The sequence below is a fragment of the Maniola jurtina genome, chromosome 6 (assembly GCF_905333055.1).
Source record: "Maniola jurtina chromosome 6, ilManJurt1.1, whole genome shotgun sequence".
NCBI lineage: Eukaryota > Metazoa > Arthropoda > Insecta > Lepidoptera > Nymphalidae > Maniola > Maniola jurtina.
In genome coordinates, this window is record NC_060034.1 from 551,046 (window position 1) to 623,134 (window position 72,089).

The 72,089-nt window shown below is 37.1% G+C and overlaps 3 protein-coding genes across 5 annotated transcripts; 2 read left to right on the forward strand and 1 right to left on the reverse strand.

Moving 5' to 3' along the window:
• The first annotated feature begins 1,693 nt into the window (after positions 1 to 1,693).
• On the forward strand, positions 1,694 to 14,428 carry LOC123865964. Of its 3 annotated transcripts, none has more exons than XM_045907218.1 (6): positions 1,694 to 1,970; positions 4,059 to 4,171; positions 6,474 to 6,578; positions 9,345 to 9,530; positions 10,640 to 10,709; positions 13,137 to 14,428. In XM_045907218.1, the coding sequence occupies exons 1-5, from the start codon at positions 1,871 to 1,873 to the stop codon at positions 10,697 to 10,699; spliced, it is 564 nt and encodes a 187-aa protein (XP_045763174.1). In that variant the 5' UTR covers positions 1,694 to 1,870; the 3' UTR covers positions 10,700 to 10,709; positions 13,137 to 14,428. The 3 variants fall into 3 exon arrangements, with proteins under 3 accessions (XP_045763174.1, XP_045763176.1, XP_045763175.1); XM_045907220.1 differs by having other exon boundaries at positions 9,345 to 9,474; XM_045907219.1 differs by having other exon boundaries at positions 4,062 to 4,171.
• A 14,354-nt stretch (positions 14,429 to 28,782) lies between these two features.
• On the reverse strand, positions 28,783 to 41,189 carry LOC123865955. The gene is made up of 16 exons (XM_045907195.1): positions 41,059 to 41,189; positions 39,311 to 39,417; positions 38,199 to 38,334; positions 37,599 to 37,676; positions 37,223 to 37,342; positions 36,129 to 36,287; positions 35,544 to 35,666; positions 34,838 to 34,987; positions 34,096 to 34,428; positions 33,571 to 33,722; positions 32,800 to 33,140; positions 32,015 to 32,292; positions 31,567 to 31,680; positions 30,352 to 30,514; positions 29,166 to 29,847; positions 28,783 to 29,125 (listed from the first exon to the last, which is right to left on the reverse strand). The coding sequence occupies exons 1-16, from the start codon at positions 41,140 to 41,142 to the stop codon at positions 29,074 to 29,076; spliced, it is 3,072 nt and encodes a 1,023-aa protein (XP_045763151.1). The 5' UTR covers positions 41,143 to 41,189; the 3' UTR covers positions 28,783 to 29,073.
• Positions 41,190 to 42,395: 1,206 nt separating this feature from the next.
• On the forward strand, positions 42,396 to 48,386 carry LOC123865962 (lipoyl synthase, mitochondrial). The gene is made up of 8 exons (XM_045907217.1): positions 42,396 to 42,599; positions 43,392 to 43,584; positions 44,363 to 44,496; positions 45,291 to 45,447; positions 45,766 to 45,823; positions 46,397 to 46,549; positions 46,781 to 46,902; positions 47,417 to 48,386. The coding sequence occupies exons 1-8, from the start codon at positions 42,549 to 42,551 to the stop codon at positions 47,650 to 47,652; spliced, it is 1,104 nt and encodes a 367-aa protein (XP_045763173.1). The 5' UTR covers positions 42,396 to 42,548; the 3' UTR covers positions 47,653 to 48,386.
• The last annotated feature ends 23,703 nt before the right edge of the window (positions 48,387 to 72,089 follow it).

The window sequence follows — 72,089 nt, forward strand, 5'->3', positions numbered from 1 at the left end:
AATTACATGCTCTGTGAAAATTTCATCTCTAAGTACCTACCTATTACGGTTCATGAGATACAGCCTGCTGACAGACAGGCGGATTGACAGACTGACGGGTACCGGAGGCTTAGCAATAAGCCCCGCTGGCATCTTCGGGTCAGAATCCTAAAAAGACACCAGAAAAAATATAAGTACAGACCTTACAAATCTTAATACCAAAAAAATATTTAACAAAATAATATAACACGTCCGCACGCTCCGATTGAGCAAAAGTCCAGACTCCAGAACTCTCGAAGGCCTTTTGAAAGATCGTTTTCCGAGATGATGCTTCCGTTCAAAATATGGCGGCAATCACAAGTGCGACAACACGTCAGTCAGTTATTTTTTTATATGTATTGTACATGTAGTTCCCCGTCAGTAGTAAAAATACTCGAAGAGATAAAATTCGATAATCCCTTAAAATATTTCAATTGTCACAAATCTAATCGAAAGAATTCTTGCTAACTACTTATACTTGATTACTTATATCTTATTATTATTGCTTGGATATTGCGAATAATAGCTGCAGTATTATTGGTATAGGTACCTACTATGAGTAGGTAGGTACAACCCGTAATAATCAACTTACTGGACAAAAGGAAGAGAGAGAAACCATAGCTATCTGACTAAACATAATAATATGTCAAAATTGCTCCTGAAAAATGAAAATCTCCTAAAAAATGTTTTTTCTGACCTACGTAATAAATAAAAAAATTAATTTGCCACATTATTAGAACCATTTTAGAAGCTTTTTAGAAGCACCTGACTAGGGCTCGACTGCACGATCCTTTGAGGAGGATATCCGCTTCTTGCGGCAATCTACGAGTTCTATTCGTAATATTCAATGAACCAATAAAGGAAGTTTAAGAAAGGTAACGGTAAATCCCAGCGCTAAACCTTCTAAGTTTCAGAAATGCAGTACATCCGTTAAGTAAAGCCTTGGAGACAATAAGCAACACGTATAGCAGAAGGCTATATCATTCGATTAATAACAGTTCCCAGAAGGGAAAATCAATTTACAGACCGCGGGCTGTACCACCGCGAAGGCTTGTTCCAACCTTGATTTGCGGGGGCAGCTCAAAGTTTTGATTTGTTACATTTCTGCAATTCTAATACATAAAACACAAAAAAATGTTTCCAGCTATGGCCGTTGTGAAATCATCCAACCGTTGTACCCCAAAGCAGTTGCGATAGACCACTAAAACAATGCATTGGGCACATTTCTTATTTTAGCGAAGTAGAACACGCCGAATATCCGCTAATATAAAATAATTTTTGACAGTGTGATTTTATGATATTCATGCTAAAACAGAGTATGTGACAATAACGAGAGAAAGTACTCAGCCACTCATGATCTGCAGACGAATAAGTTATAGCTACTGGACCAACGGGGCAACAGAATAAATAAAATTATAGGGTAGGGTAAAAAGTTGAGTATAGCTTCTTCCCACCGAAGGCTACATCCTTGTTGAGTAAAGGTATGCACACATTCCACCGGGTTTCAGCGAATGCACGGTGACGTTGCGGATCAGCTGTGCAAACAGCGACGTCGCGTCGCGTCGACGCCGCGTCACGTGTGACGTCACCCGCGGGCTTGACCGGCAAGCCCACACGTTGACTCAAACCTTTATAATAGAAAAGCAGCGCGGCACCAACCACAAACCATTAGACCGTCAAACGAGTAACACGTATACCTTAACAGACAAGTGGTCCGTCACAGTGTACCTTCACCTTTAATTGATGACTCGTAATTTCTCAAAGACAGAAAAGTGACCCGATAATTTTTTCAAGGACAATTTTTAAGTGCAAAAAAAAGTTTTTTAAGTGAAGAAAGTGAAGTGAGAAAAAAATGGAGAGAATATTAGTGCTCCTGGTTTTTGTGGTGTCAGTGGCCGCGTTCCGACCCAACCCTAAGTTCCCTAAGGAGGAAACGGATTTAATCAAAAAAGGTGTGATTTTTGGATTTTTTGGACCCCTTACAATTTGTTTATTAAGTAAATCAGCCAAGGTAAAGTCGCCTTTATGCCCTTCAACTTAGTGTAAGACTTGTGTTAGGAGAGGTTGCGAAGAACGTTCAACAAGTGGGATTTGACCCTAAGGCCTTTTCATTTCACCCTTCCTGACCTCCCTGATGCCCCGCGGTGAGCGCTGTGATCTTACAAGTCGGTCCCGGGTTCGATTCCTGATAGGACCAATTTTGAAATCTAACTTCCACATTGGCTCATGTCTGGGGGATGCTTAAACCCCTCGTGTTCCTGGAATTTTTACTTCAAGGAAGTAAAATGGTTGTCATATCAATAGCCCATTGCGTAATCGATTCAGCATCAATATGGTATGGAAGACTGACCTTGGAGGAGGTATGGCCATACTAAGCCCATAGGGCCATACCCCTAATCAATTTCTACTTTCTAAGCGATATCGTACCTACTGGAAAGCTTTTTTTGCTGACACAAGTTTGCCTTTGTAAGGTAGGGTAGGTTTAGTTACCTTCCCAATTTGCCCTTGTAGATAAACTTTCCCTAGGTTTACCTTATCATTAGACCAAACGAGAGCCAATATTCTTAACTTTTTGAACCTGGAATCCTTTTATTTCCTTACAAGGCTACATACAGCTTAAATCGGTACAATTATCAATATAGAAATTGTTCATTCAATTGTTCATCGAAAGGTACACCAGAAAAGGTTTTCATTATGTTTAAAAAAGGGCGGAAAAAAAACTCATTGAGAAAAATGAACTCAGTCTGGACGACTTAGGGTTGTATTTTGTATGTTTCATCCCATTGCCACGTGGTAGAAGGGGTGGTTATTTTATGAGGGTGTCATCCTGATGCAAGTAATAAGGCAAAATTGCTACTAATTTGACTACTAAATGAGTAGGATGTCAAGTAGAGTAGCGTGGCTGATGCAACTTGCGTGCTACTTAACATAGCCGCGTCAAATTCTTTGATAAGCGACAAGTTATTGCGACATCGAGACCATTTCGTTTTACTAAATAGCTTATGAGCTGTGATAGCCCAGTGGTTAAGACGTTGCCCTCGTTTGGGAGGTTGTGGGTTCGATCCCTGGTACCTCTAAGTTTTCGGATTTAGTATGTGTTTTAAGCAATTAAATATCAATTGTTTTAACGGTGAAGGAAAACATCGTGTTGAAGCCCACAGGCCTTTGAGTTCTCCATACTTAATCCACACTTGGCCAGAGTGGCGGACTATAGCCTTAAACTGCTTTCACTCTGACAAGAGACCTGTGCTCAGTAGTGGGCCGGCGATGGGTTTATCATGATGTGATTTAACTAGTTTAATAGTCACATCTTTACTTTTCACGACTCTAACATCCTTTTGCACCCTATTAAGTTTGTCGACCTCCTTGGTAGAGCAGTGAGGGCTATTGTCTTATAAGTGGGAGGTCCCAGGTTCAATACCCCGGCAGGGGCAATTTAAGAATTCTTCACTTCTAAATTGTCTCTGGTTTGATCTGGTGGGAGGCTACGGCCGTGGCTAGTTACTACACAACCGGCAAAGCCGTGCCACCAAGCGATTTAGTGTTCCGGTACGATGCCATGTAGAAAGTATAGATACCGAAAAAGGGGTAGACTAGGTATGGATTTCATGAAACTGCCATACCCCTTCCAAGTTTGTCCGCTTTCATCTTAGACTGCATAATCACTTATCATCAGCAGACATCGCAGTCAAGGGCTTATCTACTTGTAATGGAATTTAAAAAAAACAACTTTTGTTTTTTAAAGATTTTTAAATTCGAAATGTTGCAATAAAACTTAAGGCTAGCTTTATCTAATTAATTACGTGCTAATTTGGAATGGTACCAAAATGTTAGCTGCGTTTCCGCGTTGGACAGCCAGGCTGATTCTTTAATCAAGAATTGAGCCAGCCCTTCTGTCACCAGATAAGGTGACTCCAGTTTATCTGTCCGCCGGTTTCGTCACACCGTTTTTATTAGATTTAGGTTTCTAGATAGAAAGACTAATGATCCTTGGCCTAATCGATATTATTTTCCTACTTTAACCCAAACATTTTTGCCAGCAGTGTCCTGCGGTGCACACGAAGACAGAAGAAATGAAATCATCAGTAGATCCAAGTGCGGGGAACCTAAAGAAGTCTTCGTAGAGCTTAAACCTCAAAGCTCTTACATGAAAGTAAGTTCGTTTACTACTTACCTAATCATAAAACTTTTTAACTTTACCCGTACTGGAATCGAACTTGAGACCTCGTTCTTAGAAGGTGGCTAGGTGTTTTAACCGTTATAACAAGTTAGATACCTTCTGTAAGTTTATATGGGAATCGAAGTTTGGACCTCTGTCCAACAAGCATTTGTATTGATTGCCAGTATTTCCCTATACTCTGACCCTTGGAGTTTCTCTCTATGATCAAATCAGAAATGAGGAAATCCATCGGAGTACCAGAGTAACCGGTATAGCTTAATGGGTTGCGAAACTGAAGTAGCAATGGACAGGGCACATAGTTTAGAAAATCAATAGACGTTGGGTCCCAAGGTGTTAGATTGGCGATCTCACACCGGAAAGCGTAGCGTTAGGTAGACCACCCAGTAGGTGCGCTTATTAAATTCGTATTAATTGTATTGTTTAAACAAAATAAATAAATTAACTTAATATTATTTAGATAATGCTAGATTTAGTAATTAGATAAGGTTAGCATTAAATTTTATTACAATAATTTCAATTAAATAGAAAACACTTACTAATTAGATGCATAATACATTATTGCCTACTTATGACTCGAACAAGAAACCCAGAAAGTGACTCTTTTATTAATTGAATGAAATGTACTGCAGATAAGTGATAACATTTGTCATTTACCAAGTTACTTAATAGCTTAATATTACAGTAATGAAGTCATATTCTCAATTTATAACTGATACCTAACTGATAACTCGGTGTTACGTAGAAAATTTCCCCCTAGTAGTAAATAAACTACATAGTTTAGTAATTAAGCTAACATTTACAATCGGTTCACTCTTACAGTATTTATTCTATGAATCAATTCATCAATTTAACACGTGAACTGCTTTTTAACCCCCGACCCAAAAAGAGGGGTGTTATAAGTTTGACGTGTGTATCTGTCTGTGGCATCGTAGCTCCTAAACGAATGAACCGTATAAATTATAATTACAAAAACATATGACTTAATTATAAAAATATAGCTCTAATTTTAAAAATAGGACTTTCATGTAACCTGCCAACTCCCATTTTACTGATGGCTTTTCTCAAAACTGTTTCTTAACTAATGCCTACGCTCTAGACTTAAAAGGAACTTGCCTTCTCAAGTTTGATTTCGTGACTGAAAGAGTGTTATTTCGCTTATAGGTTTAATATAGATTGGGATAATATTATACCTGTCTTTCTATATTTTCCTTCGAGAAATTAAATTCGTAGCAATAGATATCATTGAAATAGTGCAAGTAAGTAAAGATAACGGTTTTATCTCACCAGCTTTAAAATGATAGTCATACCTACGTAGAAGATTTTTACGTTGTAAGTAGGTTTAGTAATCGTGCAAATATTGTCGTTAGGATAACAGGCTTCATTAAGAAATCGACCCGAAATAGATTGGAGTAACTTGTGTAATAGTTAAGTTTACCTAATTAGCTGACGTGCCTCGGGTCAAATATTTGAATATTATTTGTACGTGGACAATCACAATGTCGCCTACATCCGTGAGGGCAGTCATTATTGCGTGAGAAAATCCGCTTCCGAAACGATGGTTCCATCCCAGGGCTGCCACGTGCCACCTCGCTGATGACCAAATAAAACCGATACGCTTTTAAATAACAATTCCTTTTATTCATAACTAGAGGATGCCCGCGACTTCGTCCTCGTGGATTTAGGTTTTTAAAGATCCCGTGGGAACTGTTTGATTTTCCGGGATAAAATGCCTATATAGATGGGCCTTAAATAAGGTTAGATTTAAGTTTCATTGTAACATTATCAACAATAAAAGAGACATAAGTACCTACACGACTTTGGTGAAACTACTGTATTTAAATTATTTTAAGTAACGTGCTGTACATATTAATAATGCATTTTCCATACTTAATATACTTAATGCGAAAGTGTGTCTGTCTGTCTGTCTGCCTGCTACCTTTTTACGGCCCAACAGTTTAACCGATTCTGACGAAATTTGGTACAGGGTCAGTGTATATCCCGGGGACGGACATAGGCTACTTTTTATCCCGGAAAATCTAAGAGTTTCTACGGGATTCTTATAAACCCATCCGCTTAACCGATTTGTATGAAATTTGGTACCTAGGTAGCTTACGTCCCTGTAATTAACATAGGCAATCCACCCGGACGAAGTCGCGGGCATCCTCTAGTAGATAATAAATCCGATGGGTTCGCGGGTCTTTTTGTATATTTACCTATGTATTGATTACCTAGGTGTACCAACCCTACCTGTGCTGACGTGTGCGTATTTCCCCAGGTGAAGCCGAGCGCGGTGTGGGTGCGGCGCTGCGTGGGGCTGTGCGACCACGGGCCCGACGGGTCCAAGTGCATCGGCATCAACAAGACCATCGAACACATACCGGTGAGCCTATCAATACCTATCTCTTCACCATCGAGAAACCACTAAACTGAAAATTGCTAAGTACCTACTGCTGCGATGTTCACACGCAAGTTTTAAATTGTTCCGGCTTTGCGAACCTGACAACAGAGGCTAAGCGATAAGCGATGGTGTTATGGTGTTAATGCTCAAAATCTTTTGAGTTAACGGAGTCCACGATTATAGCTGTATGGCACCCACAGCGTCAGGAGCCTACAACCGAACTAGACCGCGAGGCCCTTAGTCAGGACGTACAGGCTTAAACTGTAGCCGACATAATACAAGATTTAACCAGAACGCTAGCAAAAAAGACAGCCGATAGTACTGATGATTACTGATGAGGTGATAAGGTACCACAATTTTTTTTAAATCCTGAATTCTTTGAAAGTTTACAATATATTGCAAATAAAACATCTGACTGGCTCTAGAGGTCAACGAACGTTACGTAAATAGGCCACTCGGGGTCAATGCCACGTCGTAGGTGGGGCATTGACCCGAGTTTTGCACGCTATACATTGCAGGTTTGAAAAAACTAAATCACTAAAACTACAAAATAAGGTAAATAGTTATTATTGGCATTGGATTGAACCCTAAGTATTTGGCACTAGTGTTCTGGTTACACCTTGTATAAGGCTTAAAATATCTTACATGCCGGGGAAGTGTTCTTCCCCGCGCCAAATCTTTCGGTATAGTTTGAAAGAAACAGTAGGTATTTAAAACACCTCAGCCCTTATAACCATAAATAAATCCCTGAATAAAATTCACACCATAAAATTCGTCTCGTGCATGTTTGACAAAGTAATCAAGCCAAAGGACAAACGCTATCTGTTTGTCTCGACTCGGCAATTCAAGTGCATCCTTGACATACTTGTTCATCAGCTCCTAGTCCTAGAGACCACCGTAAGATCTATCAATTCTCGGAAACAGACCCTTTTCGCTCACACATCAAACTTTCCTTGTAGCCTTTTTTACGTGAAAACTGAACAGTAGTTTTGATCTAACTTCTTATTGAGTATGAAAAACTAGAAAAGTTAATGAAAAAGTTTCACTTTAAAAAAAAAATTAAGTTAGAATTATATCACTTATCTAGGCAATCTAGGTAGGTATACAGCTGGGCAAAATACTTATCTATTAAATATCGTGATATAAAGTCATTCATGCAATACGTGTGTTGATACACAACAATCTTATTAATCTAAGATACGTAGTCCAGCACATTAGCCATTCGGCGTACAAATGTAAGACTAATTGAGATTACTATAAAAATATATAAAATACAAGGGATTATAAAATTAAACTTAGTACGATTATTACCGTAAATACATTATAGATCTAGTTAAATTCAATTTAGCTCTTATTAAAATTTTTTCTAAAAGGTGTTAAGCGAGTGAAGTTACAATGTAAATGTTCCAAGAATTGGGCTAGTATTAGGTAGCAAATCACGCTTTTAGGTAGATTAATTTGTATGAAAATAGATTTTTATACCAATAACTAACACTGGTTTCTTATTTTTAAAAGGGATTTAAGTTGCTCGCATAAGAATCGACACTGTACGCCCTTTACGTTTGACCCTAATCACAGATTATGAAAACATAATATTCACATACTCGTAAATCTACAACCTTGCCCAAGTATTACACAAGATATATAATATTCTTTACGATTTAAACGTACTTTATTTGCATTTAATTACGTAACGAATAGCTTGCGATCGCAATTCGTCATTGAGGCGCAAAACGAGTGATAATATTAATGATAATATGTCACGTTCTATTTGATTATGATAATGTTCATTAACATATTTGAATCATAGTAAATCCGTCTCTTCCAGCCGCAGACTTTTGATTAGATAACATCCATTTTCTGTAGGTAAAACATTATTTAGTAATTCTAAAATTTAGACTTCATAGTTTTAGATCTTCTTTAGAGCTTCCCAATAGTTAATAGATGTGACTGACTAGACACACTACGTCCACTTATAAAGTCTGTAAAAGATGCGCAGACCCTGGATCATTTGGCCGATGAGATGCTTAAAGCTTGTCAAACTTTTCCATGGGATCATATCGTTGAATTGGCGCAAATCTTACTGATCTTTATGCTTAATCATCGGCTGATCGTAAATATGTGGTTTGCATGAGCTCTTGTTCTATCGGTAATTGGTTGCGTAATGCACGAATGATAATAATGACATAATTCCCACACACATCACTGACTCAAGTCATCAGGTGGTCAGTATAATGTTTTGTTTTCTATTGTAATTGCGATGTTTAGATAATATCATTATTCAATAGATTCATATGATTTTGTTCATGAATCAAGCCTAAATTCAATTAAATATAATAAAAAGAAAATTATTCGTTCAGATAATAATATTGTATTGAAATTGACACTAATTTTAAAGTAAAGATTTCAATAATTTCAATAATTTAAAATTTAAATCAAGTATTGTATCAACCTTTTGTATTGATTTAAACTTTGAAAGAAAGGATACATTTTTCTCATTACCGAAAATTATAAGCTTTCAAAATCAATCGTTAAAAAATCTACTACACCACATTCATTAATTACTAGGTATACAAAACCACAAAACCAAAAAAATAAATGTTCTCAATGGTAAAACCACTAATAAAACACTAAATGATACACCATTATTAATTATAGCCAAAGTTTGCAATTTGAATTTTATCAGAACGATAAATTATAGACGAATATAACAATTTGAATTTAATAAGAATGTATTCTTTGTCATAGGTTCGAATATCAAACCTGAAAACGCTCAAGGAAACCTGCGCAACATACCCCGTGGAGGTCCACTTGACCTGTGGGTGTGGCTGTGACGTCGCGACCAGAGAATGCCCTTCCCCGAGGATCTTTAATCCTCGTAAGTGCAACTGTCAATGTCCCAACATGAAGGAAAGACGGAATTGTCTTAAACAGGTGCGTAAGATGATGGATGTCTGTGAAACTAACGTAGGTGTATTCAGCACGCATGCTTTTAAATTTTTAACTTTAATGTCACCGTTTTTTGTTTTTTTAAAGTGGTTCTGATTCTGTCTTGTACTAAACTTTAATTGAACGATTGATAAGACTAAAAAGTATAGTTACCATCCTATTCTGCAAATAATTGCAGAAAGAATAGCTCTTCTTTTTAATCCTATCATATTTTTAGAGCAAAGACTTATTTATGTTAAGTAAAGTCATCACTGATGTTGGATATTTATTTGTCAATTTGTATGATGAATAATATTTCCAACCAGTGTTGAGTTAATTTTGCAAGCAATGCTGTCAAAGTATAATGAAGTTTGTACATAACGAATTAGCACCACTGGCTTTTTACATTTTCATTTTTTTCAATAATAATAATAATTATTATTTATCAATCAATTTTTCTTTCATTTTTTATAAAACACATTTTATGCATGGATGTTTTTGAAATAATAGTTATGATTGTACTTAGATATATTTTTGAAAAGTAATGCTTCCATGTTACCATCGGTTTTTGTATATTGTACATACATACTTATACTTCCGAGCGTTGTTATATCGTGTTTTTGTTTGAATGCCGTGCTGAGTGCAGACATCCCTTGTCTTACATCAAAGCCTTGAATGTAACTTACTCAGTCACTATAGTTAAATACCAATTTGTATATGAAAATATTCTTTGACGAACCTTTTCGAAGATTTGTATTATAAAATTGAGATAGTGTTACACTCAGGGCTTTAAGCTTTCATTGTTTTTGTTTTGTTCTGTATTTCTCTTAACATTTTTATTAATACTAATTTCCACGTTCTCATCCGATGGAAGGTTAATGATGGTGCAGTCTAAGGTGGGAATTAAGCAGTAGAAGCAGCAATTTGGTATATTTGTATTTCAAGTCCTATATCGGTTTCTGTAGAATGCAAAATCGCTTGGCGAGATAATTTCGCTGGTAAATTGGTAGTCCAACACAGTTGAAGCCTTCCATCAGACCAATACAAATTAATACCATACCGAACTTTAGATTTCTTGGGACATAGAGATCGAATGATATTTTGTATTGTTATAGCGGAACCCAGTTATGAGGTGGAATCCATCTAAATGCATCTGCGAAAGAAGAAGAAGGTGAGCTGCTCAAAGGAGATCATTCTAGCTCCATACATTTTTGGGCCTTTTCTGAAAGTGCCGGCCAACGAAAAAAAATGGTACGGATCGTTAAAACTAGCCATTTGGAGTAATAGTTAATATGGCAGAAAAGTTGTAGGGTTGCTCTGAACCAAGTTATACAAGGTCGAAGATTCGTAATTTTCATACATTTTATTGATTTCTAAAAGTGCTGGGAAACATAAAATAATGTTAGATATTGCTAGAACTAATGATTTGAAGCAATTTTCATTATGAACCGAAGGCTGTGGGGCCATTATATGCCGTGTTATACAAGTTATACAAAAAATGAATATACTTTGTATAATTAATTGTAACCGATTTTATGATTTTGTTACTGTTTTGATCGTTTTATACGAATTTGAATACACGTACAATTATTGTGACTCCCACGAAGTGCTGGATCAGCTGCAATGTGGACAAAATTCGTTTATACATACCTGGATTGTATGCGGCCTTGTAATACTAGGTGATCTCATCCAGCCATCTCCCAAACTTCTGCCACTGGGAATTGGGATATCTCCGGCGAGCTCTGTGATGTATGCACCATTTGGTTATACGTACTGTTCACCATAGTAACTACGGGCTTGCTTCAGTCGATAGCTGCCCAAAGCAACCTGCGTCAATTCTTCTGTGAATCTAGGAAAGTCATTGAACGGAGGAGGTTGGCTTCCATAGCCTGGAAATGAGCTCTCCTTCTATTATAATTAAATATTGTTTGTGATAACAAGTTCTGCTGAACTGTTTTGCTCATTGACCGTTCATGGATTACGTCAAGAAAATCACGTACATGCACGTTGTTGTCTATCAGAACATGATAGCCGTTCAGCAATGCTGACAAAATCCTGAAATAATCGATCATGTTACTTAATGTCCGGTTACAAATCCTGAATAACCCTGAGTAAACAAAAATCTCTTCCAAAGCGGTCGTTAATCATTTACATTATCCAGCAGCAAATGGTAAAAAGTCTAGATTTATTGGCTTGGTCAGTAGTTAGCTGGGTTTTTACTGATGTTTTATTACTGGCATTTGTGCCACATAACCGCACACCTCAAGAAAGAAGATTACCTCAAGATTGTTTATGGTTTCTCTAAAACCTTGGACTAAGATAAAAATCCAGTAAAAATCTTCTATATCATTTAAGGTATCATTTAAAATCTGGGCATTGGAAGTTGCTGCAGCGTGTAGATTATTGTTCCATCGCAACCAATATAAAGGCTTTTAGTGGTTTCGGAACTTGTGGTTAGGGTATGATTTTCACTGAAAAAAGTAATTAGTGCTTTTCTGAAGATATATGTACATGCCTGTATCTGTCTGCACATGCCTTTTATAGATAGCCTTTCTGTCTTGAGGCATGCGGTTATGTGACACAAATGCTAGAAACAAAACATTTAAATGAAACCCAGCTAATTACTGACCAAACCAATAAATCTAAGCTTGTTACCATTTGCCGTTGGATGGTGGAAGTGATGAACAATTGCTTTAAAAGAGATTTTCGTTTGCTCAGGATAGATCAGAGTGACCGGGAGTAACGTGATCGATTATTTCAGGATCGCGGTAACATCGCTAAACAGCTATCATGTTCTGATAGACAATAACGTGTACTACAGACATGATTTCCTTGACAAAATCCATGAACTGGTCAATGCGCAAAACAGTTCAGCAGAACTTGTTATCACACACAATAATTATAATAGAAGAAGAGCTCATTTCTAGGCTATGGAAGCCGACATCCTCCGTTCAATGACTTTCCTAGATTCACAGAAGAATCGACGCAGGTTGCTTTGGGCAGCTATCGACTGAAGCAAGCCCGTAGTTACTATGGTGAACAGTACTTATAACCAAATGGTGCATTCATCACAGAGCTTGCCGGAGATATCCCAGTGGCAGAAGTTGGGGAGATGGCTGGATGAGATCACCTAGTATTACAAGGCCACATACAATCCAGGTATGTATAAACGAATTTTGTCCACATTGCAGTTGATCCAGCACTTGGTGGGAGTCAAAATAATTGTATGTGTATTCAAATTCGTATAAAACAATCAGAACAGTAACAAAATCATAAAATCGGTTACAATTAATCATACAAAGTATATTCATTTTTTGTATAACTTGTATAACACGGCATATAATGGCCCCACAGCCTTCGCGTCATAATGACAATTGCTTCAAATCATTAGTTCTAGCAATATCTAACATTATTTTATGTTTCCCAGCACTTTTAGAAATCAATAAAATGTATGAAAATTACGAATCTTCGACCTTGTATAACTTGGTTCAGAGCAATCCTACAACTTTTCTGCCATATTAACTATTACTCCAAATGGCTAGTTCTAACGATCCGTACCATTTTTTTTCGTTGGCCGGCACTTTCAGAAAAGGCCCAAAAATAATGATCTCCTTTATAGAATTCTGTGAAGAATCTGACAAGACATCGATAGCCTTTTCCAAATGGAAACTGGGAAGGTAAAAAAGCTAATTTGTTCCTTCAAGATATGAACATCGAATATTTTTCTATGACAAAATACTCACTAAAGATAGTGAAATCAAATTTGTTAGAATCTATACAAATTGATCCAACTTCAAAGAAAATTCCTTGAAGGTATACTCAAATGAAGTTTTTGTATTGAAGACAAGTGTTTCACCATGTGAGAGACATAGTTGTGAATAGATACCTACGTAATAGTAGATACAAACTCCATATGACTGATCAATGTGTCTTATAGTTTAATTGTATTTGAAGAAAACTAAGCAGTATTACTATTATGCATAAGTTATTTATTTGTTTAATTGTATTTAATGTAAAAATGGGACCAAACGGTGTTGTGAATTGACTGGCCTTAATGTTCCATTATTTCTTACGTCCTATTAATTAATATATTGTACTTAATTCTCTTAACTTACTTTCATCTTATCCTATAGTTAGTTTACCTAAGTCGTTTTAGGTTAAGGTCATTGACATCACTTTTCAGTATTGTTTCTTAGTTTAAGGCGTTTGATGATAAACGCAATTCCTAAATTGTGATATTGTCGTCTAATTTCCAGTAGGTTAAGGATAAATAATTTTGTGCCTGCCTAAAGACTTTACCTCAAATTGAGCACAATAATTTCTTTATCAAATTTCTTACTTAACTATTCATGAAAATAATATATTATCATCAACTTTCTGTATTTTTCTTTATAATACTTAAGAATCATTCGAAACTTAAAATCAAGTATTACATACTCGCCTATCAATATTTTTACTGTATGCCATTTCAATAAAATTAAAGGCACGGTTATTTAAATAACTATGGTAGGTCTATGTATTAGTTATGTACTTAATTAGGTAATATTTTCAACTCCATTATGTATTTGCTTCTAGTCAAGCGATTCTTTTAATTTAAAATATTGAATTAAGTATTGTAATTTATTGTAAATATTGGACTCAACTTTTTGTAACTAGCTCTCTGAGTGTATTTGTATATTTTTGAAAATTGTAAATTTGTGCAACTTTTGTATAATATTAAAATGTAAATTAGGTAATTTTGTAAGGACTAGTCTAGATAGTGCCAAAGGCATTGAATCTCAAGTGTATAAAATATTAAATAATAATTTATTACTTTAATTGTAACAGCTTAAGAAGCTTTAAGTGATCGAATCACGTGATTAGTTTTAACTTTAAAACTAAGTATCTGCTGAGAAATAAACATTTGTACTTAATTTTTTTATACATATTTTGTTTTATTTTAACCTCATTACAACAATAATCTATTTTTTTAACTTTCTTCAGAATAGAATTAGAAATCATGCATTGCAAGACACTAAGTGTCGTGGTAAAGTACATATTCAATTTACAATAATATGCCATACTGTAATGTATACAAGCAATTGCAGCGCCGTGTATTGCTGGAGCGAGTCAAATCCAAGCTTTTTTGTCCAAGGTGACTCCAAAAAAAAAACTGTAGAGTTCTCCATGTTTAGTGTATTTCATTATAGAATTTAAATATCCATTTAGTTGTATTAAAGATGATGTGAAGTAATTGTTGCGTATTTAGGAGATACAATCTAGAGTTCACGACTCCGATAGCCGCTCGCCAGTTTCCCGGAACCGTCGATGTTGGCCGGCCTGAACCCGCGACCTTTCGGCAAACGTGTGTTTAATCTGTCATAATACAATCTTTAATTACCTAATGCCACTTGCAATCGTTTTCAACAGAGAACTCTCCGTCACAAAGATAATTTGAATACAAAGATAATTGATTCTCATTTGGATATTATACTACCAAAGTCATTGAAATTTTGCATACACATTTTAGAAACAAGTATAAATTAAAAATTTATAACACCCCCGACAAGTAAAGGTTACAGTAATAACTAGAAAAGAGCTGATAACTTTCAAACGGCTGAACCGATTTTCTTGAATTATGGCTAAAACACTCTAGATCAAGCCACTTTTCAAACAAAAAAACTAAATTAAAATCGGTTCATTAGTTTAGGAGCTACGATGCCACAGACAAATACACAGATACACACGTACACACGTCAAACTTATAACACCCCTCTTTTTTGGTCGGGGGTTAACTAACACAACTTTGAGAACATTATGGAGCACATTCACGCAGATTTCCTCACGCTGTTTTCCTTTACTGTTAAATCAAGAACTAATAAATAGGGTTTACTTATTGCCATTGGAACTGACCAAAGCAATTAGAATTTTCTTGAGCGTGCAATTTACCTATCGCTAGAATATAATATTACATAACATAAACAGACGGTTAATAAATATTATAAATATTTAATGTTGCGGTTTCAATTTATGTGTTACGCTTACGGATAATATTAATTCTGATTTAAAAGAATTGCATATTATTTATAGCTACTTTAAAATATAGTCTAGTAAATGTAATGTAGAGATATTTCACAGATAGCATGTGAAAAATCATTGAAAAGCCTTTTAATTTACGTAACACTTAAGAATATAAATCTAATGCTTTTTTATTTAAAGTAGCCTTGAAAAACCAGTAAGCGAAATCTCACAAAGTTAGCTTATTATTAAAAATTCTGCTTTTTAGTTTAAATTTTGCGTGCGCACGGTAATCGACCTGACCTAGACGCTAAAAAGCTGCAAGCGAGAACACTTACATCGCTACGAAAAATCAATTTCCATAAAAAATCGCCTGAAATCACTGTAAAATTATAATTTCACCAAATGAAAATGATGTGAAAGTAGCAATAATGCCCATTTCAAGTTTAGCGAATTCGAGGATTAACGGAAATAACGTAGCACCTCTACAGAGCTACGGTCGTAGCATTAGGCCACATGCACACTAACAGAAAGACAGTAACAATAAATCACGTAGCTAACATTCCGATCATGGATGTCTCCATCGAATTTCTTATCAGTTCTTATCACAACAAATGGTTACAAAACTAAATAGTCAAATAAGTATAATTTTATTAATCAAAGTAATTATAGAAAAGTCAATGACCTCTATCTGTCAACTATCAATGGAAAAGTACGGATTACAACCTAAGGTTTTTTCTGTATTACTAGTAGTAGGTATTACAAAATTTTGAAAAGACGTCGGAATATAATGAAAAATCATAATACTTTTACTTTAATTACTTTTTACTTATTGTTAGTTTCATCACAGTATCGAAAAGTATCGCAATAGGTATGATATTTATTGTAAACTGTTTTATTATTAATGTTAACAAATAATATGTACCTACTCTAACCGGGTTTAAATCTGAGTTACTTAAGAAGTTACCTAATAATAAACCTTCGATTCACGAATTATTTTTGTTGCCAACAGGATTTAGATCATTTTTAGCAACACGGGTTTACCCACATTAATTACTTAACACACGTTAAATGATATGATAAAAGAAACCCGTTTTAGCACATAAATCATAATAACAAAAGTCTCATTTAAATACTAATTTACCGTTAGCCCACTAACCACATCCTAGTTAGTTAATTAACCAAAGGTGAACGCACATTGCACAACAGACACAATACGCACGCAAACATGTCATCATCATCATAGTCAGCCTGTGGACGTCCACTGTTGGACATAGGCCTTCCCTAAAGAGCGCCACCTTAGCCTTCCTCATCTAGCTACTTTCCGCCAGCCTCTTTATATCGTTGGTCCATCGTGTTGGAGGGCATCCCACACTACGCTTGCTTATACGTGGTCTCCACTCAAGGACTTTCCGACTCCTACGGCCATAGCCTCTCCGACAGGCATGACCTGCCCACTGCCACTTCAGCTTGCTAATAGTTTGGGCTATGTCAGTAACCTTATGACGTAAACAAACACACAAATACTAAGCCGTAATAAGGCTCACAACTGCGCATGGGTCTCCTATCAGAATGAGAAGCCACACTAGCCAAGTGCGGATTATCAGACTTCACACACCTTTGAGATCTTTAGGGAGAACTCTCAGGCATCCAGGTTTCCTCATGATGTTTTCCCTCACTGTTAAAGCAAGTGATATTAATTAATTGCTTAAAAACGCACGTAGATCCGAAGAGTTAGATGTGCGTCCCCGGAATTGACCACTGACGACCTATACTAGGCTATCACCGCTTGCGTGCGCTAGGTGCGCCATATTCGGTGCGAACTAATGTGCATACAGCTTTAACCAACAAAGGCACACAGAACGAATTTAGTAGTTACGCTCGAACTTAGCCAAAATAAAAACAGTGATTCCCCGATTGCGTAAAATCCGGAATAATTTACAAACACACAACAATCGCGATTGTAAAGATAAATTGTTATAAAAAGGATATAAAAAATATAATAATAAGTAAGTATTATGATACGATATTTTTGGTATTTATGGTTGATTGCCGGGATTTCTAAATGTTAATCACCATGACCGCAGCGGTAATAGCCTAGTGGAAATGACGTCGGTCTTTTCGGGGTCTCGGGGTCCAATTTCGGGCACGTACCTACCTCTAACTTTTAGTCAGAGTTATGTGCATTTGCAATTAAATTATATCACACGTGAGCTTAGAATAATAACACCCGCATGCCTGAAAGTTCTCCATAATGTGTCAAAGGTGTGTGACGTCTGCCAATTCGCGCTTAGCCAGAGTGTCGACTAATAGCCAAGTCCTTTTCGTTCTTAGAAGAGACCCGTGCAGAGTAGTGATAAATAGAGAGTACAGCTTAGTAATGATTGAATCCCGATAGTTGTTGAAAACTTTGGCAGTCATTATTTCTTACACGGTAGCATTTTTTCACAAACTATATAAAATTGATCTAATTATGATTTTGAAAAACGTATTTACAAAGCAATGCTGCTTACTCGAGAACGAAAACCCATTTTAATTTGACTCAAGTATTTCATACGTTGGATTTTTCAAAGTTAAAATGTTATGCCTTTGTCAACGATAGGTTTCTATAAATATATTTAATTTCAGCTTTACATTACAGCTCTTACAGTTAATTTCCAAAATGACTGGATGAAACTATAAGAGTTCCTAATTTTACTGCAGAACTCTAAAACCCTACGGAACCCTCAAGGTCTATGATTTCGGTGTAGTTCCGGCTTGACCAGTATCATCATCCACACAACAAAGCCAAAGCTATCCCCAAAGAGTAGTTACTTACCTCATTACCGGATTCGTAAACAATGAGAAACCACAGTATATGTACATACCTACAGTAGGAGGTACCTGAGGGCTGAGGCATAATACTTACATATCTGAACGATTAATCCACTACTAAGAAAAAAATGGCAGTTATGGGATCTGCGGACAGAAGTAAAAACTTAATTAAACTACGAAATAAGTAATTGTTTTTTTTTTTTCAAAAATTAAATAAATAAATTTTATTTCAGGCAATAACCTATAGTAAAAATTATTATGACAAAGAATTTATTACAATATGAAACACATACTCATTAAATTATCATGAAAAGTACAGATTAAAATTTCATGATTTTTTAATTAAAACCACTATATTTATCGGCATTCCGGGCACTATTCACATAGCATGTCGGTGACGCGTAAGTTTTTCTATCCCAAAATCGCTCAATGCGCCTATAAGCTTTTACTTACTTCTATTTAATTTGTTTTGCCGACTCCGCTCGGTACAATCCCTCCTTTGTCTCACCCCTGTAACAGGATTGCTCCGACTAGTTAGGCGTCTCCGTCGACCGACTGTATGAAGTTTCTCTAGGCTGTGCAGAAACCTTGTAATTTCGTTAATGTGAGTTTTTGCGCGGAACTGTGTCAGTGGGTTATTCCTCCGAGAGTAATTGGCGTCAATTACGTAATGTTACACCTATTATTACGTGACCAGCGTTTGGCTGTGTCACACTATAAAAGCGTTGGTTTCCACTTCTTACGCTTCGTTCGCTTTCCTACATTTTGCTGCCCACTTTGCTCCGGTCTTGAACATCCGATTTACGCAGTTTATTGACTTTCAGGTCTGCGTTAAGGACGTTCAGCCAGCGCTTTCTTGGGCCTCGGGCTGGGTTCTTATTCTAAGGTCTCGGGATTAAAAAAATAAAAATAGCGAGCAAACGAGCAGGTGGGATATCTGATGTTAAACGAGTACCGCCGCACATGAACATTTGCAACACCAGATTAACCACCGATGCGTTGCCGACCTGAGAGTTTCTGTCAATATTCTCAAAGAAGCCAATCCGCTCTTTGCCAGCGCGACGTGATACACTTTTAAGCCAAGCTCTTTTTATGCTGAGAGGAGACCCATGCTCAGTAGTGAGCCGGCAATGGGTTAATAATGATGATATTAGAAAAGCTCATGTTGTCATGTATCAGTGTGATAGTGGTCTAAACCGCAGAAAAACTACCGCTGTTTATTTACAAAAGTTTTCCGCTCAATCATTTTCCTACCTATTTATTAAATAAACATTCTTAGAGGAAATTTATTAGATATTCGATAATCTCCTATCATCTCACTTCTCCTCGACCTCTATCAATGGTAACATGAAGTGTCTTGGCTCGCAGTCCGTCCGTCGGTCCGTCAGTCTGTCAGTACTTATCTCGTGAACCGTAATAGGTAGAGAGGTGACATTTTCACAAAACGTGTATTTGTATCGGCTTATAACAACAAATAATCAAAATTTAAAAATGACCACCATTAAAACTTAAAATAACTAAAAAGTGTTATTTCTTATACGTTGGTACGAAACCCTTCGTGTGCAACGCTTGACCGATTTTTATTTATTAATTCATTAAAGGCAAACGCTTGACCGCAATCATACCTGATGGAAAGTGACCATGTGGCCTGAGATGGGACGCGTTTACCTTGAACATGCCATACAGGTACCCAATTCTTAATGTTACGTAGATGGGATTACCTACAGATCTTGAAAAGATCTTTCGTCACCTTTGACGTGAGGTCCATAAGACTCGTGATGATGATAAGATCACGCCGCGAGTCGTGACGTCATCGCGCGTCACAGACATCCTAAACATAACAATGCGGTACAGCGACTAATCATCGAGGAATTCGGCCTACGTTGGACGAACCAAACTATAAAGATAGGGTACCCATCACGTGGTCTAATTTATTTAAAAACAGGACAAGACTCGAAGAAATTTTCATTAGGAGTAAATTTAATTTTCATATACCTATAATAATAATGACGATTCTATAAAATAAACTTTAATTTAAAAAAATTAAACATTTAAAAAAAAAACTAAAATATTAAACTATGAGTTAAATCTTACAAGGAGAAAACATTGATAGATTTTTGGGGTTCTCACTCATTGCCATTATCAACCTATCGCCGGCTCATTATAATGACCGCAGGGCTTCTCTTAAAATGAAAAGGATTTTAGGCCGTGTTCTACCACGTTGGCCAAGTTAGAACCCACTAGAGCTTGTCTATTTTGAAATGACGTGCCGCACTACATAATTTTGTTGACATAGATGTGGTGGTGGGGCGCGTCATTTCAAAATAGACAAGCTCTACCTCCCGGATAGGAGGCAAACGTGTCGCGGCTTTATATTAATTTAGAATAACAGACATAAATATACTGTTTAATGGAATGACATTTTATCAGGATTTTGCGGATTCGTCCCACAGTATTTAAACTCATGGTGACGCTACATAAAGTAAGTACAATAAACCTGCGTGTTATAAACATTGAATCACTACCACGTGAGACCGTTAACTTGATTCGGTAAATGTACAGAGGGATATTCATGGAGCTTCAGTGCGAATTCCACACGACTTTGTAACGGGGCTAATTCGGTACTCCACCCCTACCGTGTCCTGTAACAGGTATCAATGTTACACGTTCAGCGTACCTGGTCAGGGAAACGAGCTTTTTTTCAGATACATCATACAAGGTTAGCCCTTGACTGCAATCACACCTGGTGGTAAGTGGAAGCGGGCTAACCTGGAAGGGGAATGGCAGTTTCCATTAAACCCATACTCTTTTGGCATTATAACGGAACGCCAAATCGCTTGGCGGTAGGGTAGTTAACTAGATTATGATTGGGTACATGCAGTAAGATGAAAGTGGGCTAGCCATAATGTGGAATAATTAATTCTATTTTATTTAAATTTTGTTTAAGTGATTTTAATTTGTACCTACAACAATGCAATTTTATTTATTTCAAAAATGCAATCATTATCTACATTACATACAAATAAAAGTTCGTCAAACTCAGTAGACAGTTATTCCAGATCTTTCAAAACCTAGAACCATAGGCCGAGAGCCGGCGTGAAACTTATATCGATTTTTAAACCGAGCCTCAAAAAGGAAGAAGTTCTAAATCCGACGCGTATGTCTACCTTGTATCAGTGTTTGGTACCCAGAGGGTGCTAACGGGACCCATAACTAAGCCTCCCCTGTCCATCCGTATGTCTGTCAGCGGACTTTTTCTCGTGAACACTGTACTATGTAGAATGGCTATCTATTGGCGCTATAACAACAAATAGTAAAAAATTAAAATTAATCTCCTTAAAAAAGGTACTATTTCTTGTACGATGGTACGGAACGCTTCGTCTATGAGTCCTCTTGACCGGTTATTTAACAATAAGTTCTAATACATTCTTATTGTATTCTTTCTTTAAAAATATAAATCTTCTATGTCTGAACTCATGTAATTAGTTGGAGTATGGCTAATATTTATTTTAATAACATTTGGAATTAATTACTTACATTATTTCTATTATTAATTACCTATTTTGTATAGAACTATTTCTATTATGAAATTTTATAATTGTAACCTAAGATTCACGTATCTCGAGCTAACAGTGTGATACGTAAAATTTTACCTTGAATGTTTTATAATTTAAATAATTATGTAGAACAATGGTTTCATTGAGAAAATCTCGATAGCTAAATAAGGCAAAATCTCGGAAGGAGTTTCCACACGTCACGTTTAGTTCGGCGCACGCGGCGTACGTGAAATTATTTTAAGCTCGTAAAGTCCAGAATTAGTCCGCCGGTGTTCATATATTATCTTAAAAAGTAAACAAGCAGTTTAAATTAAGAACAGTTGAACAGTTACGCATGCGCGTGGGATAGCGTGGCAGATTGATGTTTAGTTAATTCTTGCTTGATGTTTACGCAGTGGCGGGAATTCGGACATGTTTGTTTTCTAACTTCGATTTAGTGAAAATTCACTATAGCCGCTGACAGACTTGTTATTTTCAACTGGTATGAGTGCATTTATTTGTGCTTGATTTAGTTTTATTCGAGTTTTTTCCGGTGATTGCACTCTTTCTTTAAATTAAAATAAATACTTAGGTAGTGAGCTTCAGGGTTTTCATACTGACGGTAAATTTTCTATTTTGAAAGACACGGAAAGCTTAACAAAAAGCTTAAGTCCTTGATATAGAAAACCAGCAGAAAACATGATAGAATACTTATCTATTTTTTCTGTCCACTAAAGACTCTCAGAGATCGATTATAGGATAAAATAAGTGCTTTTAAAATAAAATTTATCTGAAAACTATTTCAGCGTTTCCTATAAATAAAAATTCTTCAATTCTTTGTCTCCCCGATGCTACTTTTCTCCTCGTTACTTATAAGGCTTATAGGGCTCATACAGTACTATCTAGCTTAAGTAAAATCAGTTGTTTATACTTAAAACTGTTTTAGGATCAACTACAAGTATATCTAAATTATTTTACCGATAATATAGGTACTCGTATATCTTATAATTATTTTTGCCAAAAATAAAACAGAAACTCGTGTAAGCCAGCTAGTTCTGCTCTGTTCGATTAACGTCGATCGTATACTAGTTAACAAATGAACACTTAATCGGCAATGATCGGTTATATTTATTACATTCCACACTCATTGATGTTTAAAAGTTAATGTTATCCACGCACAACGTTGATGTAAACTTGTAAAGAATCGTATTTCTAGACCGCACTAGATTCATTCACGGAAAATTTCGCAATGGTGGATGTTTACCTGATCTCATGCGAACATAGCTTGCTATTAATTTATCTGATACTCGGTAACTGCTAGGTACTTGCTAGGTATCTGACAGAGGCGTAGTTGAAGAGAGCAAAGGTGGAGAAACTTCACAATATGACGAAAATAAGAGAGGACGGGCGCGGGTACATCTTATTGGAACATAATATATGTAATCTCATTACATCAAGAAAAACTTAAGAAACTATTTTTGTAGGATGTTTTTCTGTCATTCGATATTCGAGATTCGATGTTTCGTTCCACATGATTGTCGTAAAAAGTATGTCTTCTTGTAAACATTAAATTATAATTATTAATATAATAAAGATTGAGTTTGTGGGCGGAACAAGATTTTATTATTACCATTTCATCTCACATGCTGCACGTTGTATCATTTGTCTGTAGGTATAGGCGGACAACCTATAGCGAATTAAGGTTGTTGTTTCTTGCAGATCGCTTAATCAATAGGTATAATTACACTTGAAAAGTAAATATCATTTTCAAAAGTTAGTAGAGTCAATCGACTTACGTTTCACAAAAAATTAGTGTCTATCTGTCAATAAAATCAATAAAGCCAGCGATTTGTAAATTAAATTCCAGAATCTGATAATTATTTTAATAATAAGTAATTACTGTTAAGTAAATACTTAGCTAATACCTTCTTTTACGCAAAGAAAATTTAGTGTCTATGCTGATCCGGCCCTATCTAAACTCTATAAATCTCAGGATCGATCCAATAAATTGCTAGTTACGTCCATCTTCTCAGCGTTTTATGTTGTAGGAAAATCCCCCGGAAACTGTAGCAGTACTGCACGTAGGCACATTTTTTGTAACCCACGGGAAATACTTCTCTTATTACTCATTCAACCAGAAACAAATTCCTCCAGGTGAGTGCAAATAAGTAAATTACACTGTACTGGAAAATAATTTAATTTTAGTTAGCCCACGCCCACGTTGAGCGAGTCGCGTACAAAACGGGTTCATTTAGATTTTAGAGTAAGACTCGATATTTTGTGGTAAAAAATAATATTATATGATCAGTTCATTAAGTAAGATTTCGAAATAAGTTTAAGGCGTTTACAGTTTGCTTTATACCTTAAACAACTCGCAACAACCTAGGTCGCAGATAGTCATAAAAAGTTTCCAGAATAATTGTTTTGATAGCTGAAAATTAATTAGTTTATATTCAGTCAGCAAGTAGAACAGTTCATGATTAACTACGCTGTAATAATAGGTATCATGACATAAAACACAAGTAGGTACTTAGGTATCATGACAAACGTCAATAAAAAACCAAAAATAAAACAAAAATCTGCCGCTGAGTACCTGGTTATTAAAGGGAATTAACGAATGCACTTGTTGTTGTCAAAATACAGGTACCTATTTATTACCTATAGGTACGAAAACTTCAAACTTTTTCTATGGGCTCTTATACTGTTATACCTACGAGTATATTATGGAGATAACCAGGGACATAACCTAAATATAGGGCAAAAGAACCATAAACTCTCGCTGTTTTGTTCAGGCTGTGGGCATGGATGCTATTTTATGAAAGTAGACATTCCAAGCTAAATAATATATTTTTACCTACTTGAACATAATATTATTAGTTATGAAGATTATGTTAAAGACAAACAAAGCAAGATTTGACTCGCTCCACCAATGCGCGGGGCAGAAATTGCTTGTGCCTATAGTAGCTACGGCTTACTATTATAGGTATTGTTTGAACACTTGAAAAGAGCAACCACCGAGTTTCTTGCTGGTTCTTCTCGGTAGGAACGGCATTCCGATCCAATGGTAAATTTTATTTGGACAATTCAAAAGCACATGTAAAAGTTTACTTGAATAAAAATACTTATATTTTAGGCTTATATGGTGGTTCAACGACTTAAGCAACTCAATCATTAACCATTGCTTAACTGATTAACCAACTATCATCAAGCACTGTTTATTATACCTAAGCATAGCACAATATTAAGAATATTAGGAAGCACTCTGCTTTAGATTTCTTTGCCGGAGTTCAAACGGAAGTCACAAATATTTGGAAGTCTTATTCGATACCTCATCCGAATACGAACTTCCTATTCCAAATATTTTTATGACTCCGCCGGATTTACAATTAAAAGCGGCAAAAATCTTTGAACTTTTGTATTCTTTTGATGTTTTGAGCCAACTGTTATGGACATAATACATCTTGTAGATGTACGCTGGAAGAGGTACCATAGCTGTACCATACAAAATGATAGTTATTTTTGTGCCGATTCGAAGCGCCTCACCGAGCGTCCTTTCTTCTCAATCCGAAGAGATTTAGTCCCAAGTCTCAGCTTATATAGTGTGTTATCTATGGTCCCAAGTACGCTCACATACCCGCGCAACCGCCAGTCCGTTGAGGAACAAACACAGGTTTTAGTGGGTGCAAGCCCCACATAACCCCTCCGTTTCCCCTGACGGAAGGGTATGCGTTAGGCATTTCCTGTGTATAAAAAAAAAAAAGTACGCTCACATGACAATGCGACTATCAACGCCAAAATCAAGTTGCTTCAAAAACAGGTCGGCAATATCAGGTCCAGCGTACTTGTGTTAAATAGAGGCCAGTGCTTGAGCCAATGCCAATAGGCTAATACCCTACTAATCCTAGCTGACTCAATGCAGTTCATAACTTATCGCCACGTGGCCATTCAGAAAATGAAAATATTGTTTTGCCACCGTTTTTGAGTTAGGTCTCTTCCACTCATCATTTTATTTTATTTTATTCAAATACAAGTTAGCCCTTGACTGCAATCTCACCTGCAGGGCGATTCAGAAGACGCGATTCGGATAAGTTATCGTACGATAAGATGTACTTTTCAATTGAAAATACATCTTAGATCGTACGATAACTTACCGAATCGAGTGTTCTGAATTGCCTTTCTGGTGGTACGTGATGATGCAGTCTAAGATGGTAGCGGGATAAACTGGACAGGGTATCGTAGTTGTTATTAAACTCATACCCCTTTGGTTTCTATGAGGCATCGTACCGGAATGCTAAATCGCTTGGCGGCACGGCATTGCCATTAAGGTAATAACTAACCACGGCCGAAGCCTCTCACCAAACCGGACCAGATTTAGAAATTATAAAATTCTAAACCCCTGCCGGGAATCGAACCCGGGACCTCCCACTAATAAGACCACAGCGCTTACCACTGCGCCAGGGAGGTCGTCAAAATATCCTACTACCAGCTGATGCCCGCGACTTCATCCGCGTAGATTTAAGTTTTTCGAAATCCCGTGGGAACTCTTCGACTTTTCGGGATAAGAAGTAGCCTATGCACTAATCCAGGATATTATCTATCTCCATTCCAAATTACAGCCAAATCAGGAGGAGGTGAAGGAGTAACAAACATACACACATACAAACTTTCGCCTTTATAATATTAGCGTGATTCAACTAGAGTTATATATAAATAAAATTAGAACACAAGATTTGATTATGCTCATTTATTAAAGTAATATCGTATAGTACTGTATAAAACATGTCAATATTCAGTACCAATTCATTTGTAAACGAAACTTAAATAAATTGACAGGGCAGAGTTCATTTTGTACAAATCAAGTTTAGTGTACAACTGAATTAGCAATATTAGGTCGGCTTTACATTATAAGTTTTTAGAAAAACCGGCAAGTGCGAGTCAGATTCGTGCTCCGAAGGTTCCGTACTCGGCTATTTTTCCGCCATTTTGTACGATAAATCAAAAACAATTTCAACATTACAAAATAAAAAGATTATGTTTTAGAATGTACTTTCATATGATACCCCACTTGGTATCTTTGAAAACTGAAACTCATTTTTTTGCGATGTAATCACAAATTCATGGGTTTCGGATTTTTTTCCTTTACTTGTGCTATATGACCTACCTACCTGCCAAATTTCATGATTCTAGGTCAACGGGAAGTACCCTATAGGTTTTTTTTGACAGATAGACGAACATACAATAAAGTGATCCTGTAAGGGTTCCGTTTTTCCTTTCGAGGTACGGAACCCTAAAATCACCGTTCTGCGGAATAAAATACGTTAAGGCCAAGACAGATTTAAACGTTACATGATTTCGACACTCAAAAATTTTGATTGTTTTCAAAAAGTAACAAATTTTTGGGGTAGGTAGGTACCTATTTCTCTAGACGACTTTTTTCCAAAGACGATTGTGATCTAATAAAAATCTGATAATGTAAAGCCGCCTTTATATTTTAAAACATTCCATAAGATTCCCTTTTTATATACAAATAAAAGTTTATGCGGTGGTTATTTGCTGTGCTATTTTTACAGTAAGGGTACTCAATTATTTAAAAAATAAACTAGGTAAATTTTAAAGTTCATTATTGGAATAAGCCACATTTAATTGATAAAACGTTGAAAAACAATAATAACAATTAAATAAAAAATACATCTTATTACGATTTTGATCTTAATAATTCATACATTAAATATTTACAATTCCAAATAATTATTTTCATATACAGACCATCGAGTGTAAGTTTTTACTTATATTAGTCTTATAATAAAAACCACTCGCAATATTATGTAACTACAGTTTGGGTAATAAAACGTGCGAGTGTGACGGAGTATATTGCGCTCTCACTCGCACTTACAGGCCTTATGGTGACGCGTGATGTGACCGAACTCTTAATCGCAAAGTTCTGGACAAGACAAATTATATAAATAGAAAAATATTATTTCATTTTATTCCCGTGATAAATAAACAAACTTAAAATAAACTTAAATATAAAATAAAATAAAATTGTGATGTATATAAACTAACTAATGACTTTTGACGAAAAACGTACTAACCCATAGTCACATTTACATTCGTAGCTATTAAGTAACTAATTAAATAATAATAATATTACTTACAAATAATTATTATTTATTAAAAATAGATACAACTTTTGCCCTCCGCGGGCAATAGTGCCTCGTCGGCACAGGCCCTAAAATGAAATATGAAATAGTACATTTTCAAAAGAGTATCTTGCCAATTTTTTAACAAACATCTTCACTATTTTCTCAAAACTTACACTGGACGCTCCGCTAAGTATTTGGCCTCAAAACGTATAATATTATGTACATAATAACATTATTATAATATAAGTAAACGCTATCACAGATGCATTAGGTAGCATATTATTAAGAACCGCTCGAAAAAATTCGAATACCCGAAATACATTGAAATTTCGAGCCCAAGTAAAAGGTGTCGATTATTGGGTGTCAAGTCTTAACAAAAACACCTAGTATTTGATTTTTCTATTTCATGAAAGTATCATACTTAAAAAGTTATGAGAGTCAAATTATACAACTGGACCTCGGTGACATGGCTTTGCAGGCAGACCCATTCTAATATTAAAAAGGCCAAAGTGTGTGTCTCTCTGTTACCTTTAACGGCTCAACCGCTCAACCGATTATGACGAAATTTGCCACAGAGATCGATTACATCCTGAGGATGAGTATAGGATACTTTTTATCTCCGAAAATCAAAGAGTTTCTACGATATTTAAAAAAAACCCTAATTAAACGCGGACGAAGTCACAGGCATCAATTGGTCAAAAATTAATATTAGTTGTGGCACACCCGAATCGACAACCATACATGAACACAATAAAAAAAACAAATAATAATTAAAAAAACAATAAAAATTCACTAATAGTCCAAAGTCTAACTAACTGACTGGAGGGTACCCAGTCGTCTTCAAATACTTTTTTATACGGCTGATATGTTATTACAATAAGCTGATACCCTTTCAAAATCCATCTCCTTGTAACTCCCTTACATCTCGACCCACTTCCCTTTCTAAACTCCGAATATCAATAAGAGACATGGAATTAGCTACTATAGGCCCATTGTAATAAATATTCTTTTCAATTTGGGTATTAAAAAAAAATAAAAAATTCACTAATAGTCCAAAGTCTAACTAACTGACTGGCGGATACCCAGTCCTCTTCCAATACTTCTTTCATACGGCCGGTATGTTATTACAGTAAGCTGACAACCTTTCGAAAAACACAGTCTCTATTCCATCTCCTTGTAGCTCCCTCACATCTCTACCCACTTCTCTTTCTAAACCCCTAATATCATTCAAAGACATAGAATTAGCAACTATAGGTCCATTGTAGTCCTTATTTTTTTCAATTTGGGTAAAAATTTGTAATTTTCCATCCGTATTTTCTCGATTAAACACTAGTTTATCATTTTCAGCTACATCGCACATTTGCTGGGTCTTTAACGACCTAAGATTAGTTATGTCTCGCTCTTCGTTTCGCTCCTGTAACCTAATGATATCTTCCGTCTCTTTTTGTCTGAAATCGCTCAAAATATACTGTTCTGGCCTAGTGTACCCTTCTTGAATGTTAACTTTGAAATGTCCCTCTTTGTTTTGGACGGTGACGTTGGGTGGTTTTTTCGGGCTCTTCTTGGATTTTGGCTGTTTTTTGTCGAGCAAACTTTTAAGTATGGGTAGTTTTTCGTCTTTCTTGTCGTCGCTTTCGGGTGATTTTGGTTCTGCTTTGGGGTTGTGCTCTAGCTTGATGGCCACGGCGGGTTTCTTGTCTTTGATATCTTTAGTCTTGCCCTTATGCTCGTCGAGTCTAACACGCACTTTGTCATGTATGAGCATGTGTCGTCTCAAGTCGTACGCAACTCGGAAACATTTTTCGCACTGTGTACATTTGTAGGGTTTGCTCCCTGTAACAAACAAAAAACCGGTTAAGTGAGAGTCAGACTCGCGCACCGAGGGAACCGTACTCGGGTATTATGCATAAAAATAAATAAAAATCTATTTAAGAATATACATAATATGATACCCCACTTGGTATAGTTATCTGCTGCTTTATTCAAGTATCAACATAAAATAATAATTATTTGTTCATGAATATTTAATTTTTTTGTGATGTAATCACAAATTCACGGTTTTCCTGCCAAATAAGACTCTAGGTCAACGGGAAGTACCCTATAGGTTTTCTTCACAGCCACAACAGATGGACAGACAGACAACAAAATGATCCTATAGTTTAGTTTTTCCTTTTGAGGTGCGAAACCCTAAAAATTGACGTTATTTTCATAATCAGGAACCCGAGATGCTTCTAAAATGACACCCATCTCGATTTCTTTCAAATAAAATCGGCCATCTTGAATTTCAAAATGGACGTCATTTTCGTAATCAGCAGTCCGATGACGTAGAATACTGACCTGTGTGAGTCCTCATGTGACTGAGGCGGTAGGAGGAGGCGCGGAAGGTCTTATTGCAGTAGTCACACTTGTAGTTGCGTTCTCCGGTGTGAATGCGTCGGTGCACGTTGAGCGAGTAACGCCGCGCGAATTCCTTGTCGCAAAATTCGCATTTGAAGTTTTTCTGCAGCAAGAAATCGAAACTTTTGAATCCATTGATTTAGAACTCTTGTATCTAAATGTATACAAGTGTAAATTAAAAATTTTCAACACCCCCGACAAATCATTTTCAAATAAATAATTATGTATATCTAGGCAACGTCCATCTTGACAGCTTGACATTTGTCAATTGACACTTGAATATTATGAACCTAAGGGTTATCTAACCTTCTTTTCTACAAGAAAACTAGAAAATAGCTGATAACTTTTAAACGGCTGAACCAATTTTTTCGGATTATAGCTAAGAACACTCTCGATCAAGCCACCTTTCAAACAAAAAAAAGTAAATTAAAATCGGTTCATTCGTTTAGGCGCTACGATGCCACAGACAGATACACAGATACACAGACACACAGATACACAGATACACACGTCAAACTTATAACACCCCTCTTTTTGGGTCGGGGGTTAAAAAGGAAAAGGTGACTGACTGGCTGATCTATCAACGCACGTTTGAAACTACCTGGACGGATAAAAGCATGTAGATAGCTATTATAGTAGACATCCGCTAAGGAATTTCGAAAATTCAACCCCTAAAGGAGTAAAATAGGGGGTTGAAATTTGATTAGTCCACGCGGACAAAGTCGCAGGCATAAGCTAGTGTATTTATATAGCGAATTAAAGGTACAGATTTAAAGTCACCCTAATTGTGTTATGTGTGATGGTCTCTACATACAGACATTAGATGACGTTACACAAACTTATAGAAAGGAGAAGGAACGAAAAGTTAAATTTTAGTAACGCCTGCTTTTATACATGATACGAAGGATTCTGAAGACATCAGACGCTGCGATTAAGTAACTTACAACGCACAAACTAGATGTCACCAAAGGATCTTCAATCTCTCTTCTTACATCCTCAATCGCGCTAATGAACTTTTCTCTACAGAGTCTACTTTGAATAATTTGAGTCATACAAATTCCAAGACACACACAAATTACAAGGTCACCAGACACACACACACATCACATGCTCTAGTACATAAATATGTTTATGAATGTGAGACAGAGCACACACCTTATTGGAATGTATAGAGGCTTTGTGGTACTTGAGGTCGCTCCACTGGCGGAACTCCCGGCCGCATTCCTCGCACTTGCACGGCCGGTCGTCACTGTGAACGCGTACGTGGATCTAGAGAAAAAAATGCCCACTCAAATACTTTCAGAATTAAAAACGATGGGAATGGGCTATATTTAGTACGATACGACGGCCTGAAGACCTCGTTCACTTGTATAGCGCAAACGGTATGCCAAGCCATCACATTGCATTCAAGGGCAGTGGCCATTACCACTTCAACTTCAAGATTCGTTGAACATAATGAAATTATACTACATAAAAATATTGGTCCTTCGAACCGGATAAAAGTTTTCTAGATACATGCTAAAGCTCAAATGTTACGATTTTTTTTTGCATCTAAAAACAACCTATTTGGGATGCTGATAAGACAAATGATAAGATAACCAACCTTTAAGGCACTGGCGGTGTAAAAACTTTTCCCACACTCTCGACAGACTTGCTGCTTCTCACTGTGCATCAGGATGTGGTACAGTAAGCTGTTCCGATGCTGGAACACCCGGCAGCAGTGAGGACATTCGAAGGACTTGGGTTTCTTCTTGTCCTTCCCTTTGGCTGAATTTTCCTCTCTGATATGTAACTCTGGTTGGATTCCAAGGATCTCGTTGTCTTGGAATGCACCCTCTGACGGTTCTTCATTGGCGTCGAATATCCTTTGGAGGACTTCTTCTATATGAGGCAAGAAAATATTTAAAATATTATGCATATTATTTTTGTATCCATGCTTAATTTTTAATGCAAAAGTGTGTTTGCTAGCCTATCTATCTGCTAGCTAACGTCCCATCTGTATAACCGGTTTTGACGAAATTTGGTTCAGATAACATACATCTCGGGCAAGGACGAAATTCGCGCGGACGAAATTGCGGACATCATCTAGTATCACACTAATATTATAAAGGCGAAAGTTTTCGTGTATGTATGTGTGTATGTGTGCATGTTTATTACTCTTTCACGCAAAAACTACTGAACGGATTTGGCTGAAATTCGAAATGGAGATAGATTATACTTGTATTAACACATAGGCTACTTTTTATCCCGCAAAATCAAAGAGTACCTACCTATGGGATTTTGAAAAACCTTAATCTACGCGTCAGCTAGTTGCCTATAAAGGGCTGGTCGCACGTATGGTCGACTAGGTCTGACTCGAAACCTGTGTAGTTTGTGTGGGTTACATACCTTTAGCTTCAATAGTCCGTTGACTGTTAGCAGCGTGTGTCGCCTGCGGATGCGACACCTGACTAGTGGAGTGACTGCTCACTAGACTAGTCGTCGGACTGGTCGCGTGCATGATGGGCTGGGTCTGACTCGTCTGCGATACATGGGTGGTTTGCGTCGGTTGGGAGGTTTGTGCGGGTTGGGTGGGTTGGTTGTTGGAGTGGGTTTGCGGGATGTTTTGTGGGTGTATGGGAGGGTGTAGCGGCGGTGGGGAGGGGTGGGTGCAGGCGGGGCAGTAGCCAGCCCCCCCGCAAGCGCAAAGCGGCGAAACGGCGCCGGGGCTTGCACCGTTGCGTAGATACCTGGGGACAATTTTTGCACTGTTATTAAACTGTAATTTAAAACAAAATACAATATGAGACCCTCACAACAAGTCCTTTTATTTGATATGTCACAACTCACGGTAGTTTTCAACGTACTTGATCCAGTAGATTCGGAGCTAATTGGTGTGACAGACAAACAATCAAGTGATCTATTCCATGTATTCTATTTAGTTCCGTATTTTCATTCAGACATACGGAGGCCAAAAAACTAACCGATTTATCCGCCTTGAAAAACTCTAAACTTAGCTTCTATTTTCTTTATTCTCTCTGGGCTGGTTTCCGCATTTAAACGTTTCCGTCTGTTGCGCGTGCGTTGCCCCTCTCCGCCGAAGTCTTCACTCCAGCCATCCAAGCTCGCTCCAGAAGCCGAGTAGACCGCCCAGGTTGCCGAAACTGCACTTATGCTCACCAGTTCCTGACGTGTTCCTGGTGCACGTGTCCATTCTCCACCGTGAGGTGCGGCAACAGCGTCTGCTCGTACGGCTCGCCGCTCTCGTCCACCGCCACGTGTATACCCTCCATCAAATCCTCCGGCTCACTGAACTCACCCATGTCGTCTAACTGGAAAAATATTCTCGATTACGGAATGAAAACACGAAACATGATTGCGAAATGTGCTTAGCCGTACCGCCAACGCTGTATATTTTTTGTGTATGTGCAAGGCATACAGTATTTATCCCGCGTTGGGATCTTTTTTTTTGGGTTGTGCCACACATGACACAGTTTATTCTTTTTCTTGTCCTTTCTTTTGCTTGGGGTCTTTTAGCTTTAATGTTCCAGTATTAGAGGCGCCGGGATAAACAAACCCGTAGCTCACCTGTAGTATAACACAGTGGGTGATGGGCCCAAGTTTTAGAAATAAACGTTTTTCTTTCTTTCTTTCTATTTTGTGCAATGTATGTATTGATGGAGACAAAAGCTTTGTTCAACATACCTTTGGATTGGAATGCGCTTCCTTTATATGCGCCTCACATTGTTTCTGCTTTCTAAATGATTTGTTGCACTTCGTACAGTAATACACACTCTCCAACTTTTCCAGTGGCTCATACAAATCCACCTTTTCACTTTCAGGTACTTCCTTGTCCATACTCGCCACGGAATATTGGACTTTATTGCTAGTGTAGTTGAGCGTCTTATCGCTTGACGTATAGAGGATGTGCTTGTCTATGGGTTGGTACATTGTCTTTGGTACGGTGCTTTCAAGCGAAAGTTCGACGATAGAGTCTGGGAGGTTGGCTACGTTGTCTACGATACATGTGTTGGTCATCTGGAACCAAAATCAATAAATACTTATTCTTTAAAAAAACTGCAGAGAAGTTTTTCATTTTGTGAATTTCAATATTGTTTTCATGAATTTCCAGTAATCGGGGTTCGAACATAAAATTTTGAGCCAATGTCAATCGCGATGATGTAACGATTTTAACGATACCTCATGCATCCAAAATTTTACTACGATTTCGAGCAAATCTGTTCAGATCAGATATAATGGAATAAAGACGCTCATACATACATGGACCCTGAAATCTATTGCCCCTATAAGAAAAATTATAAAAAGCTACGATGGCGAATTTAAAAATGGCCCCAAATAAAAAAATAAAAAGGTCATAAGTACATTACATACTACGAAACTTCGTGTGCGAATCCGGCTCGCACTTGGCCGGTTTTTATCTTTTTACCTTGTCTATGCCCAAATCTGGGACGGGGACGGGGTTTTCGATGATAATCGTGGCATGTGGCTCGTAGTGTTGTTTAAGATGCTGGTAGAACTTCAGTTGTTCCTCTCCGTAGAACTCTCCACACAACTGACAGATGAATAGCGCGCGCATCTGAGGAACATATCAACTGTAAAATTATAGGGAAGACAGTCAAAGTCAAAGTAATTAAAAATATGTACTACCATTGTTATAAGTTAGTTATGTCAGAGTATCTGCGCAGAAATCTTATTTTCGAATGGCGCGATTATATCTCAGCCAATTATAGAGCATGTGCATTGTGCATAGTTAAATAATGCATACATTACGAAAGAGTACGAGGGGGAGGGAGGAAGAAAGCGAACGAAGGAGAGAGAGGGAGAAAGATAACGAGGGAGAGGGAGGGAGAAACAAAACAATGGTTCGACCAGACGAGGTATATCCCCTCGTTCTGGTGCGGAACTTAATAAGCCTCCTGGAGCACATCGCTCGACTGTAGTTTATGATGGTCTCGGTGAGAATTCAGTATAATATTGTAAATATCTTGTGAATACCAATGTAACACAAATGTGAGCAGCGCTTTACTGGAGTCCTAACCACGCTGCCACAGAAGGAGAGAGAGGGTGAGAGGGAGGCGAGAGAGGGGGGAAAGGGAGAAAGACATCCTTGGAGTTAATAGTGGTTCAGTTACCTCTTGAGCGATATGATGCGCGTCTTCGGGCAGATGTTCCGGGTGAGGCACTCCGGTCACGAAGCTGTCGGGAAGGATTTCTTCCTGGGGGACCTCTTCATTGCAGTTTATAACTACAATGTCCTGTAACAATAGCTTGAATCAATAATAAGTTCTTGGGATTCCGTACTCAAAAGGTGCCAACAAAACTCCAAGGATAATGTAATGCGTAAATTTTGAAAAAGGACTCGTAATATTTGCTCTTTATGTCAATTGAAAACTGTTAAAAAGAACTTGAAAAAGTTTATTTCAATAAAAATCTGCCTATTTTCGCTGCAAACTTGACGGTAAACTTCATTGAGTATGGCCAGCGTAAGGTGCTGGATGATCATTTATCAATGGTGCGCGCAATGATCATAGATAGATACTTTGGTAGGCAAAAAGACGATTTCAAGCAAGGAGCTGCTGGCAGCTGGATTCAATTCTTTGGAGTGTAGAAATCCGTCCTTATTTACCTGATATAGCCAGAACAAGCCGCCCACCAGTTGAGTCTGCAGTCAGTCAATTCAGACGTCCTGTCGTGCTGCAGGCGCGTGCTGCACATACCTGTTGCGGCGTGGTGTTGCCGGCGGTGCGTCGCAGCTTGCGCGAGATCCTCTTCTTGTGCGGCAAACTCTTTCTGTTCTGCTTGTTCTGCGCGGGAGATGCGCCAGCGCCGATGTCTAGCACTTGACTGTCTTGCTCACTGAGGATTTGGGAATCATCCTGAGAAATATCGAAAAGTGAAATTGATAACTTTTCAAATTCCATTATATGCTAAAACTTTAGTATCAAACAAATTAATATAATAGTTTAGATATTACAATATAATCAATAAAAATATATTTAACTAGCTGACGCCCGCGACTTCGTCCGCGTGGATTTAGGTTTTTCGAAATCCCGTGGGAACTCTTTGGTTTTCCGAGATAAAAAGTAGCCTATGTGCTAATCCAGGATATTATCTATCTCCATTCCGAATTTCAGCCAAATCCGTCCAGTGGTTTTTGCGTGAAGGAGTAACAAACATACATACACACACACACACACACATACAAACTTTCGCCTTTATAATATTAGTGTGATAGTGTGATATTAGTGTAATAGTGTGATAACTAGAACAAGGTGCTAGAATAGTGAGTTTATACCGTAAATGGCAGTATCATTAGACCACTGATTAGATGGACCGACATCAAACCAGACGCAGGGAGCCGCTAGATTCAGGTGCCGCAAGACCGTAGCGTGTAGAAATTTCTACGAGATACCTATGTCCAGCAGTGGACCACGGTCAATCTCGACCAGCAGTGGATCGGTTGACGATGAAGACCTAATAAATTGCCATTTGGCATTGGTGATAGCCAAGTGGTTAATTGTTGGCCTTCTATTCAGGGGGTCATGGGTTCGATTTTGAACAGAGCAAGTAAATGTCACTTGTTTTAACGGTAATGGAAAATATCGTGAAGAAACCTGCATACCTGAGAGTTCTCCATAATGTTCTCAAAGGTGTGTGAAGTCTGGTCACACTAAGCCAGTGTGGTAGACTATACCCTAAAGTTTAGGGTATAGTTTACCACCCTGGCTTAGATTGAGAAGGATTTAGGGCCTAAACCCTTCTCAATCTGACAGGAGACCTATGCTGAAGTTAACCTGTAATGAATTCTTACCTTGAGACTAGTTTTGTCCTTACTAAACCAGTCAGTGTCGGGGCATCTCTTCATATCTTGTAGCGGCGGCAGGGAGGGCAGCGGTGGTACTTGGACTACGATCGACTCAGACTGCTGGTCCTGTCATAACAAAATAATCATTACTAGCTTTTCCCCGTGACTTTGTCTGCATTACATAATAATTTATAGTCTATAGTGATTGAGTATAATGTAGGTATCTATGAGTGAAATAATTTACAGAAGCTGATCATTAGTTTCTGAGAATTACGCCAACATCCAAACTTACACTCTCTATAATATTAGTATTGATGTGTAGTTTTTTTACGGAGAGGTTGATAGTTTATAGAATATATGATATTTTCTAGTTCATACGTACCAATTGTTGTCCATTGAACATTCGCATTGGCGTATCCAAGATGACTGAAGCGTCCACATCGCCCCTCACTGAAGATACCTGAAAATCGCAAAATAATAGGAAATCCATTAAAATTGGACAGTTGAAATTAAGAGTTGAGAAACTTGATACATAGGGTGTATAATGTATATTATAATACAACATGAAAATTTCAATATACAAATAGGCATTTTCTTGGCAAGTACACAAGCACAAATCTGCAATAAAAAATTACAACATAAAAAGTGGGGGTTAGAAAATTATAATTTATCCTTTTGAGTGATACTTCATTAAATAGGATTTTAAAATCATTATTCAGTGTCTTAGACCGTTTTTGAAAAAGAACCACATTTAAGAAATAATGACTGTCAAAGCGCTTAGCAACTAGCATGGCTCCGAAATTCTATATTAGGCATATTCTGACAGCATTGCACCAGTTTGCCTTCAGTATAGTTTTCAAATTGCAAGCCACTTAAAGGGATTTATAGTTTGCTTATAATATTTTCTAACATCCCTTATATTCGCCAACTTGCAGTACATCTTATCCATTTTTTCATGTTGAGGTCAAAATAAAAATCAAACCTTATGGTGTTGCGAATGCGAGTGATGGTGCGAGGCGCGAGACAGGTGCGCCACCAGAGCTGCCAAGCGGCCCTCCTGGTCCAGGAACTCCTCCACCCACGCGCCCTCCCCCACCGCCTCCCCCACGGAGACCTGCCTGCACGCGACAATTGTCTCTATGTTTATGTGTATAAGTACCGAAATAAGATCCTCCACTGATACAGGTCTGTACGCGACAATGGACTCTATTTTTATGTGTGTAAGTATTGAAATAAGTTGAAAACAGTGTATTAGGAAATCGTGTGCTGCGCATGCGAGTGATGATGCGAGGTGTGAGACTGATGCGCCACCCAGAGCTGCCAAGCGGCCCTCCTAGTCCACAAACTCCAGGAACTGATACTTGCCTGCACCGACAATGGACTCTATGTTCATGTGTATAAGTACCAAAATAAGATAAAACCCTCCCCCATTGATACGGTCTGTATGTGACAATGGACTCTATGTTTACGTGAAGTGTCGAAATATGATAAAACATAACATGATCAAACCTTACGAAAATTTAAGCAAAAATTGATTTTTTTAATAAAATTTTTAAAATGTACACAAATACATGCATTTAAAGTGGCTTCACCTACACTGGCAGATGTTGTCACACTAATATTATAAAGGCGAAAGTTTGTATGTGTGTGTGTGTGTGTGTGTGTGTGTGTGTGTGTGTGTGTGTGTGTGTGTGTGTGTGTATGTTTGTTACTCCTTCACGTAAAAACTACTGGACGGATTTGGCTGAAATTCGGAATGGAGATAGATAATATCCTGGATTAGCACATAGGCTACTTTTTATCACGGAAAACCAAAGAGTTCCCACGGGATTTCGAAAAACCTAAATCCACACGGACGAAGCCGCGGGCGTCAGCTAGTATATTATATATCACTCTTTAGCTAAGGAAACAAGTTTCAACTTCCAAAAAGCATGCGTTTTTAGGGTTCCCCATTCCATACCTAAAACCTCAAAAGGAAAAAGGAACCCTTACAAGATCACTTCATTGTCTGTCTCTCCTGTCTGTCAATTTGGGGGAATCAACCCTTCTTATATAAATCTGACCAGTTTTTTTACTTCAACAAGAGTATATTACCTGCACATTTGGGAGGAGAAGTTCTGTGGATGCATGAGTGTGACCACTCTGCCACCCGCATCCTCCTGCACATTGAGAGCCAGGGTGCTCGCATCCACGTGGACCGACTGCAACAACAACAGGGATGATGACTACTAGTCAAACCAGCAACTTTTTATCAAACGTCAAAGTCTTGGTAAGGGAGCTAGTATCAAATATATAGAAGTGATGTCATAAACATTTGACATAATTTGACATACTTTTTTAAGTTAAATCGATAATTTAAAATAGTCAGCAAACTTAAAACTAACAGAGGACAAGGATTTTACCGATGTTGGAAGACCCTCTCTTGAATTTTTTTATTCTCATTTAGAGAGCTGGGACACTAATGCGACCATGTGGCTCTCGTAGGTATAGCTAGACTATATTGTAATACTTAAAACTATATCTAAATATACCACAGATTATTTCTACGACTTCCTAAGAAATAATTTATTTTTGACATCATCAGTTAAGACATCATCAAACAGCAGGTTAAGGTCTCTCTTCAGTATCATCATCATCATTATCTCAGCAAATATAAAACTTGAAAATTTCCAATTTCAGTAAGTACTTTCATTAAATATAGTGAATATTTTTAATGTGAAATGTCTGTGATAGAGAGATAATCAAAACATGATAACATCAATACTTATCTACCAAACAAACCACAGTGATAATAATGATAAACATATTTTCCATCATTATCTTATACTTTTTAAAAATTACTGTTTATGTATTTGTCTGTCCATTCATTATGAATGTGTGCAGATAATATCAACTTTATACACTTGTTTTTGACATTTGAGATTTGATAGACATAGTTTGAATCCTGGAGATGGGCATAGGCTTCTTTTTGACCCAGAAAATCAAAGCATTGTCTCAGGATTTTTAAAATACTTACCCCACATGGAAAACGTAGTATCATCTAGTGATTTAGATAAACAAGCCCTGGTTAAAATAAGGAAATTATGAAGATACAGTGTGAAGTTTCGATAACAAATCCCCTTGGATTACTGAAATCAATTACTCTTGTTGGGTTCATGAGAGAGTATAAATACTTTAGGTTTTTTGATTGCTTAGAAGAATCCATGTCCTTACTTACGTAAATAAATGGGAAAGTGTGTCTGTCTGTCTGTTGTATTTTCATGGCTGAACTATTGAACCAATCTTGACAAGATTTGGCACAAATATAGCTTGCATCCTGGAAGACATAAGATACTTTTTTTCTGGAACATCAATGAGTTCCCACAGGATAAAAAAAACTAAACCCACATAGGCAAAGTTGCAGGCGTCAGTTAGTATCAAATAATTTAACATGTGCATACATAGGCATAGCTTATAAGCAACAAAAGCATAAAAAAGTTGTAAGAATGATTATTGGCACTCTATTTTATATGTAACAAAATTATGGCATGATTTTAAGTTTTATAAAGTAGTTCATATCTTATATATTTTATGTAAAGTACATTTTAGCACCAGTATTGCATATAACCAACCTATATTTTGAACTGTATGCATTATTTTGTTTTGAGTAACCTATTTTCTAGTATTATTCATCACAAGGAACCTTTCCCTGTGAATTTTCCCAACGACCTGAAAGCGATAAATGGGTCTCCATTCTCGTAACAAAACCATTAATATTCATATCCTGTTTTATATCAAACGTAGGTGTTCAATGTACCTAGTTTCGTAGAAAACTGTTTTTGTCGAATAAGTTACGTTCTTACCTCCGGGGCTTGGTGGGAATTTATATAATGCGTGACGGCTTCGTCCATCTTCTCTTCCAGAAGATGAGCTTCTACGGTTCTCATGATGGAATATTTTTTTAGGAATTGTTTTCAAACCATTTCTATAATTTCTAAAATTGGTTATGTTCTGTTCAACTGACAGCTGTTGCTTACTCAAGGTCACAAGATATTTCACCCAATTTCAATGATTTCACTCTCAACCTTCACAGACCATGTACAATGCGAATTGTTTTATCCAAAGCATTACTGGAGGAAGATTTTAAAATAATTAAACGAATTGATTACATTTTAGGAAAGCCTAGAAGCCTAGAAGAGCACCCACACAAACAAAGCAATCATAATTTTTTTTTAAATAAATATTTTTACTAGTGGCAACATCAACTTTTGATTTGTAAATTCTTGCTAGATTGAAAAACAAATAAATCAAAACATTTTGAAAATCTTTGTAACTACCTAGTTACCTACTACATTTCTCGTTTTATGATATTGCATTAAAAATAGCTTATAGGACATTAATAAATTAAAAAATAAAAACAGCACTTAATTTATTTAGCATATTTTGCGTGAAATGGTTTTGCACGATTTGATGACAGCTCAGAAAAAATAAAATAAAATAGAGTTGTAATCCGGTCAATATCGACTTTTACAAAATTTATTTCTGTACTTAACATATTTTGACGTTTATGTACTTTACATTTCGTTTAAGTCATAACTATTATAGGTTTCTAGCTGTTATTAAATCGAAAAGTTAATACGTATAAAAAGATTAGGTAACATATTTTTTAACATAAAACTTTATAATAGGTCGTTATGTATTATTATAAATACACCATGAAGCAACTTAAATAACACCAATAGATTCGCATGACCCAAGTGTGTTAATTGATTGAATGGCTGTCATATTATGCAACACACCTGTTATGCAAAATAAAAAACAATCTAAAATGGAAATTATATAATTAATACCTATCGATATATCGATGTATTCCAAATTCCAATGATCGCATCCCTAACAAAATATTTGTCAAATCAAATGTCAAATGACAAATCTTATATCACGGACTTCGTCTGTGTTGGTGTTGGCTGGCGGGCGTGCTCTGCCTTTTTGGAGTGTTTTTTTTTTTTAAACTGACTGGAAAGCGCTTTATGGGGGTGCCGTGGCCCGTGCGTTTGCGTATGTCGGCGAGCGCCGGCACAGACGGGGTCCATACTTGTTTATTTTAACTAACTAACTTGTTACAAATAACTACAAACTTGACATTAGCTAATCTTTGTACAGCCAGACGAGAGAGAAAAAAAAAGTTCTTATCACATAATTTTGACATTTACTGATAAATTGCTTGCTGCTTGTTAACAAAATTAATGATAATAGTTTTAATAAATTGTACCTAATTCATGAGATGTGCTCCCATTGCAAAACTATTGTTCATAAGTTCCTACAAGTACAATAATCATAGATCAATATCGAAATGTTACGAAACTCTATCAAACCACACGTTTTGATACCAAAGTGTCACGAGGTAAAAATATTCATTACAATCCATTTACAATCTAATAAAATGAGCTCTAATACGCAAATTGTTAAAATAGGATATTGTAACCGTGTTCCTTTTATATAATGCAGCATGTTCCTGCAATGTTTCTTAGCAAAGAGACCATGTAGAACCAGCAAATAGATAGGTACAGAACTGCATTACAGTATTGACCAATATCGCCTAGCTCCTTACATTGTCTTATAAATACAGAGGCGTACGTATATGATGATGGTAAATTATTTGACGATTCAAAAGCACTTGTAAAAGTCTATTTGAATAGAAATCTATTCTATTCTATTCTAATGTAAGTTTCTAGTAGTCTACCTGTGTCGTAAAGGATTCCGTATCTTCATAATAAAAAGGACCATTTAAAGAAATACTCTGTCACAACCTGTCATGGGAATCAAAACGTATAGGGTATAGGGTACTTCCCGTTGACTTAAAATTATGAAATTTGTCAGGTAGCTATGTCTTATAGCACAAGTACAAGGAAACCTTGAATTTGTGATTAAGTCACAAAAAATTAATAAAAATAAATAAAATAAAAATAAAATAGCCATTTATTCTACTACCATTAAATTCATTACATTTTTTTTAAAATTAACTACATGCAACATTCTTATTCATTTAAAACATTTTAATATTTTAGATAGTTATAATAATTATTAAATTAAGTCGTCACAAAAAATTAAAGAGTGTTATTTCTTTTACAATGGTACAGAACCCTTCATGCGCAAGTCTGACTCGTACTTGACCGGTTTTTCTTTTAAATTTCAGCTCCAAAGATGTGCATATTCCAGTAAGCTGGATGCCATAAGAGAGAAGCTGCGGGAAGGTCCAGGCTTGTCAGACTTTGTATCTGAGGACAGGCCTAAGACCTGGGACGACTATGAGGGCAAGTTGAAGAGGGAAAGAGGGGAGTCAGAGAGGCTGAGGCTGCCACCGTGGCTCAAGACCTCTATACCTACAGGTATCTGTTGTTATCCATATCCATACTCCCATACTAATATTATAAATGTGAAAGTGTGTGTGCGTCTGTCTGCTACCTTTTCACAGCCCAACAGTTTAACCGATTTTGATGAAATTTGATACAGAGTTAACTTACATCCCGGGGAAGGACATAGGGTACCTTTTATCTGGGGAAATTAAAGAGATCCCAGGGATTCTTAAAGGCAGAGGTATAACCGATTTGTATGAAATTTGATACCAAGGCCCCCGTCTTGCGTCCATGTAATTGACATAGGCAACTTTTTCTACCAGAAAATTAAACAGTTCCCACAGGAACTTTAAAAACCTAAATCCACGCGGACGAAGTCACAGGTATCCTCTAGTTATCAATATTCACTCTTCACTTATTGAGTCATTAGCTTATTTCCAGAATTTCGGCTGTGTGGACTACACAAATTACAAACCCCCATTTTAGTCCCTTATTGGTTGAATGTGTGTATTATCTTTCATTATTAACACAAGTGATATTTAATTGCTTAAAAGCGAAGGAAAAAATAGTGAGAAAACCTGCATGCCAGAGAGTTCTTCATAATATTCTGAAAGGTGTGTGAAGTATGCCAGTCCCCACTTGGGTCGCTAACCAAGGATGGATGATGGACTATGGCCTCACGCTTCTCATTGTGAGAGCAGACTGGTAGAGAGAAATAGTGAGCCAGTAATGAGTTGATCATGATGATGATGTGTATACCTAACTCGAGATACATTATTATGTATTTCAATTTCTTTGGCTTATATTTCAGGTTCAAAATTCAGTGCACTAAAGAAACAATTGCGCAGTCTCAAGCTCAGTACAGTGTGTGAGGAAGCTAGGTGCCCCAACATTGGTGAATGCTGGAGCGGGGGCAAGAATGGCACCTCCACTGCTACTATTATGGTAATTTGCTCATAAAAGCTCCTTGAATTCCCTGTATCATTTTAACCACCTCAGGTCCATTGTGATCACCATCAATTTTAGAGTTCCATACCAATCCTAGGTACAGCTTCACTATCGTGGGTGTATGCTTAACTGATACACATCCTTTGTTGAGCAAGACCGTTTATTACTAATCTTATAAGTTATAATATAGTGATGTGGTGGCATGCACCAACCACATCACTTTCCTGACTGGAATTAGAGAAGAATTAGTGAATAGACAGAAAAACAGAGAATTTGTGGTTATATCACAAAAAAAATAAAATTAAAATGTGTTCACAAAAAAATTAATTTACTAAATCACACATAGATGGCGCTGTTGTCATTAACTTGCTGTGATGCACATGAAAATATTAAAATATCTTATACTAGCTGACGCCCGCGACTTCGTCCGCGTGGATTTAGGTTTTTCGAAATCCCGTGGGAACTCTTTGGTTTTCCGGGATAAAAAGTAGCCTATGTGCTAATCCAGGATATTATCTATCTCCATTCCAAATTTCAGCCAAATCCGTCCAGTGGTTTTTGCGTGAAGGAGTAACAAACATACACACACACACACACACACACACACACACATACAAACTTTCGCCTTTATAATATTAGTGTGATCATGGTACGGAACCCTTCGAATGCGAATCCAACTCGCACTTGACCAGTTTCTTTACTCCAATTGAGATGTGTCAAGAATCTGTGTTCTTAATGAATCTGTTCACAGGCATTTGTCTCTGAGTCTTATGATTTACTCTCCCTTGCAGTTGATGGGCGACACGTGCACGCGAGGGTGTATGTTCTGTTCCGTGAAGACTTCCAGAGCACCTCCTCCGTTAGACCCTGACGAGCCTCGGAACACTGGCAAAGCTATACATGAGTGGGGATTAGGGTATATTGTGCTCACATCTGTTGATAGAGATGGTAAATATTATACTAGTATTCCTAATAAGTGGTACTACTAGGTGCAGGAAGTTTTCGATTATTATTAAGTAATTATTAGAAACCATTAACCTACAATCAAGATGAATAAATGAATTTTCTTTCTTTCTTTCTTTCTTTCTAATAGTTATTTATACAACTGTTGTACAATGAGGGGTATTGAAACACGAATGTGGGATAAATCCACACAAATCATTATGAAAGGGCTTTATCTGAACATTCTAAAACAGGTTTTTATTTATTTTAGTAGTAGTAGTAGATCTGTCTGAATCTGTAGTAGTTCTGTTCTGCTGTTTTTAGATTTGCCTGACGGCGGTTCATCACATTTCGCTGAAACTGTTCGGGAAATTAAGAGACAGTAAGTACATTTTTCATAGAAAGTTACGGATTATTCTCTTGTACATGATCTCTAAATGGCAAGTTCAAATGTATTACTGTCCTGTTCCAAAGGATCCTTGCGGAAAAGGATAGTACTAGCTGTTATATGGCAGATAATACTTAATAATAAATAATCAATCCTATCTGTAATCTAATTAGCCACATTGTCAAAATAGAAAAAGCCTTAATTTGGGGTTATGAAATTTGTATTTTGTAATATAGTTTGGTGAGAAATAAGTAATAAGATGTATCACACTATAATATTATAAAGGCGAAAGTTTGTGTGTATGTGTGTGTGTAAAACTACTCGAGGGAATGGCCTGAAATTTAGAATGGAGATAGATTATAATCTGGATTAGCACATAGGCTACTTTTTATCCCGGAAAATCAAAGAGTTCCCACTGGATTTTTACAATACCTTCATCCACGCGAATGAAGTCGCGGGTATCAGCTAGTAAATAATATTTCTATAGAAAATTGTGAATTGTCTATTTTATTTTATTTCATGTTTATTCCAGTTTTTTGTGACCACCTATTGTTAAATATATTTCAGGAGTAAAGAAATACTGGTGGAATGTTTAGTACCGGACTTCCGTGGCAACCGCGATTCTATAGAAACCATAGCCACGTGTGGCTTGGACGTGTTCGCGCACAACATCGAGACCGTGGAACGACTTACGCCCTTCGTAAGGGACAAAAGGGCTGGGTATGTACTATACTTACACTACTTACCTATGATGATAGAGCATGATCAACCCATCGCCGGCTCACTACGGAGCACGGGTCTCCTCTCAGAATGAGGAGGGGGTTGGCCATAGTCTACCACGCTGGCCAATTGCGGATTGGCAGACAGACGGACAGACAACAAAGTGATCCTATAAAGGTTTCTTTCCTTTTGAGGTACGGAACCATAAAAATATGGATTAATCGTTTACAGATACAGACAAACACTCAAAGTGTTGGCGACTGCGAAGGAGATCAACCCAGACCTGATCACCAAGTCCTCAATCATGCTGGGCTTAGGAGAAACCGACCAGCAGGTCCAACAGACTATGAAAGGTTGGTAGAAAACATCTTGTTTTTTTGATTTTTGTTATGTCTTGAGCTACCAATCGGGAAACACCTGAGTAGATACCAGGATCGTCAGTTTCAAAATGGATGTCGAAGAGTTAATAACTGCCTCGATATACGAAACTTTCATAGTCTAATAAAAAAAAGTCCAATAAAAAGAAAAAGACAGTGGTGGACTTTTTAAGGGTTCCGTATATGAAGGGTGCCAACGGGACCCTATTACTAAACCGCCGCTCTCCGTCCGTCTGTCTGTCAAGGGCTGTATGTATGTCAAAAACCGTAATAGGTAGAGAGTTTAAATTTTCACAGTGTTTATTTCAATTGCCGCTAAAACAACAAACAATAAAAACCAGGATGGCAAATTTCGCTATTTAAAAAAAAAATATACCTAATAGTGTTATAATGGTACGAAACCCTTCGCGTGCGAGTCTGACTCGCACTTGATTATTCTTTTATGGTTTGCTGCAAAACTTAGAAACTTAGCTAAACTAACATTTTTCAGATCTAAGATCTGTAGGCGTGGACTGCGTAACCCTGGGCCAGTACATGCAACCTACCAAACGACATTTGAAAGTGCACGAGTACGTAACTCCAGCCAAGTTCAAGCAATGGGAGGACTACGGAAACCAGCTCGGCTTTCTGTACACCGCCAGCGGACCGCTAGTCAGGTCCTCATACAGAGCGGGGGAGTTCTTCATCGCCAGTCTGCTGAGGGACAGGAAGGCCAAGAGCTTATGATACGAGACGAAAGAAAATGTTACTAATACTCATTAGAAAATATGTGATCATCGTCATCAACCTATAGTAGGCGTCTACGACTGGACATAGGTCTCTTGCAGGAACTTCCACACGCCGCGGTCCGGGTTAATCTCGTCAGCGGAATCTTACGTCTAAGTAAAGTCAAAGTGCCCTCTATAGATCTCAACCTTAGAGCTGCGTGCCCGAAGTCGAACCACGGACCCCGGAGATAGTAAACATTATAAAAATTCGCGCTCGTGAACTGAAAATTGATTGAAATTGATTGGAAATAAATTTAAAGTATCCCTGAAATAAATTTTTGTATGTCAAAGTGCGATTAGTTTAACAATAATAAAATTATTATACACTTTAGTAATGTACAGCTTTTATAGATTAGGCTATTTGCTAGTAAATGTAAATAGTTTTAAAAATCTTATTTCTTAATACACAATATTGTAAGTAAAAAGTAAGAAAATATTCTTTATTGTACACCAAAGCATAAAGAAATATGTATAACAAAATAGATGTTTGTTCAGTAGGCAATACAATTAGTTTGTACAGTAAAATTGTATATTTGTGTACATAACAAAATAATATATAGATTTCATTATATATTATATAGTTATTTTAAATTATTTGTTATAGTGTTTTAGCTACACTCAAGGAAAATTATTTACTATGGTAATATTTAAAAAAGTAAACCAATAGGTACTTGAATATTATAAATAGAGCATTACACGTTTTTATTAAAAGTTTTGTTTTATAAAAGTAGTTTTTTTTCCACAAACTTGTTCTACATTCTCACTATATCCATCCAAAAACAAAGCAATACAAAAATAATAATTTCGCAAACGGACCCATGTATCGAGAAATGGTTTTCACCGCAATATTTTTGAAAGACCTACCGAAATACGCCCCTCACCAATTTTAGATAGATAAGAAAAAAATTCGTCCACATTTTATGTACCTTCACGTATAACATACCCTAAAAAAACTTTTCTAAAGATTTTATTACCTATACCACTTTGATATTACAGCTTTTTAATCTCTGAGCTAAGCCGCGGACGCACAGACAGACAGACGGACATGGCGCAACTATTAGGGTCCGTTATTTAGTACGGAACCCTAAAAAGTAAGTAGCTGCAGCGACAGCAATAGCAACGCCGAAATTCGCACGATTGCTCTTTGGCGGGAGAAAAAATCAACACGCCACCTTTGCGCGCTGAATACTGAATTACTGACGACGCACTCATTTCCACGCCGAGGGCAGAACAACTTCGATGTGGCATTTTTTACCCGACTACGGCAAAGCCAAAAGGAAGGGTAATGATTTTAGCAGTCTATGTATGTATGTAAGTTTATATTTAAGTGTGTTCCACCGAGGCGAACACTACTGAGCCGATTTTGATGAATGAAGTGTTTTTTGCTATTGTATCGAGTGGGATGTCAAATGAAAGAGGAGAAAATTTTGAGCTTATGTATATAAATGTACTAAAATAACATAATATATCATGCGACAGAAAAACAATTTAATACCTATTTCAGCGTTTATTAAGAGGTGTCTCTCCGTCACTCGCTCCATACAAACGTAGTTCGTCTCTCATTGGAATACTAACCAATCATACTCAATGGAATTTTGTAGAAACTTTCCGGGAACAAATATCCATGCCTGTGGTTTTCCAGATTTCCGTTAAAATATTCGGTTTCAAAGTTACGCGGTTTTAAAAATTCACATACAAATCTTGGAGCCCCTGTAATTTTAAAACTACATATTTTTAGAAAAATCTAAAACACCACAGACACAGATATTAGTTTCTAGAATATTTCTGCAAAATTTCATAGACTTTGGTTGCTTAATATTCAAATGAAATTGGGACTACGATTGTATGGAGTAAGTGACGGAGAGAGCCCTGTTAAGATGATCGCAGTCGGGTTTTAGTTTTCAACTTTATATTGTTTGAAGTCTGTTAAAAATAAAATGGCTGCCACCTCCACGGAGGAAGGTTTAGTGTCGGCACGTACGTATCTGCTGCACGTTTGGTCAGCAAACGGCGTGTGTTAGTACTGGGGTCTGGGGTCTAGGGGCGGCTTTTAGCGCGCCCGTGCGTATGTGACGCGGCGGGGGTAAGACAATGCATGAATAGATATTTTCTTTTGTTTCTAAAACTGTTTTACTCTCACCGGCAAAGGCGGCGTCGGCAGAGGCAATGGATGATGCGATCGTTGGTAAAGAATTGCGCCGCATATCGTCCCTAGGGTGTTATGATTTTAGAGGAGTTAATAAAACTATGATCGGTAGGTACCTACCTTATTACTTGGCGTTGGAAACTAGGTACTCTATAACTAGAGGCCGGCCCAAAGACATGACAACTTTATTATTTTTAATTTAGTCTGGAACTTTAGTAAACTAAAGTAAGTAACTAGATATACCTACTAAGAAAATTATGTGATTAAGACTATGGCTATTTGACAAATCGCAAAAATGCTGTACTTTGAAGTGAATTGTTTATTTTTCTAAAGCATTAACAGCTATTAAATACATGCAATTAAAAACTTCAGTTTGTGAAGATTATAAGTACTTCTTTTAATTTTGTATACATTATCCCAATAAATAAAAAAAAACAAGTTGAAAACATTGCTGTTCGCAACTTGTTCTGTAAAAATTTTCTTTAACATCTTGACACTTTGAAGCCAACCTCCAGAAAATGATATGTTTAGGTTTAGCAATCAATTTTAATTGTTAGTTTTATACTAAATGTTTTTCATTTCTTAAATAATTTAAAACTAACCAAAAAACTTCCTGTGCTATTTATTTTCTTGCAGGCGCTCTATGGAATTCAGTGTCCACTGGACTCTCATGACGGGCGGACTGCGCGCGTCATTTCGTCGCAAAATATTATTTAAAATGAATTTAAGCTTATTATTTTTGAATGAAAGTTGTGTTTATAATCGTTGAAAAATAAAATAGGGATTTTTTCATTTCTAAATGAAGCCTGCTTATATACTAAATTTGATTCTAAAGTTACGGTTTTACCAGGTAAATACTCGGAGGTTGTCATAGATTATGATGACAGATAGTAAGTGTTCTAAATAGGTATTATACCTATGTTTTCTAGGAGATAGCGCGCCTCGTCCCGGGTGCCGTGTTCCGAAATGGATTTCGTAGTAGTGCAAGTTTGGTGCAAGCCCCACATGACGGAGGGGTATGCGTCAGGCATTTCCTGTGTACAAAAAAAAGACCTATATTTCGGATCCATATTTCATCACTGACAATATGCACTATTCAAAGACTGGTCTTCAAGCATTGAGGAATTTTGGACGAGAGACATCTCGAAGATTCCCGAAGGCTGCCTGAGTTAGATTTGTCGGCTAGCTAGCTTTTTTCGAAATTGGACTTACTTAGCTGGATTGTGTGTTAGAGCTTTCTTATGAGATATTATATGTACATAATATAACCATGGGTCTCATAAGAAAGCTCAGATTCATGCTGCGGGCAATGGGGAGAGCCTAAAGGTTGGAACGCCATTTCGGGGGCCGTGTTTCCTGCCATATATACCTTAGATACCTGCAAGCCAAGAGTGAATAGGCATCTTCTAGGTAAGCGTGCTCCAACTTGGACCTCATCACTGCTTTCTTTAAAGCATGATTGTCGTCAAGCGCAAGCGCAAAGATTCAGGCGGCGCAAACCCGTAGCATGTGGAAGACCCTATTAAAGACCTATATTCACTGTGGACGTCTGTCGGTTGATGTTGATGATTATGTCTTTAGTGCAAGTAGTTCAGTAGTTTCAGAGTTTATCGATAACAAATAAACAAACCTTTCCTCTTCATAATATATGTACTTAGTAGCGCAACCTTGGAAAAAATCTCGTGGAAACTCTTTGATTTTCTGAGATAAATGTCATTTTACCTGGCAGCGCTAATAAATTATATCACTGATAATAATTCATAACCGTTAAACCTAAGAGTCAAAATCTCGTTTTTCTAGTCGTGTTCCGTAGGCTCTTTGAATCCACCACATTATTATCCCAAGAAAACCTACCATTAGATGTAGGAATAATGGTAAGAGGTCACAACCCTCAGCAATAAAGAATACGATGCGGAGAGAGATGTCAGTCTCTAGGTCTTTAAATGTATCGATGCAAAAAACCACGTCGACTGGTTGCTCCGTTGCAGTGTGATTAAATATTAAACCAACAAACACACTTTCGCATTTGAAATATGGCCAGTGATTATAAGAAACAGTTTAAATCTCTCTCTGCTCTCTGAGAGACGTTAGGCAAAGTGAACACGAATTATGACACTTCTGTGTTCTTATACAAGCTTAGGTCTCTCAATTTTGTCAATTAATGTCAAATCTGGCATTCCAGCTTTCTCAAATCAAAACCTAGTAAGCGGCTTAAATTCAAAAGAATAGAATAGTCTACAACGCTGGTCCAATGCGGAATGGCATACTTCACACACCTTTGAGAACATGGAAAACTTGCAGGTATGCAGGTTTCCTCACGATGTTTTCCTTCGCCGTTAAAGCAAGTGATATTAAATTGCTTAAAACGCACATAACTGAAAAGTTAGTAGAACGTGATTCCAGGATCGAACCCCCGACCTTCGATTAGGAGGCGGACGTTCTAACCACTAGGCTATGACAGTTTTTAAATTAAAGGGGTTTAAATATTTTAGTGTGAAGACTTGCCTACACATTTATTCATTACATTGCATCATTTTCTTTTTTAGGGTTCCGTACCTCAAAATGAAAAACGGAGCTCTTAAAGGATCACTTTGTTGTCTGTCCGTTTGTCCGTCCGTCCGTAAAGAAAACCTATACAGTACTTCCCGTTGATCTAGAATCACGAAATTTGTTTTCAGATTTATTCCTTTACTTGGGCTATGAGAGTTGAGACCTATCTACCTGCCCATAATTCTAGGTTAACGGGAAATACCCTATAGGTTTTCTTGACAGACACGACAGACGGACAGACGGACAGAAAGACAGAGGTCAAAGCGACTTACTAGCTTTTAATTTTACTTTAATGTGGGTGTCCTTACAATACAACGGGACATACTATGAAAGTTAGGCTTATGACATAAAACGATTTTCGGAAAAATGACATTTACTTTGTTTTGATATGGGGCGGTCGATATAATTAGGTACTAGGGTAAAGGCTCGAGTAAATGAACAGATTGGACGTTTTTACATGTATTAAGAGCTGGAATAAAAAACCGGCTGATATACCTTTTTTAAATATTTTCTTACAAATTCTTACACTGTTTTCAATTTCAATTTCAAAACCGTGTTCCGTTCAAACCGTTCAAAAGTGCGTGTGCGTCCATGTGTGTGTGTGTGTGTGTGAGTGTGTGTGAGTATATACTTGTCTGTATGTTTGTACGAGTGTTTGTGAGTGTGGTATTGCGTTGTATAACCACATGAGTAGCGAACAGAGTCAAAGCTTCATACAAGCGCGCTACGATAGGTACACTACTACAAGCTTGAGGCGCGTGTGTGCGTGAGCACAGGCGCTACGTCGCGTACGGAGAGAAATCGGTTTATACCGGCTCGGCCTGTGCTCAAGCTCAGGGGCTGCAGTACACGTCGCGCGTCGTGTTTTCATTTAATTTAATGTTAATGATAATAATTTAAATAGTGTTTAAAATCTATTTTTTTGAACTGTCATAGATTTTGTTCAAAATCAATATCTGAGGATCCCTAGGATCACAAAACAGGAAATTGTTACCAAAATTTAAAACAGTTGGCGCCATTTTGAAATTCTTTGTTAATTGACCGATTCCGTTCAAAATCGATATTTAGAGCTCCCTGGGATCACAAAATAAGAAACTGTTACCAAAATTTAAAAAAGTCGACGCCATTTTGAAATTCTTTGTTAATTGACCGATTTCGTTCAAAATCGATATTTAGAGCTCCCTGGGATCACAAAATAAGAAACTGTTACCAAAATTTAAAAAAGTCGACGCCATTTTGAAATTCTTTGTTAATTGACCGATTTCGTACAAAATCGATATTTAGAGCTCCCTGGCATCACAAAATAAGAAACTGTTACCAAAATTTAAAAAAGTCGACGCCATTTTGAAATTCTTTGTTAATTGACCGATTTCGTTCAAAATCGATATTTAAAGCTCCCTGGGATCACAAAAAAGGAAACTGTTACCAAAATTTAAAAAAGTCGACGCCATTTTGAAATTCTTTGTTAATTGACCGATTTCGTTCAAAATCAATATTTAGAGCTCCCTGGCATCACAAAAAAGGAAACTGTTACCAAAATTTAAAAAAGTCGACGCCATTTTGAAATTATTTGTTAATTGACCTATTTGATTCAAAATCTATATTTAGAGCTCCCTGGGATCACAAAAAAGGAAACTGTTACCAAAATTTAAAAAAGTCGACGCCATTTTGAAATTCTTTGTTAATTGACCGATTTCGTTCAAAATCGATATTTAGAGCTCCCTGGCATCACAAAAAAGGAAACTGTTACCAAAATTTAAAAAAGTCGACGCCATTTTGAAATTCTTTGTTAATTGACCGATTTTGTTCAAAATTGATATTTAGAGCTCCCTGGGATCACAAAATAAGAAACTGTTACCAAAATTTAAAAAAGTCGACGCCATTTTGAAATTCTTTGTTAATTGACCGATTTCGTATAAAATCGATATTTAGCGCTCCCTGGGATCACAAAATAAGAAACTGTTACCAAAATTTAAAAAAGTCGACGCCATTTTGAAATTCTTTGTTAATTGACCGATTTCGTACAAAATCGATATTTAGAGCTCCCTGGCATCACAAAATAAGAAACTGTTACCAAAATTTAAAAAAGTCGACGCCATTTTGAAATTCTTTGTTAATTGACCGATTTCGTTCAAAATCGATATTTAAAGCTCCCTGGGATCACAAAAAAGGAAACTGTTACCAAAATTTAAAAAAGTCGACGCCATTTTGAAATTCTTTGTTAATTGACCGATTTCGTTCAAAATCAATATTTAGAGCTCCCTGGCATCACAAAAAAGGAAACTGTTACCAAAATTTAAAAAAGTCGACGCCATTTTGAAATTATTTGTTAATTGACCTATTTGATTCAAAATCTATATTTAGAGCTCCCTGGGATCACAAAAAAGGAAACTGTTACCAAAATTTAAAAAAGTCGACGCCATTTTGAAATTCTTTGTTAATTGACCGATTTCGTTCAAAATCGATATTTAGAGCTCCCTGGCATCACAAAAAAGGAAACTGTTACCAAAATTTAAAAAAGTCGACGCCATTTTGAAATTCTTTGTTAATTGACCGATTTTGTTCAAAATTGATATTTAGAGCTCCCTGGGATCACAAAATAAGAAACTGTTACCAAAATTTAAAAAAGTCGACGCCATTTTGAAATTCTTTGTTAATTGACCGATTTCGTATAAAATCGATATTTAGCGCTCCCTGGGATCACAAAATAAGAAACTGTTACCAAAATTTAAAAAAGTCGACGCCATTTTGAAATTCTTTGTTAATTGACCGATTTCGTTCAAAATCGATATTTAAAGCTCCCTGGGATCACAAAAAAGGAAACTGTTACCAAAATTTAAAAAAGTCGACGCCATTTTGAAATTCTTTGTTAATTGACCGATTTCGTTCAAAATCGATATTTAGAGCTCCCTGGGATCAAAATAGGAAACTGTTACCAAAATTTAAAAAGTTGTCACCATTTATAATTCTTTGTAAAGTGACTGATTTCGTTCAAAATCGATATTTAAAGCTCCCTGGGATCACAAAAAAGGAAACTGTTACCAAAATTTAAAAAAGTCGACGCCATTTTGAAATTCTTTGTTAATTGACCGATTTCGTTCAAAATCGATATTTAGAGCTCCCTGGGATCAAAATAGGAAACTGTTACCAAAATTTAAAAAGTTGTCACCATTTATAATTCTTTGTAAAGTGACTGATTTCGTTCAAAATCGATATTTAGATCTATCGATCGATATTTAAACTAAGCAATCACAACAAAAAACAAACTTTGCCATCTTGTTGAACAAATACCTATTGTTTATTAAATTGTATCCTTCTGTGCCAACCCTACCAAAATAGTTATAAATTTTGTTCGCTTCTTAGAAGCTTTGCCTCTGTTCGCTACTCTGTGGTATAACACCATGTTAGTAAATCTTAGTATATTTTTAACCGACTTCAAAAAAAGGAAGAGGTTCTGAATTCCTCGGTAACTTTTTTTTTTAATGTATGTTCTCCGATTACTCAAAGACGCCTGGACCGATTTGGATTTTTTTTTGTTTGATAGGGTATACTTCGCAGGTGGTCCCATATAAATTCGATGAAGATCTGATGAATATCTTCCGAGATGGAGAACGGAACTCCTCAATGGATAAGAGCAAATTGCTCGCGATCAGTGTAATATCTTAGTAAACAGTAGGGTTTTAACTGGGTATGGCATATTATAGTACAGTGGGGCCACTAAAAATTGTGAAATAAAAAATTTTCAAAAGAAAAATAAAACCGACTTCAAAAACCACAATCACTAAAATTATTTTTACTTTTTAGTGTTTGTGGTTTTTGAAGTCGGTTTAATTTTTCTTTAGATTTTTTTTAAATATTTATTCTGGTATTCTTCTTTCTTGGATAAGGATCCCTCTTGGGTATCCCCATTTCTCTCTGTCTTTGGTACTATCAAGCTAATTTTCTCTCGCGATTTGCACAATAGCATTAGACCAACGCGTCTTCGGTCTACCTATTTTTCTTTTACCTGCTGGACCTGGCCAAGGGGAGATTTTTCCTGTCCTTCTTTCATCTGTAAAAATCGATACAATATGACCATTTGCATTTCAGTTTTAGAGCATGTCTCAAGGTGTCTGTAGGCTTTGTCTTTTTTCTTATGTCTTCAATTCTCACTTTGAATATTTTTTCCTTAAGTTATGCTCCTTGCCATCGCCCTTTAGCAAGTCACTATTTCTTTTTATATTCTTTGTCTGGACCCATGTTTGGCTGGCATAGGTTAGGCATGGCAGGATGCATGTATCTGTAACGGATCTTTTAAGATGTACTGGGTAAGCTCCTTTCATTCTTTCCTTTTGTGCCCAGTACTTGTTCGAACTGATGTTAATCCGTCTGTCTACTTCCTCTTCTGCACTTGAAACGCTGAATGAGACTTGTTTTTTAAGATACATTTAGGAGCATAGGTATTGTAGTTCCAATACTTAATTGTATTTATTTGCCTGTTACTATAAATATGGCGGCTGATTGAATGAGGCCGATTGTTGTACCTCTGCGAAACTGTTCAAAAATAGTAAACTGAAGTAAGTAGGTACTACTTACAAAATTATGTCGCTTTTCATTGATAAATATGGATTTCGAAAATTTGACCACATTTCCAAATTTCGCGATATATAAAGTGGCTTCCGATTCCGAATCATTTCACTGGCATACAAAATTCAACTTTTTTGTTTTATTAGGTTTTGAAACTGTTTCTTACTAATTTGACGTCGCTGATTTCAGATCTACTTTAATTTTTTACACAGCAGCTCTAGTTTTTGAGATACAGGTACCCCCATATTTTGCACTATACTCACACTTTGTATGTTCACACTTTATTAAGATCACACAAGTAATTTCCAAAATTTATCGAGGTGAACATCAAGAAGAACATCTGCAAGTTATTCCAATCATTTTTGTACCATTTGGTGGCGAGTACGTATTAAAGAATGTCGTGCAAGTGTGTCTAACTTTGTAAAACAAGCATACTCGGGCTACTTTGAGAACCCATTAGCAGCTAACAGCAAGGCCTGGACTCCAAATTTTTATATGTGCGTTTATGAGCAAATAAGAATAGACTCTACTTTTACTAAAAATAGTCTTATAATTTGGCGCGAACCATCTAAACACCATGATGATTATTATTTCTGCATTGTGAATATAACCAGAAGAAACAGCAAAAAAATTGTTCCAAGCGACTCTATTGTAACTTGCAGTCTACAATTAGAACGATTCTGACTTCTGGTGATAAATCTGTACCTCAGCCCCAACCCAGTACCTCCAATCTACTTCAAGAACTTTCAGAAGGTAGTGACGATGTTTTACATCTCAACTTAGACTATTCAATCAAAATGATTTGGACCACTTAATGAGAGATCTTAGATTGTCTAAAAAGCATCAGAACATGTGGCTTCTCGGCTCAAAGGAACAAATCTGATAACATGTGTTACGGTATATTGTTCTCACTACTCTCAAAACATTCAGCAGCTGATGTTGCACTTCCAGCGACTTGGGTGCAACATGGGCATTAAGTTTCATTTTCTCTGTAATCATTTAGACTGTTTTCCAGAAAATTTAGGTGACTTTCAACCTAAGATAACTTTTTTTTTTTTTTTATTCACTATAGGTAAGCGCTTGACCACAATCACACCTGATGGAAAGTGATGATGTGATCTAAGATGGGACGCGTTTACCTAGAAGGTGCCTATTCACTCTTGTTTTAAAGATACCCGGATTGTAATTGGTGGGAAACACAGATCGCGGAAGAGTATTCCAAACCTTAGCCATGCGTATGAGGAATGAAGACGCAAAACGTTTTGTGCGTGTAGATGGAATGTCGACGACATAAGGATGGAAACTCGCCCGACGTCTTGCGGTTCGGTGGTAAAATGGTGAAGGGGGGACAAGATCGAAAAGTACCATACCAAAGGGGATAATATCATATGAAAGGGCTCTATTATACATTCTAAAACAGGTTTTATTTATTATTATTATGTAAAATAGTGTTTGATTTATCGCGCAAAATGTAGAAAAAAATATACAATAAGTCAAAAACTGTGAAAATCTGTCAATTTTTTTTGGATTCCAAGCCGAAAATATATTTAAGAATTTATTTATTAATAGGAATCGAGAGTTTATGCACTAGATAGAGTTCGTTCATTCACTGAAATTCCCAGTTCATTTTCTGGCAATTTATCCTTTTCTTAAATAAAATAATTTATAATAATTAATACCACGCATTTTATTTGATTTTTTGATATTTAAATAATTTAAGAGTGTATACCTACTGTGTACAGACACACAAAATATAAAAATTATATATAGAACGATTCTCATATATCTTAATTTTAGGTCAAAGTCAGGGTAATCCTTATTCGTTCATGTACTGGATCTTTTACCCTCCTACGTCAAAATACTAAAAGTCCGCGTAAATTTCGCAGATTGAAATGTCTGCTTGATTAATTTGTCAATAGAGGGTCATGACATGTCAAAATTGCTAGTTTGAAGGTGAAATCGTCTATGTCATTCGCATTGGTTTTCCTCTTAATGGAAGGGATCACGATCCGCAGAGAAATGAGGAAGATGACCTCAGAGATACCATTTGAATTTGAAACGTCGAATCTATCAGGAAGACAGAAATTAAATTAGGAGATAACCTGCCAGAAGTACACTTAGGTGAAACGTACTCGTAGGTGAAATCTGGGTGAAATGCTCGTGAATGTACGTAGGTGCATGTTCGCTAGCTCGACACGCGCATACTTGATGAAACGGTGGGAATGTCGCAATGAGTGCATGAGGCGACAATCCATGCAGATTGCAGGTACCTACTCATACTCTCGATAAAATTACCAACGAACACGAGAAAAATACAGAAATATCGAATAACCCAGTCCGTCTGTCCATGTACCTATACTAATAGTAGTCATTATAAAAAGAAATTTACTAAGTTGAAAACCTGACACTTATAAAAACTTGTTGCCGCTTTATAAACCTACCTAGTAAGTACCTACTTATATTGAGAGTTTCAACAGAATATTCGGAAGGTAGGTAAAGCTAAATAAATTAGTTCCCAAAAAGCTCGAGGTCCTCAAAAGAGCAAAGCGGTACTTTGCGTCCGAGTACAGTCTCCTTCCTTGTAAAGCGCAAGTCCGACCACAATGGAATACCTATTGCTCTCACCTTTGGGAGACCCCAAATACCAACTGCTTTCATTTGATCGGATTCAAATAGCGGGCTGACTTGTGAACAATCCCTAACAGCCCGTTCCGACTTGTCGGCTGTTGGGTCCGGATTTTAATCGGATGTTCCAGTTTCAGAACATTTTGACACAAAATCGGTTTCAGACAAGTGTGAATAGCTTCATATAAAATGTTTTGCCACTGGAACACCCAATTAAAATCCGAGCCCGACAGACGACAAATGGGAACCGGCTGTAAATAAACAGCTCGTAGGAGAGCCCGGAGCACCGCAGATACGTAGGTATCTATATAAGCTCCCTTAGCATGTTCCATCGCCTTTATAATAGGAAGTGTTCTGATGAGTTGTTCGACCTCATTCTACACTCCAAAGATTGACCTTAACATGGGGGTAGACCTTTAGGTTAAATTATGGATTGGTCCAACGGCAAAAATCCTATTCCTTTCCTCTGCAAATATTAAAACAAATTCATCCGTAAGTATCGAAAATTTTTATAGCACAATTTAGAATTTCACGTGCGAAGTACGATCTGGATTTAGAGGTAGGTACCTACATCAACTGTGCTCGATATTCATAAATGCAGAATACCGAATGATGTATTGACAGCTGAGAAATCGATGTGGTTCTAAAGATTGACGAATATCTGAAGAATTTTTCGCTGCATATATTTTCTGATTTTCTTGCCGGTCTTCGCAATAGAATCTGCTTTACAAACTGGCGATAGAGTCCTAATTTATCATAAAAACAATGAATGAGGTAAAGATTATTGGATTAGAATTTATTACTGCAAAGGTTACTAAATAATTTTAGTTACTGTCAAAAATTTCAGAAGTTTCGAACCTACGTCTCTCTCTAGGCTACGATTCACTCACGGCTCTTGGTTTGCTTAGTACTGTAGGTACCTACTGGCTGTATAAAATACTTAAAAACAGCACGGGTGGTATCTGAACCGTGGCCTAAGCGGTCAAAGACACTCCGGTCGACCCGCTTCGGAGCAATTTGTCAACTCACCTCATCTTAGATATATAAGAGGAATATATAAGAGGAATGTGCAACATCCACATAAACTCAAGAGAGTTTCAGGATGTCGAGTGGATTTATGTACAACTATTTCTTTGGTTCTTTGGTTATTTTGGTTTCTGTGTAATTCCTAGTGTGCTGTAAATTATAGTATAGGTAACAAAAATGAATCAGTGATTATTAGTGCAATTTGTGAACAATTAATAAACCAGTGTGATTGTACTGCTTTGCTCTTTTCATTTATACCCATTGCTTCATACGTTAAATTACGTCACATCTGTGAACTTCATACAAGCTCCCTTACTAAGCGAGCGTTTTTACGTTTGATAAAAAGTCGCTGATTTGACTAGTAGTCATCATCCCTATTCCCTATAAAAGACCTACATCCAGCAGTAGACGTCTTTTGATTGATAATGACAAAATGATGATCATGAATGAGTGAACACAGCAACTATGTAGAAAAAGTGTTTTAATTACTTAGATAGAGACCTAATTAATGGTTATCTACAATACAGTCTGGTAGCTTAGCTACTTGCACCTGCAAGTAAAAATAATAATTTCCAAGCCTTAGCATTCAGATTTCGAAATGTAACTAGTCAGTTGCATCATTAAATCCCGAGTTCGTTAATGAATATAATTTTTACGCTCACCTCACGTAAAACAGATTTTTTAATTACGTTTCCGTCTTGGTGGGTTCTCCGCTCCCCCATTTACCGGAGCGAAACTGAAATCTATTTTAAAATATAATACGCTTTTATTTTTGGAAAATTCCGCGAGTGGCTCTGGGGAGAGAAAGCTAATTTCAATTTCATTTAGTTCTGGCGCGATTCCATGCACCGGCCAAAGATTAGCAAAAAGGAGATCTTGCAGAGATGCAATCGGACGATAGTTTGTGCCTATAACGTGTCTAACTAAAAATAGGCAGGATGTCCGGTTAAACGTTGTTATCCTGTTGAGAGGAGATCAAATGTATCAGAATAGACATGAATTTGTTTCTTTGAAAGTTAATTTATTAAAAAAACTTTTTAACTTGCAATTTTACTATCGAATCGTGAGGTATCGCCAAGGTCTGCACTCCTACATTAGTCAAAATCCCACGGACTCGTATGAAGCGATTTGCTTCCTAGGTTCTAATAAACATTGCTAGAATATGGAATGTCCTTCCGGCTTCCGTTTTTCCCGTTAGCTATAATTCTGGCACCTCCCTTCGAAAGCATTGCGCACTTCACCTCAGGCTGTTTCATCTCCTGTTTTGTGTGATTGCAGTCAATCTCAAGGGTATAATTGAACGCTATCTTTTCTACTACTTTTGTTGGGTATTACTCTCAGGGATAAAATCCGGAACGAGGAAATTCGCAGGCGAACAAAAGCGACCGACGTAGCTCAAAGGATTAGCAAGCTGAAGTGGCAATGGGCAGGCCATGTCTGTCGCAGAACCGACGGCCGTTGGGGCAGACATGTTCGAAGTAGAGACCGCGTACCGGTAAGCGCAGTGTGGGACGACCTCCTGCCCGCTGGACCGATGACCTGAAGAAGGTGGCGGGGAGCGGGTGGATGAGGAAGGCGGAGGACCGTGTTTGGTGGCGCGCTCTTGGAAAGGCCTATGTCCAGCAGTGGACGCTTACAGGCTGATGCATTGGATTGGATTGGTTCTTTTCTACTATCGTACCTCTCGTGTCTAGGCGCCAAGCATCCGAAAGTTCTACGCTGTATAGTCTTTTGCTGTGAGTGCAAGCGCTACTCTCGGGAACGTTTGGGTTCTGTAGGCAGGCAGATTACACCCTGTCTGAGCTCCAATACGCAATTCCACTCGCTGTAAAGGATCCCGCATTTTTATCGCCCCCCTTCCCTCCCCACCCCGCTATATGCAGGAATTGGCTTTGAATTGACTGGGGATTTATGAACACTATCATTATTAGATACGTCTGTTTTAAGAATATCCCATTCCGCTTTTAGATATCAATATACTTATACCCGTCTGGATTCATTCAATACGGAGCTAGCTATAAAAATAACAATATTAAAACTAGCTTGTGTCAGTGACTTCATCCGCGTGAACTAGACAAATTTCAAACCCCTAATTTTTACCCCCTTAAGGGTTGAATTTTCAAAAAATCCTTTCTTAGTGGATGGCTGCGTCACAATAGCTATCTGTAATCGGCATGCCTTACAGCCGGATCCGTCCAGTAGTTTGAAATGTGCGTTGATAGATCAGTCAGTCACTTTTGTTTTTACAGTATATTTAGATAATAGTTGTAAATTGTAATTAGATACTAAATAGTATAGGAATATGAGTAGGTACCACAGGTGATTCATCATCTCAACTCAACCCACTACTGATCATGGGTCTTCTCTCAGATTGAGAAGGGTTCGGCTATAGTCTACCACGCTGGCCCAGTGCGGATTGGCAGACTTCACACACCTTTGAGAACATCATGGATTAATCTCAGGCGTGCAGGTTTCCTCACGTTTTCCTTCACCGTTAAAGCACGTGATGAATTGGTTAAAGCTCCAAAAAGTTCCAAAAATTTGGAAATGCGTGCCCGGGATCGAATCCCAGCCTCCCAGCTGCTGACGTTTAAGCCACTAAGCTATCGCGAACACAAAATACCACCTCTGAAAACACTAGGTCGCAAATAAATCTTGATTTAGATCTTTTCCACTCAACTGACGCTTTTCATTAGAAAAGTTTGGAAATACGAAAAAAGTTGTAACAAGCTCCCACAGAGGGACAGTTAACTTCACAATATGAAAGCAATGAATTATAATCAAAATGTGTTTGAAAAGATTTTAGATTTCAAATGAAGGGGAAGGCCCCTTTTGAAAGACTCCCATTATTTACAGTTAGATAAGGTGCAATAATCTTAAGGAGCATTTACATTGCTTTTACGGTCATATTTTATTATATAATACACAATTTCATTATATTTTTCATTTGAAATGATTTTATTTGAAACTAGCTGATGCCCGCAGCTTCGCCCGCGTGGATTGGTCAGATCCCCTGCAGCATCAGGATTGAGGAGTTGGAATCCAAATTTTTTATGAAACAATGTCGCAAAGTTCCTCTATCGATTAAAAAAAAAAATTACGCAAATCGGTTCAGAAATCTCAGAGATTTCAGTGTACATAGGTAGAAAAACACAACTCCCTTTTTGAAAGTCGGTTAAAAAGCCTATGTTACACCCTGGTCAATCCTCTACTTGTCTGTGAAAATCCCGTCAAAATCGGTTCAGCCGTTCCAAAGATTAGCCTTTTCAAACAGACAGACAGACAGACGGACAGACAGACAGACAGACAGACAAAAATTTTAAAAACGTGTGATTCAGTTAAGGTATCGTTCAAATAACCCTATGAGCTTAATATGAGGTAGTTATTTCGAAATTACAGATAGACACTCCAATTTTATTTATTAGTATAGATTTAGTAAAACCTAAAAAATTTTAGAAACTAGCGAGCCGCATCGGCTACGCACAGGTGCAATTTACTATTGGAAAAAAACTGAGAAGTGTATTGAGATTTTTATACAAAAATACCATCCGATTTTCCGACTTTTCCGGTGTTTTATACAAAAATTTTCTTTCATACAAACCTTGTCGTGATTATTAAGAACATAAGAACATCACCGATATGATATTATTATGATAATTTTATTAGTTTTTAAAATTTGTTACTCAACGCAACTTAGAGTTCAATTTATTAATGCCAGTGTCCAATATGTTTTCAAAAGTTCCATAAAAATTAAGGTAATAATAATAAATACAGTATATTTTCAGTAAGAACTCTTAAAATCATATTTCACTAGGTACTATGATTTTTTTCATCAATAAAATTATGAAAAAATCATAGTTAAGTTTTGACTTCTGTCGGCAGTCTCCCCTAACTGCCATTTTTTCACTTTATATATTCATGCCATTGTGTATGCAGCTTTACATCGCAATATCACCTTGATTAGACCTTTAATGCGATAACAAGTTTCAGGGCAGCGGTTAAAGTTCCAACTTCTGATTGTCTCGCTTATAAGGGGCGGAAGTTTGACAAGTCTTCGAGTTAGCCCTAATAAGACGCCATGCCATGATCATCATCATCTTCAACCCATCACCGGCTCCCTACTGAGGACGGGTGCCCTTTTAGCATGAGAAGGATTCTGTCATAGTCCACCACGGCAAGTGCGGATTGGCAGACATCACACATCTATAAATAGACACCAGAGAACTCTCAGGCATGCAGGTTTCCTCAGGATGGTTTTCTTCATCGTTAGCGTGAACTTACAAGAAAAAAACCGGCCAAGATCGAGTCAGACTCGCGCACCGAGGGTTCCGTGTTCGGGTATTTTTTCCAACATTTTGCACTATAAATCAAAAACTACATAAAAATAAATGAAAATCGGTTTTAGAATGTACAGATACATATCAGCCCTTTCATATTATGATACCCCACTTGGTATAGTTATCTCACTTTGAACGTTGAAAATACTAATTTTATTTGTTCATGACCACATTTTTTTTCATGTAATCACAAATTCATAGTTTTGGATTTTTTTATTTACTTGTGCTAGAAGATCTACCTACCTGCCTTTCACGATTATAAGTTAACGGGAAGTACCCTACACATATATGGGTTTCTTGACAGACACGACAGACAGACATCAATGTGATCCTATAAGAGTTCCGTTTTTCCTTTTGAGGTACGGAGCCCTAAAAATTAATCACAAAGTGTGTTATTTCCACTAAATAGCAGGATAGTCTCACAGCTTTAAAAGCACTCAAGACAGGCGATTTCTAGTCAAATATCAGAACGCATTATGGAGTCACTTGAGACGGCGCGCGGGTTCAATTTCGTTTGCATACTGCCCACCACTGCACCGCTCCTCTCCCCTCCACGCCACTCCACTCCACTCCTACACGACTAATGTATTTGTGATAGCACTATCAGTGTGAATCCGAAATGAGTCAGTTAAGGAAAGTTTTAGTTTGTTTGTAAAGTAAGACAATAGGTTCATTTGAATATTATATGCGGCTTCTTGGTACAATTGAGCTTTCGTATTAGGAGTACATTAATTATTATCACCAAGATCATCCCAGTGCTGGCTCACTACTGAGACGGGTTTTCTCTCAGAATAAGAAGAGTTTGGCCATAGTCCACCCACTGAACAAAGGCGGATTGACAGATTTGACACACTTTTGAGAACATTATGGAGAACTCTCAGGCAAATTTCCTCACGATATTTTCCTTCACCATTAAAACAAGTGATATTCAATTGCTTAAAACGCACATAACTCCAAAAAGTTAATAGTACCTGCCCAGGATCGAACCCTGAACCCCCGAATATAAGCCATCGCTATAAATCTAGCATGAGATTTATAAAACGTAGGAAAACCCGATTGAAATAGAAGACTATTCAGTAAAAATAAGCCGTAAGAGTATTTAAAACTGAAATACCTAGTACTTTACATTATAGCAATCCGTACAATATACTTTATGACATACGAGCGTGCCGCGAGAGCCTTTATTTGCATATTATTCCTTTATAACTCTCTGAAAATTCATATGATAATATTCGCGGCGCTTTGTGGGCTTAGTACGAGATTTTTTAACTCTCAAACGCTGATAGAATTCGAGAGTTGAAACACTACAGTGTGTTTTAACGCTACAGCGTTAAATTGAAGCTTAAGTTCGTCCATACATCTGTACATCCACCGTTAAAAGCGAAAACTTTGCGAAATTAAAAATCAGTAGTACTGCGGAGACACTTAATCATCACTCGTAACGGTAGTATGTTACTTACTAGAGGTTCGACGAAGCCTAGACGCAATCATGTACTTAGGTTGCAACCTGAGAATGCTCCAGTAATTCTGGGGTCTATATTATGGCAAAGTCATGGCAAGTCGTCATATTTATCACGAGATAACAGGCGTCGGAGTACTATGTCTATCCTAATACTGTGACTAGGCCCTAAGCCAAGATTTAGTTAGGCTGGCTACTCTTTATCACAGGCTTAAAACACAACGTCATGAAAAACATCTTCCGCTCAAGTAACAGTCCGGGTAAAGAGGCAAGGCCTCAATGCCCGTACTATAACGTCGTGATTTTAGGTCCATTTTACTCTGACGTTAATGTTTTAACGCTCGAATTCTATCAGCGTTGGTGAAATATAAACTCATACTAAGCTTACTGATCCCTCAGTAGCACTACACGCCTGTACAGACCTCTCGTGGCCCTAAAGATTTCCGAGTGTTTTATGCCTTTAGTCGCGATTCAAATGAATTTATAATCATTTTTACACGACTACTCAACAAAGAGGGTAATGATTTCGGGATTCATGTAAGTATGTTTATGTGAGTTTCTTTATTCCACCATAACTTCTAAATACTTGAACAGATTTGAATGTATGGTGTATCGTTAAAATCCTTACATCATCTTGAGTGACACTGGCAACAAATTCTTTGAATTACATTTTGGCAAGGCGGTCGCGTTTTTAAAATTTTTAATTATGAAGCTTGTTAAAATTAAGATCCATAATATACAGACTTGTTTTAAAAATTAAAAAAACCTTTCTTTTTTTTTGCTAAGTATATCTACTTCTATTTTCCGAGTTTCGAGTTTCTTGCTGGTTCTTCTCGTATTTTGACGACTCAAAAGCCCTTGTAAAAGTTTACTTGAATATAAATATATTCTATTCTATTCTATTGAGTTTTATGATATAATTAAGGCCGCGAATTGTCTTTATATCTATGTAAAACCGTGTATACATGGGTACGTAATGAAATATTCCCACAACACATCAAACAAACTATTCACTTTCCCAACTTCACGTGTACCAATGATTTAACAGCTTCAGAGTTTGCGAACCGCGCCGCCGGGATTACAATATCTCGTTAGCATTAACATACGAATTCACGCTCACTCATAAAGGCATAATATGCAAATCAGAACTGAACGGGACGGTAGGCCTGTCGGGCACTTACTAGGTACTTTTGAATACTAACAAATCAAACTCAATGAAAAATTGTAGAAAGGTACGCTCTAGAAACTGATATCTGTGGTTTTCCAGATAATTCCGTTAAAATATTCAATTTCAAAGCCTGACGGTCTCAAGAATTTACATACAAACTATCTACGATCAAAAGGGCTCTCGCCACTATAGACGTTCCTGCGTTCATTGAGTCGGCAGGGATTAGTCGGGATGATGGCAAGAGACCTGATTGACGCTGGTTCCCTGGGAACGGGGACAGGCGCTAATGTGAGACGCAACGTGCGTTGACACATCGGCCCCGTGTCATATCAGGGAGACAGCATCAAGACCGGGAGCCGCAGAAATGCTTAAAAACGGCAAGCGGCACAAGTATGCCTCTCTTATCGAGAGTTACATTTTTGTTCCGTTTGCCATGGACACCCTGGGGCCATGGAGTCTCAGTGAAAAAAAAAAATGAGGAATTTCATCGCGACTAATAGCCTTATCGGGCGACAGAAGGGCTAGATAATTTTTTGCGCAACGGATCAGCCTGGCTGTCCAGCGCGTAAATGCAGCCAGTATTCTTGGCACCAATCATCATTGGCATGATTTGTAGTATAGTAATTAGATAAGGCTGTCAAGAGGACACGCTGACAGTTAAAATTGAAATATTTAACTATCAGCAATAAAGGCTAAAATAAAGAAATAATAAATAAGGATAAGGCTATTTATTTTCACGGAAATCTGGCAAAACGCAGACATTAGTTTTTAAAACGTGTCTACATAATTGCATCGACTTCGATTGGTTAATATTCAAATGAGAACTAAACTACGTTGATATGAAGGCGCTCTCGAGCGCTCTAGGTGACGTGGAGTCCCCTAATCTTAATTAACAAGTTACTTCCTACTGGATACTTAAAGTTCCTAGGTACGATCGACATTCTTTATAGCCTCATGTCCGGGTAAAGTTTCCTCAGACAATACCCGGGTAGGCGCCGGGGTAGGGGTAGTGCGCGCGGTGGTGCGTGAAATTGGGCAGTGTCGGCCGCTCGCTGCGCCTCATTCATAAAATATGTTTGACACCGTACATTATGTATGGGGCACTGTATCGCCCATGATACTTTTATATTTTGTTTAAATCTGATAAAATTTAATATACACTTACGATTTTTCAATCGTCAAATCTAAAATACCCTAACTACGGCTTCGCTTTGCGAAAATATAAATCCTCTTTATTCTCTATTCCGTGAGAATTTCAAAAAAATTTTACGGGATTTTAAAAAACCTAAATCCACGCGGACGAAGTCCATAGGTATCATCTAGTTTAGGATTAATCTATCTGTCTGTTTGTCTATTGTCTGCTGGGGCGGTAGATCTGGGTGATCTTAATTCTTACGAAACAAGTCTCTGAAGCTATTACAGCGGAAATGTTAGTCTTCATTATCAACCGCATTTCCAATACACCATTTCTCTTCGGGTCCGTTCGCGGTTAGACCATTAACTATGTTTGACTCTAACAGCGTGGGGATTAAGATAGACTCCTTGGGGCCATGGCTTGATAGCTTTAGTGGCAGCTTAGTTTAAGTTAAAAAATAAATATCCAATACTTATAAAAATACTTATTGACTGATCTATCAACGCTCAGCCTAAACAGCCTGGGGTCAGAAAACTTGAAAAGAACTTTGGTAAGGATTTTTGGAAATTCCATCCTATAAGGAGCGATGAAAGTTATTTGTAAAATGTAAAAGTCCATCGTTTTTCAAGTTTTATCTATGAATATTAATTTTTTAAGGTTAAAAATGAAGGAATTCATATTCTGTCAAATTGTCAACTTTCTATTACAGTGATAGATAGAAAAATGATAATTTCACGAGATACATTCCGCTGAAAGACGGACGGACGAACAGCGGAGGCTTAGTAAGTAGTAGGGTCCAGTTAGCACGTTTCAGGTACGGAACCCTAAAATCAAAAGTTATTCGGGCATGCAAATTACAAATATCATGAAAATTTTCTCATGCAATTTATTCTTCAAAAATTTAATTCAAATCGAATCCAATCGTTCATTAAAGTACTTATTAATGCAATTGAATGGAATCATTGAATATAGCACCAGAACGCGACGTCAAGCCAGCAATCATATTATTATGCGCCAATTTGAGCCTCGTTACATCACCTGCCGGACGTTTAAACTTTAATAGTACGTATAGTTTGGAAGCATTTAATTCTCCGCATAAGATTGGAGGATGGTCGCACATTTGATCACATTGAAATAAATTAAAATACTTTATGTAAAATAGTACTATTAATAGTATATTAGTAGTAGTAGTGTCTATTTTCAAAACGAAACTGAAACTATTCTATTTATCCTCAATCTGATGTGTTTATTTATTTATTTCTACTTTTTATTCCTCGTATCTGTCGTCTATTCCTATCCTTATTCCGTTCTTATTTACTGTAATATCATTATTATTATTAACTTAATTATTTATTTTAAATTTTATATATACATTATGTTTATTTACTTTATTTTATTAGTACACCCCTTCCACTTTCTTTAATTTTTATTATCTCCTCACCCTAAGGTTGCCTGGAAGAGATCGCTATTTTAGCGATAAGGCCGCCTCTTGTACATAAATCTTTATTGTTATTATTTATATATTACTGTCTTGTTGGTGTACAATAAAGAATATTTTACTTTTACTTTTACTTTTACTGTACTAGACGATGCCCGCGTTTAGGTTTTGTAAAAAAACTCATGGGAACTAAGTGGCCCATATCCTTCCCCATGGGTGTAAGCTAAATCTGTACCAAACATTAAAATCGGGCAAGCTATTGGACCTTAAAAACTAGCAGACAGACGGACAGATAGACAGGCAGACAGACACACTTCCACATTTATAATATTGGTATGTATTAGTATTGATTAAGTAGGATTAAGTACATACCAGCTTTTTTTTTAATGGGGACACACAGTATTAAAGCTAAACAATAAGTAACACACACATTTATAACATAACTTGAGCCATACTTTGAGCAATTGGTCGTTCCGTCCACTTGCGGTGCGGTGCTTACGTTACGTTTGGTTTGTACAAAATGTACGAACAGTCTTAAACCTACATTTCGCATCCCAGCATTTCATTCCACGCGTATGGAGTATGGAGATTAAAAGCTCGCAATAAATACGATTCCAGATCAGTTCCACGGTTCATTTCACCGTAACTGGAAACAGTTACACAAATGTCAGCTGGAATTTCTATTATTACGCAATAACCGTAAACGCGGGGCGTTCCAATTTTTAATATGGAATCTGGTTTCCATTTGGCTTTATCTGTTTATATCCATGATTCAATTTATTTGCGAGACAGTAGAGTAGATCAGAGCTTAGTAGTTAGGATGTCCGCCTCCTATTCAATTTCTGCTGGATGGGATTCAGTCAGAAAGTGTGCAATAGTAGCCAATTTGAATAAATTAATGACTTTGATTTTGACTTTGATCTCGGGCACGCACCAAAACTATACGGGGTTAATATCACTTGCTTTAGCGGTGAAGGAAACCTGCCTGAGTGTTTTCCATAACGTTGTCAAAGGTGTGTGAAGTCTGCCATTCCTTATTCGGTCAGCATGGCGGACCATGGCCTACCCTTCTCATTCTGAGAGGAGACCAGCCAACTGATTCGCTAACTCAGTGTCTAACACTCAGTGACCGAGCTAATTTGACATTTTCAATCAATTGAAAGTTTTCTTCGATTTTTTTTAAATATCATCCAGTGAAACAGCATTATAGAACCAACTAATGTAAAATGAGCTCAGTGCCTATCATTCAGTGTTAGACACTGAGTTAGCGACTCTAGTTGTAGATACTCAGTAGTGGAGGGCGATGGGTTGATCATGATGAATATGATAATGGCTATTATTTTATTAATTACGATGAGTCCATAAATCATTATAATTTAAATCACGTTTTCTGAATATTTTCACGATCTAGCTATGTAAATGTATTAAAACCAATTATTTATACGCATTAGCATTTAACATGGGAACCAATGCATAATTTCATAATTACTGTAACAGTTACCTACTGCGTACGCGGGAAGCGCAAAATTTCTTAATTAATATTTATAAAGGTGAGTCGTCTTTGTGAAAATTACCGTGATTAATGGAATCAGAGCGTTTACCATCTATGGAATGATTAAAAGCGTCGCTGCCCGCACCCGGCCGTTCCCATGGTGTCTGAAACTCATAGACAAGCACGCCTACGAGTAGAGATTGCGTTTCTGGCCATCAACCACTTTCCTGCCGTTTAGAATAACATCACACTAATATTATAAATGCGAAAGTTTGTGTGTATGTATGTGTGTATGTTTATTACTCTTTCACGCAGAAACTACTGGACGGATTTGGCTGAAATTTAGAATGGAAGTAGATTATACTTTGATTAACGCATAGGCTACTTTTTATCCCGGGAAACCAAAGAGTTCCTACGGGGTTTTTAAAAATCTATATCCACATGAACGGGCATC

Bases quoted from the DNA above. Each gene is read 5' to 3' on its own strand.
- LOC123865964 (XM_045907218.1), top strand. From the start codon at position 1,871: ATGGAGAGAATATTAGTGCTCCTGGTTTTTGTGGTGTCAGTGGCCGCG. The intron at 1,971-4,058 runs GTGTGATTTTTG...CATTTTTGCCAG, and splicing joins AACGGATTTAATCAAAAAAG to CAGTGTCCTGCGGTGCACAC. The intron at 9,531-10,639 runs GTGCGTAAGATG...GTATTGTTATAG, and splicing joins GACGGAATTGTCTTAAACAG to CGGAACCCAGTTATGAGGTG.
- LOC123865955 (XM_045907195.1), bottom strand. From the start codon at position 41,142: ATGAGAACCGTAGAAGCTCATCTTCTGGAAGAGAAGATGGACGAAGCC. The intron at 33,723-34,095 runs GTATGTTGAACA...ATATTTTTCCAG, and splicing joins AAGCGCATTCCAATCCAAAG to TTAGACGACATGGGTGAGTT. The intron at 32,293-32,799 runs GTATGTAACCCA...TGCCTCATATAG, and splicing joins ACGGACTATTGAAGCTAAAG to AAGAAGTCCTCCAAAGGATA.
- LOC123865962 (XM_045907217.1), top strand. From the start codon at position 42,549: ATGTTACGAAACTCTATCAAACCACACGTTTTGATACCAAAGTGTCAC. The intron at 42,600-43,391 runs GTAAAAATATTC...TTTAAATTTCAG, and splicing joins TGATACCAAAGTGTCACGAG to CTCCAAAGATGTGCATATTC. The intron at 45,824-46,396 runs GTAAGTACATTT...AATATATTTCAG, and splicing joins GTTCGGGAAATTAAGAGACA to GAGTAAAGAAATACTGGTGG.